The sequence below is a fragment of the Prionailurus bengalensis genome, chromosome B3 (assembly GCF_016509475.1).
Source record: "Prionailurus bengalensis isolate Pbe53 chromosome B3, Fcat_Pben_1.1_paternal_pri, whole genome shotgun sequence".
Lineage (NCBI taxonomy): Eukaryota > Metazoa > Chordata > Mammalia > Carnivora > Felidae > Prionailurus > Prionailurus bengalensis.
The window spans coordinates 62,897,296-62,956,951 of NC_057355.1; the positions used below are offsets into that span (position 1 = coordinate 62,897,296).

A 59,656-nucleotide genomic window follows, 5' to 3' on the forward strand; every position below is an offset into this window, starting at 1 on the left:
TAATCACTACTTGTGACTTTTTGAGACTGACTTTAAAGCTGAACCCTCTGAAACTTCGTAGGTTTTCTTTAAAATTTTTTTCATGTTTATTTATTTTTGAGAGACAGAGAGAGACATGGCACAAGTGGGAGAGGGGCAGAGAGAGAGACACACACACACAGAATCTGAAGCAGACTCCAGGCTCTGAGCTCCAGGGCCTGACGCAGGGCTTGAACTCACAAGCTGTGAGATCATGACCTGAGCCGAAGTCAGACACTCAGCCGACTGAGCCACCCAGATGTCCCAACTTTGTAGGTTTTCTAATGTTCAGGCCCTGCTACAGGAAGAAAAAAAATATATATATATATATATATATATATATATATATATGGCATATTTAGAATAGCTATTGATAGATCAATTGATCAAACTGTAGGAAACATGACTTAAATACTTTCCGGAGTAGATTAGGAAAGGAAGAATATTTTATTCACCATATGTTCAGCCTGGCCTCTCCCCTTGACTTCATAAAGTATGGGTTCCCTCACTTCATGATTAGTGCTTATGTCTCAAGGAAGCCCTATCTTTTTTGTTTTTTAATTTTTTTAACGTTTATTTATTTTTGAGAGACAGAGAGAAATAGAGTGCAAGCTGGGGAGGGACAGAGAGAGAGGGAGACACAGAATCTGAAGCAGGCTCCAGGCTCTGAGCTGTCAAGCACAGAGCCCGATGCGGGACCCGAACCCACAAACTGTGAGATCATGACCTGAGCTGAAGTCAGAGGAGGAAGCCCTATCTTGAGAAAGTCAAACATAGTCCAAAATGCCCACAGAATAAAACTACCTATATGCTTCAGTCCTCACAGTGTGGGAGAGTGACTTTGGACAAATCAAGGAATCACACATACGCTTGCCATCTGCAGAAATTACTAGGTAATTTGCTATTTAACCCTGTATCTGGGAAGCCTCTGAAATGGAGTCATTCTCATGCTTGAGACCCTAACTCAGTCATTCTTCAAAAGAAAACGAGATAAACTAGAGAAGGAAATACGAAGAGCTATCAGTGAGTACCGCAACCCGGCATTTCTCACCCTTGAGGAACGTCCCCCCATTAAAGGAGAAGAAAAAATGCCCAGATCTGGCGGTAACTTGCTAATCAAGCAAGTACAAAACATGAAGCTGAGGACACTTCCACTAATAGTTATCACACTAGTGCGAAAACCAAAACAAAATTACAAGTTCAAACAAACGTTCAACTACAAACGATCCAAACTGAAAGCATCAATTTTATGGGATAAATGATACCGTGTACCACGTTCCTGCAGCAGAATTCTACAGACCTAACTATGCTGCTGACTGATGGGGGCAGCTTCTTGGAGTTCAGCACACTTTGTCCTACCAACTTCCCAGCCACTTTTCTTTTCTTGTTGGTACTTTCACATTACATGTCTCTCTCTCTTTTTTTTTTTAACTTTTTTTTTTAACTTTTTTTTTTTTAATGTTGATTTATTTTTGAGACAGGGAGAGACAGCATGAACGGGGGAGGGTCAGAGAGAGAGGGAGACACAGAATCCGAAATAGGCTCCAGGCTCTGAGCCGTCAGCCCAGAACCCGATGCGGGGCTCGAACTCACGGACTGTGAGATCATGACCTGAGTCGAAGTTGGACACTTAACCGACTGAGCCACCCAGGCACCCCTTTTTTAACTTTTTAAAAAAATATATAAGCTCTACACCCAACGGGGGCTTGGACTCACGACCTCAAGATTAAAAGTCACATACTCTACCAACTGAGCCAGCCAGACCCCCCGTTTCTGTTCTTTTCTAATCTGAATGGAACAATTCGGGTGGAGCTGCTTGGCATCGCCACTGCTGTAAATGCAAACTCACAAGCTGATATGGCTGGTGTGTCAGTCAGTACTCGATTCTCAGGCAGTTGTTCAAACCCTCAGGAACAGTGTACAATAATTTGTTTATGTTACCATCCACACTGAACATTCAAAATGAGGCAACTCCCCAGAATATTTCCTTGGGTCTTAGTTTGACAAAACTTCCATAGGCTAAACCTGAGGCTTTTAACCGTTTTTGTTTTTGTTTTTTTTTTTTTTTTTTTTTTTTTTTTTTTGGTACTGCAGCTCCGTGTGGCGGCCCGGTGAAGCCTCAGAATAATTGTATTAAAAAACGGAAAGGATCGCAGAGGAAACCAATTATATCGACATTTAGTTATCAAAATATTAAAAAATGAAAGCGTGATCTGGATTTGTGCTTCTTCATGAACACATTAAGGATCTAATAATGGCTGGTCTAATACCTTATAATTTCTAAGTAGTGATGAGCATAACCGATGGCTGTAATATCTTCAACAACTGTAAAGTGATATCAAAATATCTGTGATTTCTATGACAAAGTCACCAATTTTACTCTTTCATAAAATTATGAATTTGTAACACCTCAAAATATTTCATACATTTCAGAAGAGGTTTGTGAAAACAAAGATGTAACTTTTCCCCCACAGACCCCAGGCAAGAACCCTTGGCCTAAATCTTATGCCCCCCCAAAATGGTTAAAGTTATACACACGTTAAAAAAAAAGTTATACACACATATTCGAGATTAACTGTAGGCTTGGATGTTTAATGAGCTTCCCGGTACATAGATTATCCATCTCTGTCCTTTCAAAGAGGCAGATGGTCAGTACCCAAACCCAGTGCTCTTGGCCAGCGGGTCTCTGAACCCCTGACCACCAAACCACAAGAAGCTTAACTATCTTGGCAATGGTGAGGCTCTTACCTGGATATTTTCCTTTTACTCTTTTCCCTTCAAAGATTCACTGCAAAGGGAGATATGTGCCCTCCTTTTTAGCTCCCTGGAACCCCTCCCTCAAGGAGACCCACATTCTATAGTGGACCTATGTGGCCCTCCCAAGCCAAGAGGAAGCCCTAAGGAGGTTCTGCTCATCCCCTATGAGGGGGAGTGGAACCCCCAGAGCACAAGGACCCCTTTGGTTGTTAGGCAACTAGACATAAGGAAGCAGGGGCAGGAGACCTCCAGAGCAAGAGGTACCCAGCCAGTCACATGGTTGCCCTCTCTACCTACCCTATGGCTGGGAAGGGTTGAAATGCCCTAGGGTTGCTAGGCAACGGGACAGCATTCAGTGATGATGGTCTCCAGAAGATCGTTATATCCTTGGTAGTGTAAGGCACGTGGTGAGAGTGTGTGTGTGTGTGTGTGTGTGCATGCGTGCATGCTGTGATGCATCATTTCCCTCGGAGGCCTAGGATGCAGAAAGTCAAATTTCTAAAACAGCCAAAAGGAAAAAAATCCAAAACATAAAACACCCTAAAGGAACTTTTGGGGGTTCCAGGCTGGGCTGACCTGGAGGCTAGGGCTTACTACAGGGTGTGTTGGAAGTGTCCCCTCCCTTGGGGTGTACTTCTTCTCCCCTTACTGGCTCCTGCCAAAATCTGCTCTCTATCCATGGTCAAGGTGCTACAAGGGGCTGATAACAAATCTGTCATAAGAACCCAACTGGTAAGACTTCACGGCTGCTCCTGGCAGCTTGGAGCCTGAGCCCAGACTGAGAACCAAGCTCTCTGCTCCCAATTCTAGGTCAGCCTCTCAGTAGCTGTGTGGCAACCTCTGTTTCTGTAAAATGGGGTAGTAAAATCAATCAGGGAGCCACGAGGAAGGTCAAACATGCAGGTCAACCTGAATCGAACCACAAGGAAACCGTCAGAAAATCTGAATTGAGGGACATTCAGCAAACAACTGGTTTGGATGCTTCAAAATGTGGACGGCATGGATGACCAAAGGGAAAAAATGGTGGGAAACGCTTGTTGATGAAAGGAGACTAAGAACTAAGGGGTCGTGACAACTAAAGACAGTACATGATCCTTGATTGGGTTTAAAAATAAAAAAAAAAAAAATCCCAAGACATTATCCGAACAACTGGACAATTTGAATGTGGACTTACACTGTTGTACTAATGTAAAATGTCTTAGGTTTGATTACATATTGGGTTATAGAGCAGAAAGTTCTTTTCCTTAGAAGACACATGATGAAATATTTTGGGGGTGAAGCACTGGGATGTCTGTGATCTATTCTGAAATGGTTTAGTAAAACATACATACACAGAGAAATAAAACCAACGTGGCAAAATGCAAACCAATGAACCCACATGTATGGGTTTTCAATGTACTACTGCATAACTTTTATGTAGGTTTGAACATTTTCAGAATAAAAAATAGGAGAAAAGGTATATAGACATCTCTTTTCTGGTACAAAAAAGCAGTTAATGAATGCTAGCTTCTTATGATTATTTGACTTTTGCATCTACGTGGCAATGATTTCTTAAACCACAGAGTGGCTGCAGCACAGCTGAATGACTCTGACACAGGATAGTGGCAGGACTCAGGGTGCTGGAGCCTTGCTGGAGCCTCCCCTCCTCTGCCTGGTCCCTCAAGGGCTGATGACAGTGTTCCCTGACAGAGAGGGAGCTCTGGGAGGAGGATGTCTGAGCCCACCCAGCCTGGGTCGGAGGCCATGTTCCGAGCCTGGTCTGCAGACTGCTCGTCTGTGGAAGGGAAGACATTAGAGCCGGAAATGACACTTTTAATCCCAGGCTTGCTGGAGGCGGCCTTCCAGGTGCAGACCTTGAAGAGCAGATGGTACTTTTGTGAGAATGAACAAGAGGTGCTCCTTCCTCTGGGAGACCCAGGCTGTGTTTGGGCCGTGCTGCCCAAGTGCACACAGCAGCCTGACGAATCCCTTCTATGTAAGATTCGCTTCCATTCATTGAGTGCCAGGCATGTCCTGTGGCTAATTTCCAAACCTCACCACGACTCTTCGGGATAGATGTTAGTTAGTTTGCTCATTTCACTTGTGGGGCAACAGGCTCAGAAAGGACTGTTCAATTGGCCCAGCTGGTTAAGTGAGCAAGAGAGCAAATTTCTCAGGACCTCCTGACTCCTAAGCTCTCATCCCTCTGCTGTCCTCCAGCCCTCTGTTCAACTTTTATGCCATGGAAATCTCCTTTCCTCGTGGACCACAAGTCCTCATAGTAGTGAAGGTGCCATGTGAGGCTCAGAGAAGGGACTTAGGAAGATCATTAGACACTTGTGGCAGAGTCTGGACTGGAAGGCAGGAATCAGGTTATTCATTATCCTTAATACCTCAAGGGACTCCCTCCCTAATAACAACTGGAGATTGATACCCACTTCCTCTAGGCAGCCTGGACGGGTTAGGAACAAGTGAATGCAGCCCCCTTTTACCTCGGCTTTAGTGATGCCATTTCGATTGTTGGAGGTCTTCCTTTTGGAGAATTCCCATGGCTGCTCCTCACCTCCCGGGCTCCTCTCTCGGTTCCACCTTTCTTCTCTTTTTTTTTTCTTCAAGAATCTTGTACTTAAAAAAAAAAAGTTTATTTATTTATTTAGAGAGAGAAGGGGGAGGGGCAGAGAGAGAGGAAAGAGAGAGAATCCCAAGCACTGACAGCGCAGAGCCCGATGCGGGGCTTGACCCACAAACTGTGAGATCATGACCTGAGCCGAAATCAAGAGCTGGACACTTAACCCACTGAACTACCCAGGAGCCCCTCTTGGTTCCACTTTTCTTTTCTTTTCTTTTTTTTTTTTTTAATTTTTTTTAACATTTATTTATTTTTGAGACAGGGAGAGACAGCCTGAATGGGGGAGGGTCAGAGAGAGAGGGAGACACAGAATCCGAAACAGGCTCCAGGCTCTGAGCTTTGAGCACAGAGCCCGACGCGGGGCTCAAACTCACGGACCATGAAATCATGACCTGAGCCGAAGTCGGATGCACAACCGACTGAGCCACCCAGGTGCCCCTTGGTTCCACTTTTCAAGACAGCTCTCTCTTACCTGGCTATGTTACTGCCAGTTCAGGCGACACCCCTTCTCTCCTGCTCTGCCTGAGCTGACATTCCAGCTCTGTCTGGGCTGCTTCCTCCCTCCACCTCTCAAACCTTTGCTATTGTTTCCTTAGTGGAACATCTCTCCTTCCTTCCATTCTTCTCCTTTTAAGAAGCAATATACTAGGGGTGCCTGGGTGGCTCAGTTGTTTAAGTGTCCAACTCTTGCTTTTGGCTTGGGTCATGATCTCATGGTTTGTGAGATTGAGCTCCGTGTGGAGCTCTGTGCTGACGGCACCAAGCCTGCTTAGGATTTTCTCTCTCTCTCCTTCTCTCTCCCTCTCTGCCCCCCCAAGCACTCTTGCACGCTCTCTTTCAAAATAAATAAATAAACTTAAAAAAAATAAGCAATATGCTAACTGCCAGATGTCCATTGTGATTCCTGATATCTTTTTCTGCAGAAGTTCCTTTTCCTCTATTCCCTTGCTGCCATTTACCCATCCATCCATCCATCCACTTACTCACCTAGTTATCATCATTCCATTCACACACACACACACACACACACACACACACCATCCATCCATCCATCCATGCACTCACTCATCCACCAATCCACCTTTCTATGTCAGTCTGTTCATCCATCCATCTATCCATCTATATATCTCTGTCTACCTTTCCATTCACACACATCCATGATTTCATCCAGCCAATCATCTGACTTTCCATTTATTCAACCTTTATTGAGCACCTACTATGTACAAAATACAAAGCAAAACAAGGCCTGGCCTTTTCCTGTGGGAAACCCTCAGTCTATAGGGTAACACCATGGGTTGAAAACTTTTCTAGAAGTGTGTACTAGGGACCATGGGATTTCAGAAGAGGGAGGGGTTAACAGGTCAGTAGCTGAGAAAAGCCTCAGGGAGTTCCAGGTATCCAAGACGTGACTATGAGTCCCCTTCCTTGTGGTTTTATTCCTCTGTGCCCATCGCTTCCCCAGTCCCCCATCTAATTCATTTTGTTATCTGTGGGTGTTTGGGCTGAGGCTAGGCTCGGAGACAAAAATCAAAAACTCCTCCCTTAAAGTTTCCCAGGGGCTGGCTCTTCCCCTGGCTTTCCTGCTATAGTTAGCCCAGCTCTCTCTTTCATCTCTCAGAACAGCTCCCTTTTTATTACTGGACACTTGTACCCACTAGCACAGCTTTCCCACTGGAGGGCTGAGGGGCAGGGGACGACCTGGCCTGACCTTGGTCCTTCTTGTCCCCTCACAATGGCACAATCAGGACGGATGCTGTGATTCTCTTTGTCTCTATGCAGTTGGGTCCAGGACCAGGCAGTAACAGGCTGACGAGCTCAGTAGGGGGATGCTACAGAAGACGAGGTACTCCTGGGCATGCGGGTCCCTGGAAGCTCCCTCGAGGGCAACATCGCTTCCCTCTCAGCCTGTCCCCCCCCACCCCGAGTTTAAGTCCAGCTGCTGAATGATCACACTGGGAAGAAACCTAGACTATATCCCCTGGGAGGTGTGGGTGACTCTGTTCTCAGCTGAACGGCTGCAAGCCTAAGCGAGATGGAAGCTAGGTGAAGGTAGCAATAGCCACCCAATTAACGACAATGACACAAACCAAAGATAATCAAAACCTGCAGTGAGGTGGGTAAACTGCTGAGAAAACACCCTGAAAATTACAGTATGGGCATTTGGGCATGGTGATGCTATATGTCTTCCAATTTCCAAATGAAAGGCAGGGGCAGTGGTCTTGCTATAAAGCCAGGGAAAGGTCACGGGGCAGAGTTTTACTTCAAGATCCTCCCCGATCCCCCCTCCCCACCCCCCAACCCCCCACCCCACCCCCACTCCCCCACCCCCGCCCCATCTACAGGCTCTTACTAGGCCAACAGCTATTTTCTGGTTGTTGAAAAGGTCATCACAGACCCGAAGGGAAGCGATACCCATAAGTCAGAGTATCCAAGCTGGGGCTGTGTAGCAGCCGTGGAGGTACCCTGCTCACACCTCCCTTGGAGAGAACCAGCTGTGAGAAGCACCAAGCCCCCAGCTGCTGTACCTTCCAGCCTGCCTCAGTGCTCTAGGCCCCCACCCCCTCCCCTTTCTGCCCGAAGGAGGGCTCCTCCAACAGGCAATCTGCCTGGTATTCCCCACTGGCCTTGCTGGGATCTTCCTAGAGCGGCACTGTAATATGAGACTCCTCTCACCCAATTCTCCCTTCCCTCTCTCCTTTCACAGGTGCCAGGCTCTTCCTCATGACTCCTGCTCCTTCCCCCTTTATCCTTCACAGCTGTTTTCTCCTATAAATCCCTTGCTTGTCTAATTCTCTCTTGACATTTGCTGCTCAGAGGACCCGAACTAAAATCTAGTATATATGCCGTCTGAGTCCGGCACCACGAGTAAGTTGATTCTCGGGGCGGTGGGGGGCAAACCTGGTGAGTTTTATAATAGCTGGACGGAGGCCCTGTGGACAGGATCACTTGTGGAACGTTGGGAAAGACGGTTGATGAAGGGTACAACATTCCGAGAAAATGAACACAGTGCTTATCAGCACTTGCGATGAGCTAGAGAGCTGAATGAAGATGCATGTTTCCCTTTGGGGGGCGCAAACATTACAGGGAGCTGGTTTTAATCCCAACTCCACCCTCTCTTCAGGAAAGTTTCCTCATCCATAAAATGGGAATAATTTTACTTACCTTGCTGGGCTGTAAGAATGAAGAGAGTGTTGGGGCGCCTGGGTGGCTCGGTGGGTTAAGTGCCTGACTTCAGCTCAGGTCATGACCTCGTGGTTCCTGAGGTTGAGCCCTGCCCTGCGTCCTCGGGGCTCTGTGTGCTGACAGCTGGGAGCCTGGAGCCTGCTTCGGAATCAGTGTCTCCCTCTCTGCCCCTCCCCCACTCGCCCTCTGTCTCTCTCTCTCCCTCTCTCAAAAATAAATAGACATTAAAAAACGATAATTTTTAAGAAGGAAGAGAGTGCCACACACAAAGGACTTGGCGGGGTCCTGGCACAGGTGCTCTCAATTCAGAGAAGCTTTGCTAATTATTCCTTTAGGAAGAGAAGGAATGCCCCTCCTGTTGCTTGAAGCCAGGCAGGGACCGGTTCCGCTTAAAAAGCACCGGATCCACCCTGGGAGGGGCCTGCAGGCTTGCCCCCCAGGCCTTGGAAAAGGTGAGGGTTCTGTGTTGGGGGAGGGGTGTCAGCTCCCGCAGAGGGTCTGGGTGGCCGGACCCTTCCGAAAGTGGGGGGAGAGGGGCCCCGGTGGGGGAGGGGAGGGAAGGGAAGGGAAAAGGGCCTCAGAAACTCAGGTAAGGTGGTTTCTGACCGGAGTGGCGAGTGGAGTCAGGGCCCAGACGTGGCAGGCCAGCCCCCTCGGGCTCCTCCCCTTTCTTTGTTCATTGCCCTCAGCTGGTGAGAAAAGTTAAACTGCCAGCCCCATCCCTGTGCCCAGGGGAACGAGGCTGTACGGTCGGAGCCAGTTTGAAAGGGGACCCTTGTCCTCCTAGGCGCCAGGCAGTGGCAGTAGCTCTGTGTGGGGATGAAGGCGGGCCCAGTGAAAAGGAGGGATTGCAAGAAGACACGGTCCAGGTGTCCGGTTCTGCCAATGCCCCTGCTCCCCCCGCTGGTGGCCCAGAGCTTGCCACGTACCCCTAGCTCTGGCCTGGGTACCCAGCACAAGGGAGGCCCTACTAGGGCCACCTCCCTTTCAGAATTCCATTTTCCTGAGTAGAAGGGTGGGTAGATGACAAATTAAGTTCCTCAGGGTTGACTCTGGGGACAAACAGTGGTGGGTGACAATTTATTTGTCTTAGCAGGTCCTCTCCCTCTTACCTCAAATCCTCCTGCCCACACCACAGGTGTCTGTTCTGGCTGTCAGGTTGCTCTGTGGCCTGGCACCCTTTTCTGCCTGGGAGGAGAGTAGTCAAGGACTTCATGGGTCCCCCACTCCTCCGGGGCAGGGACTGGTAAATGTCAGCTGGGCTGAATTGGATTCTCCAAAAATGAAGAAATGAAAGAACTGAGAAAGGAAGATGTGTGCAAATGCCCCCCAAATGCAACCCCATCCACCCTTCATCTTCCTACTCCCTTCTCTCTCTCCCCTCCCCGTGCACGGTCTCTCTCTCCTGCAATTTGGGAGGTACACAGACCTGGGTTGGATATTAGGCAAGATACTTACTCTCTCTGGGCCAGTTTCTGTGTCTGTACAACAGGATAACACCTCTGCTATTGGACTGCGGTGAGATTTAAACAAGGTAAGCACAACAGGGGGCCGGCATTCTTGGCCCCCTACCACCCCCAAGCTGCAGGCCCTTCAGAGCTGGACTGAATGGTTGCCATAGGTCTGGAGCAGAGGTTCCAGCCAAGGGGAGAGTAGCTGGAGGGGGAGGGGGGGTTGGGTTGGGGGAGGGGGTTCCTGAGGGGCTGCAAGCTCAGAGGAGGCCTGACCGGTTGGCAGGGGAAGTGAACCCACGGGTCAAAGGGGCTCTGCCCAGGAGCGGCTCCAGTCTTCTAGTCTCCAGCGCTGGATGAACACCCTGTCCTGGCTCCTCACCTGTCTCCACAGGGCTCTCAGGGATCAGGTGTTTAACTAGCATTTCAAAGAACATCCATTGAGCCAAGTGCTGGGATGGGTGCTTTTCCTCATTTTGTCTTCATTCATCCTCACAGGACTCTGCATAAGATATTCCTAGGATTAGTGGGGTGGGTGGAGACTCAGAGGTGGTCCGGCAGCTGGGGGAGTGGGGCTGGCACTTGATCGGTCTGGATGACTCCAAGCACAGTGCTCTCTGTTCTGCAGCAAGATGCACACCTTGTTTTTGCCTGGCCATCTGCATGCCAGCCCCCTGGGCTAAGTTCTGGGAATGTCAAATGAATGCGACAGACATGGTCTCAAACTCACACAATCACATTCTCAATGGGGGAGACTGATAAGTAACTGGGCAGTTACAACACAGCAAGTAAGTGCTATCAGAGGTGAAGTCCCAGAGTCAAGGGGACCTTGAAGAGGGGCATCTGACCCAGACCAGGAATCAAGTGAAGGCCTCCCTGTGGGTCATGGCAGAGAACCATGGGTGCCCCTAGAATTACCCTCCCCTGATTGCTCTTCTGAAGTCAGAGGATAAGTGCTGTCTGCAGGGGGCCCTTCCCACCTCCCTCTTTTCCTCCCTCCCTCTGGCACCACCTCTCACCACTGCCTCAGGTCCCTGAAGTACAGTGATTCCAGCTGGGGGTATAGGAAATAGGACTAACAAGGAAGGGCCAGCTCTGACCTTGCATCTCTCCCATGGTCATGGGGGGCCCAGCCTCCTATTCTCCATCGCCTGGTGGTCCTGGGATCTCTGGACAGCACTGGGGAACACACTGAGGCCTGTCCTCCACTGCTCAGATTGTAGTCCTCCTACATTGCCCACAACTTCCTCTGGACCTAAGTTAGCAAGACCCTGCCCCTCACGCAACCTTTTTGCCCTCTTGGGAATTCTCAACACCAAGAATAACTTCCCCTGGCTCACACCACAATCCCCTTTTTCATCTGGGGCCTCCTCAGTCAAGAAGTATTCCTGGAGCACCTGGGTGGCTCGGTCAGTTAAGCGATTGACTTTGGCTCAGGTCACGATCTCACAGTTCGTGGGTTTAAGCCCCGCGTCCGGCTCTGTGTTGGCAGCTAGGAGCCTGGAGCCTGCCTCGGATTCTGTGTCTTCTTCTCGCTCTGCCCCTCCCCTGCTTGCAGTCTGCCTCTCCCACTCTCTCAAAAATAAATAAACATTAAAAAAAAAAAAAAAGTATTCCTGCCTAAGAGGAGGAGGAGCCAATGTCTCATACCCACCTCTTCTTCAGGGAATATTCCGGGTAGCTGTGCTCTAGACATGGGGCCATTCCTAATGGGGCCTGTCCTTTAGTACCATCCCAGAAGCTGAGTTTGTGATCTGCTATGGCCCATGGGAAGCTGCCAAAGGCTCCCTGGTACGTAAATGGCTCACTGGACTGGCCCAAGCAGCTTACACTGGTCTCACTCTCTCTACCTGCAAGCTCCCTCTTCTGACCTGGGAAGACAGGCATTATGGAGAAATTTTGGATACACAGGGGCTCAGAGGGAGAATTACAGATGCTGGCTTTATATACAAAACAGCTTTATTAAAAATTCAGCAATTTGGAAAACAAAGCCTTTACAAGGGTTCTATCAAAAAGTACAAATTTTAAATAAATGAGTCAGAAAAGTGGCAGCCAGATTACACCAGCCACAGTTACAACCTTGGGAGAAGGCAGGAGGTGCCCAGAGCCCCCCCTCAAAGGCTGGGCACAGGGGTCTTTGGACTTGTGCAGGGACAGGCAAGGGCCCTGACTCAGTTTCCCTTTCCTTGGAAAAAACGGAAAGAACCTGAAAAGTGTAGGAAAGTGAGTGAAGCAGAAAGGCACAAAAGTCATTTAAAAGGCACGACTGACGACCCCAGCCCTGAGGCGCATGGAGTGGGTGAATGGGTGATCAAAGCAACAGGGCCCCTGGCTCTGGTCATTTTCCCGATCGGTGTCACCTCTAGGTTTTGGCCACAGGTTAAGGTGGACCAAGTGGACGGCACAATTCCTGCACCCCGGGGCCTGGAGCCAATCTTTGGAAGGATCTGTTGTTACTCATTGGCAAGCTCGTGTCTAGCCCTGCCAGGGCAAGCAGGGTTGCATGGCCCCTAAGAAATTCCCTCAGTGCAGAGCACCACGCCTCTTGTCTAACCCCGTCCTCTGAGCCTCGGTGGGCACCCACCGTGGACAAGGAACTTCTGCAGGCAGTCCTTGCCATCCAGGCATCTGGAGAAGCCTCAAGTCCCCGGAGCTAGGGTTTCTCTGAATGGCAGGGAGCTGGCACCGTCAAAACCAGTCCCCAACATACCCGGAGTCACTGGTGACAGGCCTCCCTGGTGACATTAGGCAGTGGGTAGGCAAAGAGGGAGAAGTCTAGGATATACTTAGGAAGCACATCCTGCAGGAGGGCCCGTGGGGCACTGCACAGGTGGTAGTGCAGGCTCTCAGGGCTGGCTGGCCGGTACCAGGCCTGGCGAGCCGGGAATCGGACATGGGGTGGTGCCCGCACCCACTCCAGCACCTGGTTGGCGTCAGCCTCCAGCCTCTCATAGGAGCCTACAAAGTCGTAGTGCACGGCACAAGGCTGGCACAGGTGGTACACGGGCATCCAATGCTCATTCATCCGCTCAGGGTCCTCGTCCACCAGGTATCTTAGGAACTCGGGGAAGGTGACGTCGTCCCCTGCAGGGCTGGGTCCCGCTCCGGCCCTGTACCGCCTCACGATCTCCGCCCCATAGCGCTGCTGGTACTCTCGGATTTCGCCAAACTTGTTGCGGTAGGCAGAGAGAAGGCGTTCCAAGGGGTCCCGCACAAACAGAAACTTGAAGTAGTGTTGCAGGCGGTAGCGAATCTCCTCAGGCCGCAGGTCTGCCAGGAACACCAGGTCATTGCGGTGGTCCATCTTGAGGCGGACATCCACGCTGTCCAGGACGCCTGCCAGCACCTTCAGCACCCGCTTCCAGTTAGAGCAGGCCACCTTGGGGACGTAGCAGTAGAGGAAGCGGTAGCGGTCACTCACGAGGATGTGGCGCAGTAGGGTGCGCCGCTGCCCCACAGGCAAGTCCCAAGGGTCCCGGGGCATGCCTGGTTGTCCGCACACTGCCCGCAAAGTGCGGTTCCGGACGTCCTGCCTCACCTGCAAGTCCGAGTCCCCGGCCTCCAGGGACAGCCCCCCAGGCCTGGGGAGGGCCCGGCGCCAGGCCGCGCCTTCGCGATTGGGAGGGTGCAGGGGAAGGGGCTTCATCTCGGCCAGGATGCCCCGCTCGATCATGAGCAGCAGCCCGCTGGAGGCCACGATCACCGCGAACATCAGCATGGACGGCAGCAGCAGGGGCGGCCCCCCCAGCCCGGCCCGGGCCCTGCCCAGTGGGGCCCGCCTCAGCGCCCGGCCCAGGGATTCGGCGCCATTTGGGGCCGCCAGCGGGGTCAGCGGGCGGGGGAACATGGTGCTCCCGGGGTGGGGGCCTGCGCCGGTCCGGCCGATCCGAGGGCCGCCTGGGAGGCGGGCTCGGGCCGGGGGCGGGAGCCGAGGGCTTGGGCCCGCAGCGCGGGGAGGGCCCCCAGGAGGGGAGGGCCCGCGGGAGGCCCCGGCGCGCGAGAGGGGTGGTCGGCTCCCGGGCTGCGGCGGGGGAGCGGGCGGCGAGCGGCAGGCGGGCGCGGCGAGGGACCGTGGCCGGATGTCCCGCCCGGCAGCTCCCCGCTCCCGGCCCAGCCGTGACACAGGCGCGGGGGCGGGCCCAGGCCGGGGGCGGGGAGAGAGGAGGGCGCCCCAGCATGGAGCGGGCCAGGAGGGCGCGTGCAGACCCCCACCCGGGAGAGGGCGCCGGAGCCAGGGCAGCCCTGGTGCTCCCGGCTTCGGAGACAAAAGCTGCTGACGCCCAAAAGGCAGAAGAGACCCAGGCCAGGGCTCCCTCTCGCGCAGCGCGTGCCCTCGGGGAGCTGCACGGAGAGGACCGGCACCCAATGCCCTGCCGCACGCTCTGGCCTGGCTGAGACCTTCCTCCAACAGCGTGTCTGGAGGCAGAGGGCACCCTCAACGCTGTGCGCGAGTCCAAACTTTCGGGAAATCCTTCTTTCCCGCTGGAAGCGGAGTCCCCAGTGTGCTCCTCCTACTCACCCTGCCCTAGCCACTCCAGTAAAGAGAAGCAAGATTGTCAGGCACTGGCCAGTGGCTCATCTCCATGGTGACCATTAGATTTAACAGTACCTGCTGGATTACAGTGTTCATCCGCTGGGTAATGCTGAAATGTCTGGAAATGGAGTCTTCTCCCTGCCTGTCTGCCTTTCCCCAGACCTGAAGAAGTGGGAGGACTGGGACGATCTCTGATGAGGGGCCAGTTTGTGCATGGTGGTCACTAGTGTGACCAGACACATTTTGAAGGGTTAGGAGCTGGAGGCACAGAGCAGCAGCCTCCCTCACTGGAGCCAAACATGCCTCAGTGGCACCTGGCGACCGTGTGGGCTAGAAGCAGATATGGGAATGACTAGGATAGCAGTGGCCAGCCTTTACCCACCAAACTGGGCACCTAGCTCAGGGCCCAGACTTTGTCCTGTTATGGACGTGTGGGGAGCCCGTGAAGCCCCAAAGGGGAGTAGTGATGTGATCAGAATCCACATTTACCAAGGCAGGTGCCTGCTCAGTGTATGGCATGCTCTCTTCCAGTTGTCACAATGGCCCCTGGAGGCAGGGACTACAGGCATTCCCACAGCACAGCTGAGGAAACAGGCTCAGGGGAGCTGAGACTCTATCAATCAGTCTGATTCTAAAACCTACACTCCTAATCGAGATTAATGAACCGCTGACATGGAATGGTTTGGAGGAAGCAGCTGACCCTAGGTCACAGTACTGAAGGGGTGAATGGAACAGGGGTAGAAGATGCCAGAGGCGTTGAGTTTAGTGGGAGAATGGAGGTAACCATTGATCAGATGAATTCATAAGCATGAGGGGGTTCTGGAGGATGAGACGAAGCTAAAGGGTTCATGGAAGGCCCTCAATCCCTAGCAACATAACACAGGGGGAGGAATTGAAGTGTGGTGGCTTTTCAGCTCCTCAGGGTTAGGCTCCCAACATCTCACTGCCTGAGTGCTGAGTGCGTCTCCGGGATGCACCATCCACTGACTTATAACTTTGTATCAAGTTCAGCCTTCACCAAACTCCTTGCTTCCAATAGCAGTGAATGCAGATTTCTGATGTTGGGATTATTTTCTACTGGTTTCGTTTATTTATTTTTGAACAATAAGCATCTTTTATACTTGAAGGAAAAAAAAAAACCTTTGGAAAAGTTTTGATAATACGGCCACATATGCTCATTCCTCTGAAGAGTTTTCTGTGTTAGCAGTCACAGCAAAGCAGTCTGAGTACAGGAACAACCACTTACTCTGGGGGAGTCCTTGGGCAAGGTACTTGTCTCCACACCAGTTTCCTATCTGTTAAATGATGGGACGTTGTTCACCTCCTGAGACTCTTGTGAGAGAGCACACTGATGGCAGTGTCTGTGCCACTAATACCCTCTATCAAAATGCACCTGCCCAGATGTCGTCATCAAAATGGAACCCCCATGCCTCTGTTCTCATGCCTCGTAGGAACTCCCACGGTCACAGAGCTTGCCCCACACTAAGCAAGGACAACACTAAGGCTTTTGGGCTGGGGTGAACCAAGGTCCAGGCAGTCACAAACCCATGGCCTGTGATGTGACCTTCATTCCCTCAGCAAGGAGTGCCAGCTGCTAGATACTGAGGCCCTAGAGCTGTTTCTGTTGGCCAGTTCCTTAAGCATATGACCCAAGGTGATGAGGTGGAATCTTCATCATGTACCAGTTCCCAGGTCACTGGCTAGGTGAAGGCTGGCAATCCAAGGACTTCACCTTGTCCAGTTGGTAGCTCTGGCCGCCAATGTGTCAAGAAGTCAACCCCAAGTTCTCACTGCCTGTCTCCTTTCCTCGGTCTGCTTTCCTTCTACTTCCCTGCCCTTTTTGTTTATGGGCCTTAGTTAGCCCCTACACTGCAAGGGTTAAGAGGGACCCCCAACATAGAAAGTAGTGAGCCCGTCTGTATGCACACCCTCCCACCCCCACACAAAGATGACAGGACACACAGGAAACAATCCTTTTCTAAATCAATACAATTTTTCAAATTTATTTTTTTCTTAAAGAAGTACTTCTAATCTCTGTCAAAAGGGAGGTGAGGAAAGGTCCTCCCTCCCTTGTAAACACTGAAATACAGATCTGAGAAACCAGGGTCGACACACACAAAAAGTGCATTTTACAAAATATCAACTAAAATATATTTTACATGAATTATGCTTCCATTGAAATTCTACCAGCTGCATTTTCAGGTTCGAAAAAATATTTCGACATCTAAGAGATTTCAAAAGCATTTAAGTTCTGGGCAGCAGACCCTGCCTCCTGGGAGGAGGGGCCTTGATCTCCTTTCCTGCTAGGTGAGGCTGGGCTCCTCAGCAGCAAGGGCCAAGCACCCTGGGGATGAGCAGGCTCCAAGGCTGGTTCTCCAAAGGCCCCATGGCCCCTCTGCCAACCTCTCTTACTGCCCCACGCCTTCCTCCTGACAGCTTATTCAGTACAAGGGCACCCTAGCCCCTTCCCTTCAGGTTTGGGATTGGGCTTTCTGTATGGAAATTCACCTCTGAAGCCTCCAGGGCCCCCCTAAGCCCAGGGACCAACTGGGAGCAGCCTATAGCACAAGGCTGGGAACGCCCACAGGATTTGCTTCCACCTCCCTCTCTAGACCCAGCTTGACTGTCCTCACCCAGTGTCACCTCCTTACATGCCGGGTCTGTGCCTGCCCCTTCCTGGGGGAGAAGAGGGAGTGCTGCCCTCCTTGGCTCCTACCCCCAGGGGTGTGCCCTGTGTAAGTGCTCATAAGCAGGGCCCAAGCCACACTGTGCTCCCCTCCCCTCCCCACCATGCTCCTCTTTGGTACAAACAGGAAAGAACCAGGCTGCTTCAGCCCCCTCACAGACAGCCCCAGGGCCAGGGCCTAGTCCTGACTAGGACAAGAGGGGGCTCAGCCTCTAATCTACTCTGGGGAGCAGCATGAGGTGAGAACGGGGCCCCTGGGCAACAGGAACAAACTGAAAATGCAGGTCCTTAGCTCCTAGAGTGAGTGGCTGCAGCTCAGCAGGTCTGTGGACTGATACAGTGTTGATTCTCGCAGGGATGTAAATTAGTGCAATCTACAAAAGACTAGGGTAAGGGGTGGCAGGGCAAGGGGAGCCACAGCACTCCTTTGGTTTGATTTCAGGTGGGTGTGGCTTGAAGAGTCATGTATGAAGTTCTGCAAGAGGTTTCCTAGAACCTCCAAGTGTAAGGCAAGAGGAAAAGTCTTCAATAAATCAGGTAGCAATTTTCCTTGCCCCCTGCCCCCCACCCCCTCCCAGCTCCCTTCTGCCCTCCCAGACATGATAAACCTCATGTTGACCAGTTAGCTTCTGGGAAGCCAGACCTGCTGGGTGGCCCTCACCAGGAGGCAGACAGGAAGCTGACTCCCACAAGTGGGCCACACCCATGACTATGTGCACTGGGTAACTTGTCCCAGCACCAGGGGCTACTGCAGGGGCAAAGAAGGAAGTCAGGGAAAGGCCCCGAGTCTAGAAAAAGCAAGTCCATGCTCTGGAAGCCAGACTCTGGCTCTCTATGCCTCAAAGGAAGGAACTCGGAGCTGTGCTAAAATCTGGGAGAGCCTGGTCCCAGGCTGATGGGGAAGCAGCGGGTCACAGTGGGTGAGGTAAAGCTGGCTCCCACTCCCTCTTGAAGGGCCCAGGGGAGGCTAAAGAGCCTAGTGGGCCTTGTTCCTGAAAGACTCTCCCCTCCCCCAGGGCCCCATGCCCCTCAGGCTTGGCCCAGTCTCAGGGAAGACTGCTTCTTCAAGTCTCCACCCAGGCAACCATAGAGAGGTACCCTGGGCCAAGCTGAGGGCTGTGATGCTTTCCCTATACCCTGGCCTCCCCTTCCCTCCCAAGGGCCCAGTACCCATAGGGATCCCTGCCCTCCCCCCCAAGAGAACCACAGGCCAGCAACTTCAGGTCCCTGTGGCCCCTTAACCAAGTGCTGTGCTTCAAGCAGTACCCCCTGCCCCGAGCCCCACTTGCCCGTGGGCAGCCTCAGTGTGAGCCTGAGGAGGCTACTGAGGGTTCTTGAGGATGCGGCCATGGCGGAAGTCATAGACATGGCGGCAAAGAAACACCAGCTCAGGGTCCGTGTCCTCGGGCACTGTGCGGTGTGGCGGGGTGGAGTAGTCCGCAGAGGGGGGCACCAGTGCTGTCTTTCGGCTGGGGAGGCCCTCGCCTCGACGCTTGGCCATGGCACAGAATCTGCAGTGACACACCACCATTTGCTGTCTTTACCACAGCCACCTTTGCAGGAAGATCAATTCCTTCCCCACTCTGCCCAGAGAGCTGGGGCATCCCCTCCCACCCCCACAAGGGCTGGTGCTGCCTCCATCCCTGTCCTGGGGGCTATGCCCTCTCTGCCAACCGCCAGTCCATCTTCTCTGTCACTGGGGAAGCACATCTGCTGGGGCCTCCCTCCCAACACCTGCCAATTCTCCTCGATGGTTCTCTGAGAGCAGTACTGTAACCATCCTCAACTCTGCCCCAACCACTCTGTCTTAGAGGAAGAACAATTTTTCTTTCTTCTACAAACATCAGATGGTGGAAGGCTGTGAAGAAGAACATTCTGGGAGGTCAGGCCCAGTGAATGAGATCCCCTTGGGAATTTCAGCCCCCGAAACAGCCCTGGGGGGTCTGAGGGGAGAGGCTAGACAGAGGTGCAGGGTACCACCCACCTGCAGTACTCAGCAAAGGTCAGCACGTAGCACTTCTCCTCGATGCAGGCCACACTGTTCTGGTCCTGATGTCTCGATGCAAAGACTTCATTCTGCAAAGGCTCAAGGAGAGAGAGGAGGTTGTTGGTACCAGGATTGGAAGCACCTACCTCCAGTAGCAAGGTGGACATTAACTCTTCTCCTGGGACTTGTGACCTGAGATAACTCCAGCTAGTGCCCAGGAAGCATCTCTGGAATTCTGGCCTAACTGCTCCGCACCTAGTGCCCACCCCAAGGCACTCTTCCCTCCCTAGGTCCCTCCTACTCAGGAATAGCCAGGGGCCTGTTCCAGCACCGCCCTCCAGCCCATGTCATCAGCCTCCTGACCCCCAGCTCAAGGGAGGAGAGGGGAACTGGTGCCCATCTCCCCATGAGATGAAAAGTCCCAGCAAGGAAAACAAAGAAAGGGAGCTCAGACTGCGGGCGGAGTGACCACACCGATGGCACTATCTCTCCTGGCACACAGCTGGGTAAAGTGCCCAAGAGTGTCTGGAGTCTCTCGTCTCCTCCCTCTCATGCCACAGACGGACGGTATCAAAGGGGGCAAGGTGTGCAGTTCCACCTCCCCTTTCCTGCTGCCAGGAGGACACATCTACTCGCTCCCATTCTGGCATGCCCTTGGGGGCTTCCCTTCCTGTTCCCCTTTTAAGACAAAAGTTACTGTTCCCTTTAAAACATGAATTGGATCAGTGTTGGGAAAAGAGGCTAAAACCCAGGCCCTTCCATGGCGTCCAAGGTGACGATCACTCGACTGCCCATGGCTGCCTCCCCAACCATGTTCTTGGTGCTGCAGTTTCTCCCTCTGCCACCCCTGCCCTCCCCAACACACCTGCCAGGCGGCTCACCTCGTGCATGCTGGGACTGCGGCCTCCTTGTAAGTGCTCTGGTCTGTAATACCACAAGAGGCTCATCATCAGCTCTCCTAGGGGGACAAGAGAAGCAGTCATGGCTTGAGCTGGCAACCCCAGAGTCACTTAGACAGGCAGGAAGGCTGGCCACCTGCCCTGCAGTCTCATCCAACTTTAACGCCTGGGCCAATACTGCAGGCTCCAGCCACCCATATCCCCTGCCTCAGGCCAAGCCTGGCAGCTCAGTGGCCTGGAATGCTGTCAGGCATGGAGGAAGAAGGGGGAAAAGGCACTGACAGGTGAGGGGGGGGGGGGGCAGGTGCCTAGCCCTCGGTGGCGGGAAAGGTTAAAGAGCTGATCCAACCCAAACCACAAGGCCATCTGCAACCCTCAGCAGCAGACAGATGCCGGCTGAGTGGAAGGCAGACTCTGTGCCAAGAACATGAGGAGACTAGTAGCAGGTCAGACTCCAGGCAGGGGGTACCTGATTCAGGGTTCTCCCAGAGGGCAGAGATCTTGGCCACATAAGGTGTGGATGTCTTTCGTGGGCCTGACTTGAGGAGGACAGTGTCCCGGACCCGGATGGTCTCTCCGTGCCGCTCCACTGCCTGGTAGCTCTTTCGGATGGCTGGTTCTGGTTCATCCTAAGCAAGAAATCAATGACACAAACAGGCTCGTGGGGGCCACATTCAGAGTGAGGAGGGGGAAGGGAGGGAGCGAAAGACATTCACTTTGTGCTTTCCTCAGGGCAGTCAAACCACTGAGGATGGGAAGCTGTAAAAGCAGCTTGCACAGTGGCCTCTTCTCCCTAAGCCTGGCTCTCAGGAGCAGGATGCAGATGGGAGACCCCTACGGCTGGAGAAAGAAAGAAAAATAGGAATAGGGCTGGGAAAGTGGCCCAAAGCTTCTGACGCTGCGCTATGAACCACACCCCAAGAGCTGGCTCTCTTGCTCCAAGCCCACACCACTGGCAAAGTCCTCAAACTTCCTATCGGGGCAGTATGGGTTTGACCCGTAAGCCCTTAAGTGGGGTAGCCCTGGGCAAATTAGTCTGCTGCCATGCCTCAGTTTCCTCATCTGTGAGATGGGGATAATCACAGGAACACGGGATATGTACCTCCCAGGGTAGTAGTGAGGAAAAATGCAGTATTTACTTTCTGCCACCCAGAAAGTACTCAGTAAAGTTTAGTCAAACATTTTCATCATCTGCATCTCCAACGTTCCTGGCATCACACTCATTTTCTCTGCCTATCCCAACGATTCCTATGCATACTCATCCAAGAAGCCTCCATGAAAGTCCTCCATTTTATAATCCAGGATAGAAGGGACAGTATGATCAAGGATGAGCTGTGAAGCCACTTCAGATGGGTTCCCTGAGAGTCGGCGACAGAAATAGAGGCCAACAGCTCTGACTGTATGTCCCCGGAGCTCCTCAAGGCACATGGTACAGGATCGGAGGGGCTAGGGAAGGAGGCCGGACCAGCATGACTGGTTCCCAGGGTATAAGCCTGGGAACCAGGCTCGAGTCCAGGATTCCTGGAACCCACCTCAGAGCGGGTCCTGTCCCCACTGGCCCCTTCCCTCCTCCCCATCGGCTAACAGCTGGCACTCACCAAGACATAGACCGCCTTCTCACAGGCAGCCCCAACGGGAACCCAGCCGTTAGTGCGGCGGCGGCGGCGGCGGCGTGGGCGTGGGCGCTGGACGCGCGGTTGCTTGGGGTGGCTGGGCCTGCAGGCAGCCTTGCTTCTCGCAGTGTGCCTACAGCTGGAGCCCGTGCGCAGACCTGACTTGGAGCCGCTAGGAGGCTTGGCGCTCTGAGGGCACGCACGGGCTACCGTCTGGGGCTCCGAGGTGGGTGTCTGAAGATGGGGGACGGGCTCCGCTGCAGGTGGCACACTGGGCACAGGGCATCCCAGGAGGGGGTGGGCAGGTGAGGCAGGGTGGCCGGCTTCCGGGAGAGGAAATTCCAGCTGGCCTAGGGACCTGCAGCCTTCTGGGGAAAAGAAGAGAGGGGTTAGAACAGGTAAGGACAAGCAGTAACAATCCCTCTGGCCCCCCTGCTTTCAGAGCCTACTGTCTTAATTCGGAGTGTGTACCCAAGGGTCCCTGAGGTGCAAGTGGAGTCAGGGGCCTCTGAGGGAGACTGTCAGAGTGACTGGCCAAGGGTGCTTCTTGACCTTGGAGACCGGCCCACAGCTATCTCCCCCTTCTAGCCTGCAAGAAGGGCAGGTAATGGGAACAGAGTCTCTAGCTCTGACTTATTCTCCTCCGGGGCTTCCACAGTGCTAAGGAGCAGGGGAGTGGGTGTCAGCCCAGGATGTCAACCCCAGACCTGCCACTCACCGACTGTATGACCGCAGGCAAGTCATGCTACCTCTCAGTGCCTTGCAATAGAAGCAGGAATGGCAAATATCATATAGAGTGTCCCAGGCGTTTTTCTTATCAACGTATTAACTCATCTCATCCTTACATCCTTACATCAACCCTAGGAGGTAAGTACCACTGCCACCATTCTAAATTAAGGAAACCGAGACACAAGCAGTTACTGGCTTGTCCCACGGTCACGTGTCTAAGGAAGTGGGGGAGAACATTTCACTCTAGGCAGTCTGGCTCCAGAATCTGTACTCAATTACATGCCATGTGGCCTCCCGTATGTAAAGTGCTTGGAACAATACCTGGCATGTGGTGCTTACTGGTGTTCCAGGGTAAGGGGGTAGGGTCTTGGGTCCCATGGTTTAGGGGTCTAGATTTGGGAGAATGGTACAAAAAAGAAGGAAAAGCCCAAGAAGCAGCCTGATCTCATTTCTTAGTGCTCCAACTCACACCAAAACCTGAAACAACCAGTCGGGCCAGAGTCAACTGGTCTATAAAGTTGTTTTATAGACCCCTACAAGATGGGGTGTGGGGTAGTAGCAACGAGAGCCCTGGTAAGGCCCAGCCTCTCATTTCATCAGCAGCAGGGTAGACTCGCTAGACAGGATGGCTCTGGTCACCTCATTTCCACCCAGGAGCCAGGGACAGAGCCTGGAGAAGCATGTGAGGACACGCCTGCCAGTCTGGGGTAAGAGTGATCACCGTGGGGGTGTCTCATTGGCTACAGCGCAAGCCTCCCTGGTGTCTGGGCCTTGCTAGGAATGGGCCTTGCTAGGAAGGCAGACACCAAAGCCACGGACCCTGTCAGCACTCTGTCTGTGCCAGGGAACTCTGCTGGTCTATTCTCAGAGTGTGCCCCCTGTTAGCCCCCAGCAAGGCGATGCCAAGTCTGGGCACTACGTCTCTCTCAAGGCCTATATGGCCAGGGCAAAGCAATCCAGCTGCGTCTGGCACCACCTATTGGGCCTGGTTACCCACCCTCCTTCCCATGAATGCTGAATTAGGCCAGCATGCAGATGGAATGGGCTCCTGGAAGGTAGAATTCTAGCTCTCCTCGAGGAAAGCAAAGGGACATAGGAACAACTTGGCAAAAGCACTAATTTCAATACCTAATTTGCTATTCAAGAGTCTCAGAATGGGTATCCTAATGGGGAGGAAGGGATGGCTCTCCCTGGCCCCTCCACCACCATGGTGCTACCTAACTACCTGGCCAAGAGATCTCCATACACAGGGGAGCCAGAGCAAAGAGCTAGACACAGGCCCCTTTTCTGGGAATACTCCTTGGCTTGGGGCATGAAACTAGGGGAGTCTTCCTTTTCCAAAGCCCCCTACCACCCATGTTGTAACTAGACCTCAAGGAACCCCACCCAATCCTTGGCCCACCCTCCCAGGACACTATCTGACTCCCTGGGACATCCCACACCTAAGAAGGCTTACCTGCTGCAAAAGGCATTTTGTAGGGGCAGCCGCCACAGGTGGTGCCAATATGGGTAAGAGACGGGGGCAACATTTCACAGATGCTGTAGCCATTCACTCCAGTGTCCTCGCTAAAGCAGTAGCGAGAGCCCCAGGGAGGGTGTTGGAAAGGGGTGCCCGCGGGCACTGAGCTCGGTGCCAAGAGGAGCCCCTCGTTAGGTGCAGCCACTGGGGACAACTTGCCCTCAGGAAGCATGGGGCAGGGGGAGTAGCCTCCACACTGCAGCCCATCTTGGCTGCAGTACAGGTAGAAGCTGCCTAGTGCAGGGAGCTCAGGCCTACCACACAAGCCACTGTAGTGGGCAGGGTTGCCAGGCATCGGCAGGGGGGACAGCTGGGGTGCAGGGAAAGAAGGCTGGTGCAGTTCCTGCTTGGGGGCAGGTGACTCCTCGCCTGGGCGCCCAGGCTCCGGCTTCAAGGCTGCCTGCCCACCCATCAGCAGGGGCAGGTGGGGGCGCAGCCCCAAGGGGCTCTCCAGAGCCTTGCTCAGGGGCTGGTAAGGTGGCTGGCTGGCTGGCCCACGAGGGGTGGCAGATGGCCATGGCTCCTCGGGGTGCTTTTGCCAGCCGGGTGGACCTACGGCCTCCCCAGAGCCAAGCCCCTGCCGGGCCTTGGGATAGTTCTTGCCATTGACTTTAGCCCACTTTGGCCTCGGAACCCTCAGTGCTGGTGGCTCTGTGGAGCGCCCATCTGCTTCTGGGTGGGCACGAGGCGGCCTCAAGGGTAGCTCCCGCTCCTGGCTCAGCTTTAGGAAGGCAGCTGCATTCAGGCTGGCCAATCTCTTGGGAGCTGGGTCACCATCTCGACGAGCACCCTCCTCGGGTGCTGGCTCTGGGGACAGGTCCCGACTTCCCCCTCCGAGGTCCTCTAGCCGGGGCCGCTTCTTGGAAGAGGACCAGCCCCCACTGGCCCGGTCACGGTCCCGACTGCGGTGAGGGTCTCCCCCTCGACTGCGACGAGTGCCGGCCAGGCTGCTGGCATCCTCCCGCTCCAGCAGCAGGTTATTGAGGGCCTCCGCATTGAGGGAGGCCAGGCGCCTCTTGCGGGGCTGGGCAAGGGCAGTGTCCTCACTGGATGGGGCTGGGCTGGGGGGCTTGGGCAGGTCAGGGGGCAGCTCATCAGCCTCATCTGCACTCCGTGGACCAGCCACATTCTCCAGGCGGGTCAACAGCACTTTGCAGGCCTTAGGCTTCTCAGGAACTAATGGGCGCTTACGAAGTGGGTAGTTCTTGCGGCGCCCTGTGAGGTGCCCTGGGCTCTCGGGCATGCCTGCTTCCACACTCTCCGCCCCCTGCTCCATATTGCTGCCTTCCATCTGCAGGGGCTCCCGGCGGCCAGTGGGGCCCGAACTCAGCATGGGAAGGGACTTCCTCCGCGTGTGTGTCATGGAGTACTTTCGATCTGCAGGGCAGAAGGCAGGCAATGAGAGAAGCCCACCTCGCCCTGCCCTGTCTGCCTCTCCTCTGCTGCAGCCCATCCAGCGCCACCCCCCGCCCCCAACCTTCCGTCATTCTGGCCTACACTCATCCCATCTACAGCCTGGCTTTTCCCAAGACCCCTCTTCCGGGGTGGGGGGGGGGTCCAGTGGGATCAGGCTACCAACAGCTGTGCAAGGACTGGCTGCCCCACTCTTCTCTTAACCTAGGGTCCTTCTTTGAACTAAGCCCCTATGGAAGGATGCAGACCCTGGGATGAGAAGACAGAAAGTGCTGGGGGCAAAGTTCTCAGTCTATCTATTCTTCTCCCACTAGATACTCACTGCAGGTCAAGAAGAGGCTGTGAAGATGCCAAGCCAGGATGGGGGCTTGGATGGTGGGAGCCCATCTGTTCCTTTAAAAACATCACCAACCCTTCCCCCATCCTGGGGCTTCTGCGATTAGCCACAGGAGGATAAGGACATGGACAGTGGGGAGCTAAGGTGAGGATGCTGCCTGCTGGACTGTGGAGGTAGCAAAGTCCAGCCTGTGGGGACACCCTGCCGGGCACATACAGCAGGAAAGCCATAACCTGCATTTTGCTGGAAAAGCCCCCTGAAGGGGAAGGCCTGGCCTTGAGGAGTCCATGGTCAGGGGAGGTCTGGGCCAGCCCTAGAAGCCAGACCCACCATGGTTCAGATTCTAGGGAAGGGCAGCCCAAACAGTGCCTGTGCCCAGAGAAGGGATGTCCATAAGGCAAGGGCCAGAATCCCTGGGTAGGAAACTCACGGAACACAAACTAGGCCTGTGGTATAGCTTTAAACCCTCACCAGCCACTAAGAGGGAAATGAAGTATCAAAGGAAAGAACTAACTCAGGGGATAAAATGGGCTGCCTTGCTAGTCCTGCCCTATTTCTCAGGTCTCCTTCCTGGTAGGCAAGAAGCTGGGCAGAGAAGAGGACTGGGGGTGGGGTGGAGTGGAGTGGGGGTAGCGGCAGAAAGCCCAAAGCCCCAGAGAGAAGATGCCCACTTGACCAGGCATCATCCCCTAACTTTACTTGGCAAATACTCCCCTTGCCCCCAACATACCTGGGGCAGCCTGGGCCCCCTCCTGAATGAGAGGCCAGAGCTGGGCTGTATCCTGGAAGCTGGCATGGCCAAGGCAATGGAGAACTGGCGGGTGGGGGGTGGGGGTGTCAGAGTCAGTGGTCAGAGACTAGTGAGCTGTTCACTCCTTACCTACTCCCCAAAGCAAAGCAAGGTGCTGCCAAATAAGGTGTCAGACAAGGCTCTGCCCTCTCTGGCACCCTGCAACCCCCTCCCCACCCAGCAAGCCCAGGCTTTCCAGCTTAATTTCCCCACTGCTATTGTTATTCATACTCACTCTCCCCAGAAGCTGGGAGCAGTCCCTGCTGGGCCAGGATTTAACCCTGAAAGTCCCAAGCCTGACAGCTCCCAGGAATTCCTGAGCCCTTCCCAGCTAGCTCCTTTGGCCTTGGGCCAGCGGCTGGGATCACTGGGTACCTTTTCTCCTGACACATACTGCACTAGTTGAGAAAGAGTGCTCAGAAAACGAGGCTGAGGGCACCGTGGGTGTCCCTCGCCCTCAAGAAAGGACTCGGAAAACTGGAAAAGGGAGGCACTGTGCCAGGCATTGCTCTGGCCACGTGCGGGGACCTGCCACTGCCCAGAGACCAGGCCGGGACAAGGCAGAGTCACAGGAGACAAATCCATTCCTTCCTGAAGCACAGACAGGAGAGCTCCTTAAAAAATCCCAGGCATCTGCTAGGCTGCCTAAGACTTTTTCCTGCTTCTAATCAGGGTGACCACCCATCCCTGTTTGCTCAGCAGGCTTATTAGCAATGCCTCCTTTTACTCTCAAAAGCATCCCAATCGCTTAAGATCCACAGGCCCTTTTCTCAAATGCAGGGCACCCCTGTGCTGGAGGAGGCGCAGCAACAAGAAGCACATCTGTATTTCCTACGAAAGCCTAGGCCCAGCCCTTCCCCACCCCCAAAGGGCCTGGAGACAGGATTTGTGAACAGACCGCATAGCTGAGCAAGAACCGAAGCCCCTCAACAGGCCCCAAGTTACCAGAGGAGTCCGGCCTGGGAATGGCTGGGGGCCAAGGCTGAGGTCACCTGGGCTTGTGGCCTTTAAGGACATGGACACCAAGTACAAAGCAAGTACAGGGCCAGATGGAAAAGAGAGGGTGCTCAGGGAGGTGCTTTCAAGCCTGGCAAACAAAAGAGCTCTTAGCTGAGAGGTGACTGGCCTGTCCCTTATTCCCCCCCATCCGCCCCCAGTTTGCTGGTGGACCAGCTGCAAGAGTGGACTCTGGGGTACTTGCCTCCCTTCTCAACACGCAAAAGGTCCCAGCAGGTGAAGGTTGGGAGGGAGCCTTCCACTGTAGGGAGACTGGCCCCAGAACTTGGAGTTCCATTCCCTGTAGTATCGTACCCACTGTCCCCTGATCCCAGGAAGCCTCTAAATCACAGGATGCAAGTCACATTTCCAAATCAAGCATAAGAGCCTACTGCTAGCTTCCCTTGAATCCACCAAATCCCTCATCACCAGCAAAAGAACTCCTAGCTTTCGTGTGGTGCCTAAGGCAGCAATGTCACTCACTGTTCTGAGGAGAGGCTGGGGTCTCTGCTGCCTCCCTCGCTGCCCTCCAGTCTGAGGAGAGTGAGAGAATGAGTCATGCTTTGAAGCCAGACTTGTGAGAACTTCGGCTGCAGCTTTTCCCTGGGGTGGGGCTGGGTAGAGGGGGCTCCCAGCCTGCCAGGCCCCTCTAACCTGCAGGGGTGGCCCAGCTCAAAGGGGGAAGAAAATCCTAGGAAAGCAGGAGGTGTGGCTCCCATTCCAGCTCTGCCAATGCTCCTGCTGTCCTGTCCTTACACACTAGCTCAACCAGAAACTTCCTACCACTGCAAAGAGACAAGGGTGCCTGGGTTCTCTCAGCACCACCCTTCTCTTTGGGAAGCCTTGTCCTCCCAGGCATACATGGTCTGGGCCCCCTTGAGAGAAGGTTCTTAGGAGGGACTCCCCAGGACACATTACTGCTCACCTAGACTGTGTCAAGCTAGCTCACACTGAAGAAGACCAGTCTGATCGTCCCTAGCCTGATCGGCCAACAGCCAGCTGCCATGAAGGACAGTGGCTGGCCGGTGTCCTCCATACCAAAGATCCAGCAAACCACAGGTTGAATCTAAAATCACAAGTGTATTCTAAAGACAGCAAACAGGCCATCACAGCCCCAGGCACTTTGGGTCACAAAACTGAGCTGAGGTGTCCATATCCTGTACCCCATGTCTGCTCAGGACTAGAAGTCAACTCTACAAAAGTAAAAAGGGAAGGAAGACTTGAGTCTTGCCCGCAAACTGCAGCAGCATCATGCACCACCCTCTGCTCTCACAGGCAGAGCACACCCAAAGTGCCGTGTGCAAGGGAGGGTCAGAGGCCTGGAGGAATGTGGGCTGTGGGCACTGCTGAAGGGAAAACCAGTGTGTCAAGTCCAGATCACTCCTGCAAACGGAGGCTGCCCTTGGGCTCTCAGCTTTGGCCGCAGCTCTCCCCCCACCCTTACTTACCCAGCTTCTAGAGTATACACCCACCCCCATTCTTAGAGGTTCAGGACCCAGGACTCTGCCCCACTACCCTTCCTAAAATCTCTGCATTTTAAATTCTACTTTTCAGGCTTTTTGCTTTATTTTTAATAGGAGGAAAGTATGCAGGGGGGTCTTAGGCAAAGGCAGACCAGCTGGTCACCTGGGTGAGGGTCAGGAAGGTTCCTGACCCAAGCCACCTCCCAACTCCGATTACACCTAAAGCTACACGGTTGGCACTGAATTAAGCACTTCCTTCCTTTGCGCTCTCTCGGAATAATTTCCACACTCCCCCAAAGGAATAACAGTTTTTCATGAGCACTGACTTTCCTGAATCTTCTATCAGAGAAGAAAAGCAGCAAGAGCACAAAGGCACGCTCCTGTTGATTGAAATTTAGTTGGTGTTACTTCACGGAAAAACAGGTGAAGCTGCTGAAATTCTTATGATGAAGCCAGGTTAAGTCGAGTCTGGGGTCCCTCCAATCCCCCATGGCTGGTAAACTGGAAAGAACCAAACCTTCAAGTGAGGTGGACCTGGATTCGAATGTCAGCTCTGCCCCTGGTTAGCAACTTATTTAACTTCTCTGAACCTGATTTGTTCATCTAAAATGGATAAATCAAAAGGAATTTTAAGAATGGTGGTGAGGATGACACTAGTCTCTGTGCAGAAGCCTAGTAGGGTAGGAAGCAGGCAGACCAACTTCTCCCCCACCCTCCAGACCCACAGAGGAAGGCAGTGGCTCTTGGCTTGGGGGGCAGGTTCCCCACATCAGGAGCCCAGAGCTGTTGGGGCTGAGAGAGATCTGAAAACCTAGCCTACACCTGAACTCTGCTCTGCTTCTATTCTGCCAAAGACACCCAAGTGTCAACCCGAGGTAAAGATGGAGAGGCTATGGCGGGACTTGTGTGTGTGGGGTTCCATCTACCACACAGGGAGAGGACAGGGGCAGAAACTGTATCCCAACAAACCCTAAACAACAGCTCCGTGCCTCTGGGAAACACTCAACTGGATGGCGAAAAGCCCAGGGGATGGGGTCAGGGGGGCGTGCGTTTGCCAGCTTCCGCCATCTGACTGCTGCTTCAGCACGGACACCCACAGACAGCAGAAGTGCCCGAGTCCCCGGGATGCTGCCCCGGAAGAGGAACCAGTGGCCTCGGCCACCACCGGCTCCAACTCTCCAGTGCCTGTTTAGCTTCACCTGTTGTGGGCACCCAATTCACTCTGCAGTCAAGCTGATATCCTACAACCCTGGGCAGGAAGCACCCACCCCACCAGAGGGAATTGGCCTGACCCATCTGGCCATAGCTTGTTTTATAGACTGCCTTCAGGTCTAGTGGTCTAGTGGCCAGACCACCTGCTCCTCATACTTCACTGTGGAGGCTCCCAGGAACTCAGAAAGGTGGGAGCAGCTGTACGGTGAAGGTTCACACCCATCACGCATTGGGTCTGGTATCTCAGCCAACCCAGCCTGGCATCCGGGTCCCATCTTTGGCTACTTCTGTCTACCTGGACCATCCCAGCAAGAGGGCCCAGGCATACAGGCCCAGAGCAGCACCCAAGTGTCCAGAACCCCCACTTACTTCTGGCTCCAGACACAAAGCTGGACACCAGCCTCTTGTAACTGTAAAGGAACACAAATCTCAGTGGGGAGTTTTGACTCAAACTATAAAGTGGACTCTTTGATTTTATATGAGAATTACAATTACATTCATGAATATAGTTAACAGTACAGATGGTGGAATCTCCTCAGTAGAAAATGCCAGGGCCCTCATTGTGGGACAAGGCCCTTCTTTTAGTGGGGGCTGAGAGTGAGAGAGACAGTGTACCCCTAGGGTCCAGAAATCAACATACACACATGGACAACTGCACTACGACAGTGGGCAGAGAGCACTGTATTTTAGTCACACCATGGTGCTCTGCTTTAAGAAATTCTAACCCGACAAATTAGAAGGCAATCACATGCAATACAAAACTGGTCTTTAGAGGGTTTCCTTAAAGGCACACGTACCTACTTCGGGTGATCTGCTCTCTCTAGCTTCTTCCTAGTGCACAGCTTCTCTGTGCACAAAGTAGACCTGTAGCTGCAGGGGCCATTCCCGCTAAGCCAGAGCCACCTGCTACTCATTCCCAGGCACATGGCATCTCTTGTCACCTTTGCTCATTCAGCCAACATCTGCTGACCTCCCATCATGGCTCAACACAGCAAATGTGACACCTGCAGGGGCTAGAAGCCACTTCATACTGCTGCTAATCCTAAGTGGGCTTGGTCCACAGCCTGAACTCTGAGCCTTGGTTTCCTTGTCTACACAGCAAAGTTATGAGGATCAAGTTGAATGAGCACGTGTGTCAAGTGCCTAGCAGAATACCTGGTATAAGTCAGGTGCGCAACACAAGCTCGTTCTTTTTCCCTGCGTGTCAAGTATTAGGCTAAATGCTGAAGAAAAATGCAAAAAAGACTACGAAACTGGAGCGTGGGCTGGTAGGAAGAAAGAGGACAAGTGAGTGTGACAAGGATTGTAACACGGTGCTTAGAGTTTGATGTGGAGAGCTATGGCTCCACGGTAGACTCACTAAGTGAAATATGCACCAGGTCTTCGTTTACAGACACTGACTGAGGGCCTGTTTCATGCGCGGTGTACTGAGGGAAAAACAACCTGAGAAATGTGCTTCATCAATGCTTGGATGTAGGAAGGAGCGACGGACAAAAACTGAAGTCTTGAGGCAGGAGACAGATGAAACTATTCCCAGACTCACCCTTATTAGCTCCATGTAGGATTACTCCAGCCTGGGGGACAAGAGAGTTCCAGGCTAAGGCTCCCTCAGACTCTCCCAACCAGACTCCACAGTGCCCAGGCTGGGCCAGCAGCAGATCTATTCCTACAGCAGGACCCATTCACTCTGGGCAGTTAAAAGTGTGGGAGAAATAAAACAGAAAGATACAGGGCGCCCCAAACCTCAGCAACAGGTCCTCAGCAGAACTGAGAGGAAATGTCATGCTACTGACACACAATTCTTCAAAAAACACGACAATATCTCACGAGTCTGCTCTGGGCACCTGCCCAGAAGGGCAAAGGATATGTGTCGGTTCAACCACCAGGACACTCCAGGAACCAACAACTTAGATTTCTAAAGCGGCTTGCCAAGACTGGAGGTGCTATCTCTTGTCCTGAACAGAAGAAGCTGGCTGGCCAGGCCAAGCTGGGAGCTCTGCCCTCAGCCTCCCCAGCAGAGTGCTAACCTTCTGAATGAGCCAGCCATGAGGAACGAGTCCCAAGACCAGGCCTTCCCAACACTCCACCAGCACAAGCAGAACCACAAGTCCAACCCCACCAGAGTTACAGGCACCCCACACAAATACCTCAGACATGACTAATTAACTAAGTGATTAGGGCCACCCTCATTCGGATGCAAGCTCTATGGGGACAGGGGGGCTCTGCCTGCCTTACCACTAAATCTCACCCACAGGGCTTAATAAAAGCTTGTTGAGTGAACAAAGATCTGGCCACCTACCTGCTCCACCACATTTAAAACATTTCTACCCTAGACTGATGGCATCACTTGGAGCCCAGGACAGGAAACTCTCACCCCCTAATTCTCTCCCATCCCCAGGACTGTGCCTCTTCAGCGTAATCAACAGTTCAACAGGGCTACTTTAGGAAATCTCTCGTATTTACACAGCACAATGCTCTTTCTCTACTAACCTTTTCCTTCTCTCTCCCAAATAGCCCAGCTATACCTCAGGAATATATTCTGCTCACTCCACTTCTTACCATAAACCGTTAAGCAAGCAAGGGTGGCACACTCTAGTATAGAGGCACACTTGTATTAAGACAAAGAATGCCACAGATATTAAGGTGAACTCAGCAGCGAAGAACCAGAGTTAGCATTATCAGTCCCCAAATCACCGAAGTGTGCAGTGTAGGGAATTCTCAATTCAGCACAGAGGCTTCTAGTCTAACAGGATGGCTGATGTTTGTCAAGCACTCACTACCCACCCTCCACTCTCCGCAGGTACCATTCACTCTCATTTATCCTCACAACCGCCTCATGAGGTGGTTGCTATCATCTCGTCCTAACAAGGAGAGAACAGGTAGAGAGGGTAAAAGAACTCGCCCACACTCCTGTGCTGTCAGTGCTAGAGGCAGGGCATCTAGGGTCAGTCCCCCAAAGCCCACAGCCCCACTGCAATACAGGACAACTGTGGGCTCACAGACCAACATTCAAGATCAACTTGTACATTCAATTTTGTTTTTCTGTGTTGTTTTAAATTATTAGTAATAGCGTCTTATTTATTTTTCCTAATTTTTCACCACAAAGGAACTAAAGATGTACTCCAATTAAATGGCATTGGTGGGCTGGCCAGAGAACATAAACATAATTTTACAAATTGTTTCTACAGCAAAGTCTGCTCAAAATCCCCAGTCAACTCTTATATGCACTTTGGAAAGAAATCCATTTTATATCCCAGAAAGGGGTGAGGGCTTCAAAGATACGTCGTCTTGATTTTACAATAAATCCAGAAATGAAGGCTACAGACTTCCCCCACGGATCTCACCACATCGCTTGAACCAGATGGAATCTTCCTCCAGTCTGAACTGCAATCAAGACTGCAATTTGGTCATCACACTCCAAACAGCAATCTTAATATTCAAAGATGTGTCAGCTACCCCTTGGCTACCTCCCTGTGGGCTGAGTAAATCTAAGTCCTTTCAATGTTCTCTGGAGATCATCTCTTACAGTCGTTTCACCCACTTTATAATTCTTTTCTACATTGTCCGATCTGTGTGAACCCCTCCAGGCACATGGCAGGGGATGCCCCTCACTTCTTGATGAGGGCCTGCCAACTTTGACTATAGTAGGAATGTGACTCCATCTTCCCTCCTGGCATACCTGTCAGGGTATCCTGGCATCAAAATGGACCCTAATTTCTTTCCCATGATTTCTTCCAAGATCTTCTAAACCCTAACAATTCACCCCTATTCAACCACCTGGCCAAATGAGAATGTGATTAACAATCTCCTCTCCACTCCCATTTTAGACAGGTAGGCTATAGCCGGAGACGGGCCTAAGTGTGGGCCACCCCTCTCCTCTGCAGGAAACTGAAGGAGCTCCATGGGGGTTCCAGATTGAAGGGAAGTAGGAGCAGCCATCACCACTTCAGGTGAGATCTTGGGGTCACAAAAGGCGCAAAGCACACCAGGTCCCTCCTCCTTAACCAAGGATGGAGGGGAGGTGGACAAAGCTCCCACCCCAACCCCCACCCCCTGTTCCACCACAAGCCACTGGAAAAGGAAACTAATGAGAAAAAAGACATAGACACCAAGTTCCTGCCTGGCATTGATCCTGTTAACTAAGAGTCACTTATTTTTCGTTCAGGTAACTCGGTCATGGTGCCTTGGAAAACAAATTCCCATTTCAAATCTCAGAAAGGCTCAGAGACAAACCCATTCTTTTATTCCTGGTGGATCAGGCCTGCGGGATCTCAAGGACAACATTTTTGTTTTTGTTTTTTGTAGGATGCTGAGTCAGGTGAATAACCAACCAACCTCTGCAGGTGTTTCCCGCTGGGAAAAATGGAATCTGGCTGAAAATCCTTCCCAGGACACAATACAAAGTCTCGAGCAGGACTCTGCCCTGAGGCCTGCTCACCAAACCCACAGTCCTCTGGTTGTGAGCTTCTACACCACCCCGCCTAGGGCACCGATCCCCCCACTGGAACCCCAGGGCCTGCTGCTGCTACTCAGCTCTGCAAAGCCAAGGGGGAGAGGGAGCTCAGTGGAGCTGAGGGGGCTTGTCCGGCCATCTGGACAGGCCCCTGCAGCCTCGACTGCTGCTGTTCCTCCTCCTCCTCCTCCTCCCTGTTAGCCGGGTTACTGCTCATTAGTGGTAGTACCAGGAGGTGGACAAGGGACACGTAAAGGAGCTGAAATTCAAACCAGCCCATTTCATTCCAGTTAGGTGCCTCCTATAAAACCAGGCAGGATTTCATCATCCAAGTTCTCCCCGTCCCCTGTCCTGAGGAGGTTGAAAGAGCCCAAACTTTGAGGAGCTGCAGAATCTCAGGACCCCAGGTGTCAGGAGCCTAGGTTTCTAATCTTCGTGAGCTGTTGACTATTCTCTGTATTTTCTGTCTTGTCACAGTTAACAGACCCTCTAGCCGTGAGCTGACCCACAGAGTCAAGGCCCTGGACCTACAGAGCAGGAGTGCATGCTGGGGCTGCCCTTAGTATCGAAGCACTCTCCTTGTCCCTCCAAAGTCCCCGGCATAATGGCAAGTTCACAAAGGAAGTGAGTCTTGCCAGACTGTGCTAGCGAATTCCCATAAATACTTGGGCCAGGGTAGTACTGCTTATGTAAAATGCTTCCCCATTGAGAGATGCTGCTTTATTTACATTCTTCACAACCCATTCATAAAAAGGAGGCCCTTTAATGTTGGGGCTGTTCGTATAATGCTCCATAAACCCGGCAGCTTCGGCTGGCAGCCTTAGTTCAACACAGGCTACTTCTCAACTCCAGAGACTTTTTTCCCTTAAGATTTTTTTTTCTTTAATGACTCACCTTGCGACAGGGCGCTGAGGCCAGATGTTGCCGGAATAAGGCCAAGAGGAATAAGGACAGATAAAATGAAAACACACAAGTCCTCCTGAATGCTAGGACAGAGAGGTGGGGAGAGATGAAAATCAATAAATTGAAAATCCCCATACAACTTCAATGTGAAGTATGTATTTTGGGAAGTTGAATTCCTTCCAGGTTTACTGAAACTGCCTTTAGGGATGTCAAAAGGGTCCCCGACTTATACCTCTACATACCAGACGTGGTGTGGAGGAATTTTTTTTTTTTAACCCCGAAACAAAAGAAAGATGAAGGCTCATTCTGGCTTTTAACTTGCATTACGGATGAATAAAAAACAGTAATTTTCTCTGCTTCTTCACAGAAGACATGTTCCAGGGGCTGCTGGATCCAAGAGGGGCACAACTGGCTCAAGGTAATGAAACTCAGACAAACCCCAGAAAGAGAAGAAGGACTGTGCTCTAGGATGCACAGCAAAACAGCCTGAGCAGCTGAGGAGAGAGCCCAGGAAATGCATTCTGAGGTAGCTTGTCTTCCGCTATAGTAGAAGCAAGGAAGAGAGAAGTAGTAGGAATTTTTTTTAATTGACGGGGAGCGGTCTGCATTGCCATGGCAACTGTGAGGGGTGGCCTTCCCGCTTGGAAGGGAAATGCTGGTCCATTAATCATCAAACTGGGGCACAAAAGGGAGGTTTGGGGGAAAGGGGATGGATGCACAATTTATTTTTTCACTGTCTAGACTCAAACCAGTCACCAGCCCTCTTTCACATTTCCCCCATGGTCCAAGGTTTGATGGTAAACAAAATCGGAAGTTCCAAGAGAGCTGGGATCCTAGCTTTCCCTTCTGATGGGTCCAGTGTGGGGCTGATCACGCCTCCATGTCAGTGATAATCACCTCTTCCGATGCCAGTCCCCAAAGTCCCGTCCACGGGCCAGACCAGGAATCTTTTTCTTTTCTGTTCTCAAAACCGTGTTTTCTCCCTCATTTACACCCAGGATTGAGAAGAGATAAAACATATGGATTCATTTAGCATGGACAACAAGGAAAATTGCATAAGAGCAGCAAAGCCGGGTGGAGAGAATGGCCTGGTGGGGTAGGAGGAAAACAGGATTCCAGCCCTTTTCCAATTCATGTCTATATGGTGTCATGTGAGCAATCCACAGGACAGACTCTCCACCAGCTGGAATATCAGAAACAACAGCTAAGTTTCGTTTGTTCCCCACGCTAAAGCAACCCGAACCCCAGTGTGCCCTATGTGTGTGCTTTTGACAGAAAATATTGGAAACCACCAAGGACTCCATACTGAGCATTTCTTAGGAAGAAGGGAAGGTTTCCCCTGTTCCCAATCAACTAAGCAGCCAATTGCATTTATTTATTTATTCAACAAAAACAACACACACTGCACTATACTAGAAATCCTGAAATATTCTCTCTCTCTCTCTCTCTCTCTCTCTCTCACACACACACACACACACACACACACACACACACACAGAGATTTAACACTCATACTGTCCCTTGTCTTAATAAACTTCCAACTTACAAAACCACTCAAGAAGACACCATGTTATAAAATTCAGGGTCACAATCCCAGAGGCAAGCAATGTTGGCCTGGAGTGGCCTGACAGCAAAACAAAGATGAGTAGGGTTCAGGTGGGAAGAGAGGAAGGCAAAAGGCTCCTCGCTAGGGACTACTGGAGAGAGCAGCAGACGGAAAGATGCAGGGAGATAGCTGTGTCCAGCATGGCCAGGGGAGAGCCGTAGAGGACATGTCTAGGGTCAGACTGCAGGAAAAGGAGAGCCACTCAAAGTGTGTGAACAGGGGAGTGACATGGGGGAAGGAGTGCTTTAGGAAGAAGGCTCTAGCAGCTGTGTACAGACTGGATCAGAAGGGCCAGAGGAAACAGGAGGGAAAAGGGGGCCATGACAACATAGGCCTGACATGGGGACAGCAGAACAACAGGAAGAAAAGGGAGATACAAAAAACAAAGAAAGTCTTAACTGGAGTAAACTCTCCAGAGCAAACCCTCCTAAGCACCTGAACTGTCTGACTTGAGTCTGCTGCCAGGCAAGAAGAGCTTGTCAAAGAGGGAAACACTGTTTTGGTAATTTCCCTTTACGTCCCAGTGGCCAGACCAGCTCACCCCCTTCTGACTGCTACCAAAAGAAATCACATACCGTGTGGCCCCAGGGGAGGCAAGAAGGCCTTGAAATTCTTCACCATTCTCTGAATCTTAGACGTACAATTACATCCTCTCAGAATAAACTTTAGTCTCTTGCATGAGGTAATACCTCCCTTTCCCACAAGCCTCAACTCCACTCAGGCTGGGGTTTAGACCCTTCTGAGGAAGGGGCCAGAGGGCGACCATGAATTAACTCCATGCCCATACTAAGCAAGGCTGACATGCAGCCTTCCCAGGATTATAGCCAACCACAGCTAGGAGCAGCTCCTAATCAACAGCCACCTGAGGTGGGACTTGAACCCAGAAATTCAGCAAAAGTAGACATTCAAAACAGTCTCAGCCTCCCTGTCTTTGTGATCACAACTCTTGAAAGAGGTACAGGGTCCCATGGGGAGCCCAGGAGTTCTGAGTGGGTTTTTAGAAATGGAAAACAGCATCGAGCTTAGAGCAGATCACTGGTGGGGACAGATGCACTCAGTAGCTTAAGCCACTGGTTCCCAAGTGTCCTCTAGCTAGCCAAGGACAGTGGTGTCCCTCCAGGACATGTGCTCCCTCTAGGGTCCTTTTCTCCATTTTTCAAAAGACATGGGAGTGGAGATGGTGCTGGGAAAGTCTCTCAGGTGGCATAAAGGAAAAAGACTGGAAACCTTTTCATTTAATCATTAAATTCCTGCCTGGATTTATAAACTCCAGCTACTCATTTCCCTTTGTGGGTACCTTCCTAGCTAAAGAAAAGTGCTGAAAACAATTGTGGATGGGTTGCTGGAGAACACTGGGGGGGGGGGGGGGGGCATCTCCTAGTCTCCAATCCAATTGGTCTTCTGCCCTAAGACTGTCGACAATAGACGACTAGAAGATATCCCAGGTGGGACTAAACCTCTGTCCATGGAGCAGACACTGCTTGCTGAAACCCCTCGTTCCTGGCAGGGTCTAGAGTGGCTCACCAGACTGTCGCCTTGGAGTCTACCAACCCGGTCGCCACCAGCCAAGGCCCACCTTGTGCACCCCACCTCTGCCCCTCTGCTCCGGCCGGGTCGACCCCACTCTTCCCAGAACCAGGAGGCGATCGGCGGCTGGAGTGGTGAGCCACTGCCGCAGCTTCTCCCGGCGGGCACCCCGGCCCCCGCAATCCCTGGGGCAGAGTCCGGCCCGGTCGCCCGCCTCTGGGGGTGGGTGGCTCGGACCTGTTCCCCTCCCCGACGCCACCACCTGCGCCCGCTCAGGCGCCGCCTTTGTCCGGCGCTTCACCGCGGAGCGGGCCCCTCGGGCCCGACCTGACCTGGCCCCCGGCCCCAGAGAAGAGGCGGCGAGGCGGGCAGGGCCAGACCAGGCCCGGCCGCGAGCACGGGGTCCCGCTGTCACTTGGAGGCGGTCTGACAACTTCGATCCCCCCGCCCCACCTCGGACTCGGCCGCCGCTCCGCACGGTCTCCGCCGGGCCTCCCGCGGCCCACACTCGCTCCTCGAACCGGTTCCCTTCCGTCTTCGGCGCCTCCCTTCCTCCCGGCACGATAGGGTCGGGTCTACACTACCCCCCGCCCCGGTGTGGCCCCCATCCCCAGCCCCCCATCCAGCAACAACCGGTCACCTCCCAGCGCGGGAGGGCGCCCCCCACCCTGAGCGGGCGATCCCGCGGCGCCGCCCCCGGCCGCGGCCCCTTGCCTCGGGGACCGCGATGGGGGAGGGGGCGCGGCGGGAGGGGGTGCCGGGGGCCTTGCCGCCCGCGCACTCGGAGGCGAGCCCGCTCCACCGCGGCGAGGAAACGACCGGCGTCCTCCCGCCCTCCGCGGCCCGGGACGCCCGCGCCGCCGCCGCCCGGCCGAGCTGCCACCCTGCGGCCGCCACCCACCCCGCCCCCAGCCTGAGTGGCGGGCGGCCCCCGGGGGCTGTCACCTCGAGGCGCGCTGCGCTCCCCGATGGCGGGACCGTGGCGCCGGACCCGGGGGAGGGAGGCGGCGCGAGCAAGCGGGCGGCCGCACCTGCTTCGCGTCGTCCGTCCGTCCGTCCCTTCCCGGGCTGGCGGGGGCGGCGGCGCGGCGCGCTCGGTGGGGCGCGCTGACGGGCGGCCGGTCCTCTCCCCTTCACTCGTTGCCTCCCTAGCTCGCTCCCTCTCGCCCGCTCGTCCCTTTTCCCTCCCTCCTCGACCCCGGCCCCTAGCTCACCCGGACAGCGGCGCGGACGGCGCGGCTCTGGGCGCCCGCAGGCCCCAGCCGGGCTGGAATCCGGCGGCTGGAACCCCCCGGGGGCGCTCAATTCCCGGGCTCCACGCTGCTGCGTCAGCGCCTCCTCCTGGGGGCCGGGGCCGGGCGGGCGGAGCGGGGGCCGCGGCCGGGCGGGGCCGTCGGGGGGGCGGGAGCGCCTGGCCGGGGCGGGCGGACGGCGGGGGCCGGACGGGCGGGGCAGGCAGCCGGACGGGCGAGCGGCGGGGGCCGGGCTCCGGGATCCGCTACGCCGCTCGCGGTTCCCCCACAAACTCCCCGAGAGCGGAGCCTCCGCCGCCCTCCTTCCTGCTTCCTCGTCCCCAGCCAATCAGCGGCGCGCCCCTCGGCCAGCTCCGCCAATCAGCCGCCCCGCCCTGCGCTGGCCCCGCCAGCCAATCCGGCCCTCGGCTCCCCCTCCCGGTCTCCGACCAATCAGAACCGTGGGTCGGTCGTCCCAACGCAGGGGGCAGCACGAGGCGGCCGGGGGAGGCGGTGCGGGGAGTGGTGGGGCCTGGGGGGAGGGGTACGGTGCCAAGGGTGGTGGCGGGGGGTGGTTTTCTTTGCCGGCTTCTTGGATTTTTTCTTCGGCTGCAGAGCCTGAACCGGTATCCCATGGTGACCCGACCCAGGAGCCCCAGTCCCCCAGCTGCTACCCCATCCCCCGAGAAATCTTATCTCGCCCCCGCCCTGGCAGTCACCCCTCTACATCCCCTTTCCTCCTTCTCCTCCCTAGCACACTGTAGAAAACTGCGGACCGAGAAGCACCCCACCCTCGCCAGCGGCTGCTGCCCCCCGGGCAAAGCCTCGGGAAGACCAGCCGAAAAATCAAGCGAGGACAACCCCCCTTTCCTGCAGAAAGGGCCCCAGACTCCAGCGAAAGGGCCCCGACTGCTGAGAAGCCCCTCCCGCCCTTGCCTCATCTTTCCGACTTCCCTGCCTGCCACGTCTCCTTTCCTTTCAAGCAAGGTCGGTCCTAGCTCGGTAACCCCTCACCCGCATCTCTTTTTCCTCTTTCTCCCCTTCACCTACCGCCCCCCACTCCAGCTCCTAATTCACCTTTCTCAGAAGCCGAGTGTGGAACCCTCATCCATTCCCAGCTGACAGCAGAGCCTGGTCTGTGAGTCCTTGACACCCACACACCCTCTTCCACCACCGCGGGCAACATCTGAGCTCTCCGGGGGAGGAGGGAGGGGGCGGGCAGCCTGACAGCCCTGACTGGACTCCCTCCCTGGCGTCCCCAAGCCAGGATGGGACCAAGCGTGGACACTTACCTGCCTTCCCCCTAGTCACCGAATGCTGTGGCTCCGTCTCACACCCACAGACGTGCCTTTCCAAGCCCGAGCACGCTCGCGGGGTCAGCGGGGTGGGTGGGCACAGCAGGCTGAGGTCACACGGAGGTGTGGGAGGTCCCTGGGAGGTGCGGGAAGGGGCCGTGTCTTGGACAGCTTGTGTCGCCTGAGTCGGCATAGGGCTTCGCTTCAATAAGCACTGACTGTGCACATAGTAGGTTCTTGAGAAATGCTGAGTCCACCCCAGAACAAAGCCTCATTCCCAATTCAGGCGGGGGAGGGGAGCTTTGGGAGGTAAAAGGAACAGCAGCAAAAAGGGTAGTGTCAAGTCACCAGAGCGCTGGGAGCAGCCCAGGGAGGGGCTGGGCCGAGGACTGCCTCTGGCAGAGAGAAGCACCCTGAGTGCTGGGGCTGCCTGAGCGTGAGGAGAAAGCCAGCCTTGGAGTGTGGCTGAGGGGTCCTCCTGCACCACACATGCTGCCTAGTGTTTCCTAGCCCTTGAGACTCCGGCACTCACCCAGGCAGCCTTTAAGACCATCAGGGCTGTTAGCCCCTATGGCGGGGAAATAGAACTCTAAAAGATGGTTTCCCCATCTGCCTCCAGAGCTGTCAAGGGGGCCCAGACAGTCTAAGCTGTGTTGGGAAACACGTTTAAAGGACATGGTCACCCAGCAGGGGACGTGTGTGAATGAAAGCTGAAAGCTAAGACCATGGCATGGAAACTTCTCAAAGAGCCAGGTTCTCCTAGATAAGTGCCCCTACTTCTCCTACCTCCCACCCTTAGGGAAAGCAAATTCCCCAAACCTATAAAAGTAGGACACTAAAGGATTTCTCCCCTCCCCAAGCCTCCCAGGATAAGGATTCCTAGCAGTACCCCCCCACCCCCAGCAGCCAGGCCAGCCCTCCCTCCCCCCCCCCTCCCAAACTGCCCCTTCTCCCTGTTCGGGTCTGCTTCATGTGCTGATGTCCCCCACCCCTCATCGGAGACTGGTGGTGGAAGGTAACAGCAGCAGTGGCCGCTGGAGCTGAGCCATGCCATTCTGGCAGCCTGAAGCCAAAGCAGAAGAGGGGACAGGGCTTCTGTCAGCAGCCCAGCCTGTGCTGACCTTGGCTTCATGCCCACTAATGGGCAGGGATGGAGGCCAAAAGGGTCAGAAGAGAAACGTAGCTACTCACAGGGAAGGAGACCCAAGTGGCAGGAAGCCCATGCTCGGCCTAGGAAGTGGTTGTAGGGTGAGGCTGGAGGAGTGGATGCCTCCCCCCTACCCCACCCCCAGTTTCTAGGAGTAAAGATCTCTTGGCTCTGGGATGGGGGGTGGGGGGAGAATTGTCTTTATTTGGGGTCTTGATGGGAGGGAGAAAAGGGAACACTGATTAGAAAGGAGGATGAGTGGTCTTGAGAGCCCATTCCTGCCTGCCCAGCAGCTGGAGGAACTCTACTCTCAGAGCCTCCCCCCAAGTGGGTGGCTGTCTCCTTTGCCCCAGGAGGCTCTGACTGAGTGGGATACAGACTGGAGACACAGGCTGGCTAAAGGCACTTGGTGTTCCTCCTGTGCCAGCCCACTGATCTCCCCCGGTTCCCTGCCCCCTTTGTTAAAGCGCCTCAGTGAGCCAGCAAAGAGGCCAGGGACTGCACACCCTGCCTGTCCCCCATGGAAGCTTTTGGCCTCTCCTCTCCTCCTTTACCCCACTTGCTAGGACCTCTTTGCCTGGGCCTCTTTCCTTCCCAGTCCAGAGTCTTTCCACACCTGGAAAGGCCTCCACCTCTTCCTCTTCTAACCCTTCAGCTCCTCTAACCTTTGCTGAGTGAGTGCTCCCACCCCACTCCACCAAGGCAGTGGTGCCAGTGCCTGGGCCCCATCACCTTTCTTCACCCCAGCATACCCAGGTATCCCCCAATTGAAAAGGACTTGCCACTTGGCCTGGGGACAGGAATGGATCCATCAGGTCTCCTGAACCACCCCTCCATGCCTCCAGGCAGGGGCTCTCTCTACCCAGATGCCTCCAAGACCCATCTGGAAGGGTTAACTGCCTCAGAGCAGGAGAGCAGAGAGAGGGAGATGCAGAGAGGAAAACATCCAGGGCTGAGAGAAAACACGCTGCATACCCCTCCCCCACTGTGCACGACCAGACTGACAGCCGGGACAGACTGGCTGCTCCGTCATCTCCAGTCCAGCCGCCGGGCACCTCCCCCACTGCCCGCCGCAGTCCCTGCAGACTGCCTGTCCTCGGCTCCAGCTACCTGGCATCGGGCAGGGCACCCCAGCAGGGCAGTGCAGTCCTTGCAGTGATGGCAGTACCCACATTCCCCTTCCTCTGTTCCACGCTCTAGTCCCATCTCTCCTGGGAGTGGGGCAGCTGCTCCCCTCCTCCATAAAGTGCCTAAACTCTAGGTCCCAGGAACACTTACTGAGCCACCTGGCCCCTCATCCCCAACGGACTAGGTGGAGGGCACGGCTTCTGGGGGCAGGGACACCGGGGCACCAATTAAATTTGGCTGCAGCACTTGCCCCCTCCCCCATCATAGGAACCCCCCGGGGGTCGGGGAATAAAGAAAGCTGGACTTTTATAGTCCTTTTATCTGACCCACTCCCTCTTAAAGGGATCGGAACCCTCTCCTTAAAGGGATCTCCTGAAATTATTTGCCCCCAAGCAAATCCAAGTGCAGGCGTCTGTTTGGTCTTTACCTGCTGGGGCCCCTTTCCCTAGAGATGGGGAGGCAGAAGTGCTCTCCCTGTGACTCTGAACTGGAGGGTCAAGGCCCCCTCCTGCCGACAAGGAGCCAGCTGTTGAGTGCCCAGCAGAGAACAGCACCTCTCTCTCCTCTAATGGCACTCACTGCCACAGCCTGGGGTGGGGTTGGGGGTGGGGGGTTCAAGGTGATGTGGGGGCCTGTGTGGGCACAGTCTCTGGTAAGATGGAACAAGGGGGGCTACATGCACTCAAACTTTGGGGAACACATGTCCATGGTGCTGTGTCCAAAACCCCCATCTGTCCAGTGCAAGCCTCCAAATTGCTGGCAGGGGAAGTCTTTGCAGGCTTCCTGTCCCCGAAAAGGCTGCATTCTCCTTTCCTCTCTCCCAATTCCTGACTCCTGCCCTCTTTGGGGCCCCTGGTCTCACCCTTGGGGTGCCCTCTCTGCCCCTTATCCAAGTTGCCTCTACCACAGCCCCAACAACTGCAGACTACACCCCATTTCAGGTTATTTCCTGCCCTAACGCTTGCCCCTGGGGTCCGTCTCACCCCCTTGAGCCCTCCCCCCACCAACCAAGGGGTGGGGGATGGGCACACCTCGGCTGCGGGGAGCCCAGCCGAGCTGCAGCCTCTCCCTCCTGCTTACTCGGCACCTTGTCTCACCCAGCCCTTGGGACTGCAGGGTTCGAGGAAGGGTGGGTGTGAATGGGGGAAGGAGGGTCCGAGGGCACTCCAGACCGACCGAGGGACAGAGTCGGAAGCAGGCACTCATTGAGGCCACCTCTTCTGCCCCTCCTCCCTTCGCCCGTGGAGGGTCGAGGCTGCCAAGGGAGGGCTTCCCCGGGCGCTTGGGAACTCGCCAAGGCCCCCGCGCCTGCCACTCCCTTGAGGAGAGGCTCCCCGGCTCCGGGGCTGGGGCTCGGAGGCCTCCCCCCCCTCCACCCCCCCCCCTCCGGCAGCTGCTGCAGCCTCCGGCTGAGGTCAGGCTCCACCTCCTTTCTCCGGAGGGAGAGCGCGAGGGTTGTTTGTTGTTGGGGTGTGAGAGGGAGAAGGTTCGAGATCACCTGGCTGGGTGGGCACGGGCTCCGAGGGCGGGATCGGGCCGGGTGGGCTGGCTTCGGCAGGAGCCTACTGAGGTGGGTGAAATGCTAACCTCACCCTACCCCCACCCCTACCCCTGCGGGTTCTAAAAAAGCAGCCCCGGTCCACTGCTTTAGTTCTATCCAGCCGCCCACTGGCCCGAGCCCCCCGCCCGACTATCCACCCTTACGGAGGGGCCAGAATGCCCCTGACAAAAAGACAAGCCCTTGGGTTACCGAGGGGAATAAGACTGTTCCTGCTCTCAAGAAGCTTCCCGTCGGAGGCTGGAATGTGTCGTGGGTCGAAAGACAAGCAGACAGAACAGCGTGATTAACACAACTTCATGACAGCAACACGTAATGGCTGCTGAGGAAGCAAAGGGAAGGGTGCCATGGTCTGCACCTGGTGTGGGGCTGGGGTGAAGTGCGAGAACGTTCGAGAAAGAGCTAAACTGTGCACTGTCTTTTTGAAGGAGCAGGCATACTTCACCCCCACCTGCCATTGGTAGGGTGAAAGTTGAGGAAGCCCCAGGTGGGGTACCGGCTTTAGCAAAGGCACAGAGCTGTGAAATAGGGGCTGGGGCCACCCGGGCTTGGTAAACCTTGTCAGGGAGCTTCATTCCAAAGGCACTGGGGGGCACTGGGGAATTTTAAGGGAAGGAAGGTCCTGGTCAGATTTGTGTGTGACCAGGATCTGGGGAGGCTGGTTGGGGGAGCAGCGGAATGTGGCTCTTGAGGGGAGAATGTTGAGCCTCGGTTTCCACTCAGTACCTGCTTCCCAGAAGGACGTTTAACCTTAGGTCTGTGCCCTCCCTCTCAGGTGCGTGTTGGGCGGTAAAGGGTCCATCTTCGGAGAAGTGTCCTCTCCAAGCACTGCTCCTCTGACCATGTAGGGGCTGTACTTTCTCTCTCCCCGCTGGGAAGGGATGTGGGGGATACCTCCTTCTCCTCCCTCACTCCTTCTAGGGAGTTCTGCCCTCCCAAAATCAATGCTGTTTCCTGGAGCAGCGACAGGAAAGAAGACGACAAACATGGGGACCAACTTTCCCCTCCAGGTGCTCTTTCTGCACCTCACTTGGGACTAGAATTCTCAGGTAGTGGACATTGGTGATAATAAACCACATAGAGGGGCACCTGGGTGACTCAGTCGGTTAGGCATCCAACTTCAGCTCAGGTCATGATCTCACAGTCCGTGAGTTTGAGCCCCCCGTCAGGCTCTGTGCTGTCAGTTCAGAGCCTGGAACCTGCTTCAGATTCTGTGTCTCCCTCTCTCTGCCCCGCCACCACTCGTGCTCTGTCTCTGTCAAAAAATGAATAAACGTTAAAAAACTTTTTTTTAAAGTTATTAAAACCACATAGAGACCCTGGCAGACGTCCTCAGTGATGCCCTGGGGCTGGCATAAGGCTGAGCATTTGACTTTCAAGAGCTGGTCCTGTCCTCACCCGGATCCCAAAACGCAGGCACGATTACTGTTGCCATTTCACAGATTTGGAAACCGAGGCTTAGAGCAGTTAGTGTCTCTGTCCCAGGTCACACAGGCAGACTCAAACCCCAGCCTGCCTGACTCAGGTCAGGGTCAGACTCCCTGGCCCCACTGCATAGCACTGCCTTCTGTGAGCCTGGAGACCATTGCCCTGCTTGCTTTCCTGTTTCCCTTCAACCACAGTTGGGATTGCCAGTGAATAGGACGGGGTGTGGGCGTGTCAGCAAAATCTCATACTATAGCCCTGCCCTTTCCAGAGAGCCTTTTTCTACAACATCTGGAAGCAAACTCTCTGGGGCTTTTCTTAGAAGTTTCTAGCATAGGTCAGACCCATTCATATTTGTTCCTGGAGCTGTCTGGACTCTGCCTCTGACTCTTAAGCCTGACTTTCTGTAAAGGTCTCCTGAAGCTCTGGTCCACCTTGCTCCCCGAATTTCCAGGGGGTCCACGCTGAATTCCTGGGGTGGGGGGAGCGTTCTATACTGTCTTCCAAACGATCTGCTGCTTTGCCTGGGTCTCTGTGATGAGACTGTAGACCCCTGGAGGGTACGACTATCGCTTCATCTTTCTCTTTATGGCTTCCTATGTGTCTAGCACATCTCTGGACCCAAGGAAGGATAGCATTTTAGGTCCCTTAGAACCTACCTAGCCTCAGGATGCACAACCCTCTACTTCTCTCCTTCCACAGATCCACTCAGGAATCCCACACTGGCAATCTTTGAACAGAACTCAGCAGGAAGACATATTCTGTTTGACAGTTCTTTTTAAAAATTTATTCATTTATTTAAGTAATCTCTACACTCAATGTGTGGCTCGAACTCACGACCCCAAGATCAAGAGTTGCGTGCTCTCCCGACTAATCCAGCCAGGTGCCCCAGTTTGACAAATTCTTATCCCACAGGGCTTTCAAAGAGATTAAAATGAGGAGCCAATGCTGAAGTTTTTAGAGATTTACAGTAAAAAAATTTAATTTAAAAAATTTAAAAATTTAAATAAAAAATTCCAGTTTCTCTCGAAAAATCAGAAAATCTGGCTACCTTTGGCCCACATTTCCACTTGCAACAATAGGCTGGTGCCAAATAGCAAATGCCATCTTTCTGGGACAAGCATGCTTAAGTTTGCCACGGCCCCGCATGGTCCTATTCAGGCGCTTGTAAGACTTGCTTGACCCCTGAAGGTTTTCATTGTGCCCACAGCAACACAGATGGGTGTTATGGTCTAGGCCTTTAGGGGTGTCTACTTCTCTTAGACCTACTTGGAGAGCCTTGCTACATTCACACAGGCCATCTCTAATAGCACCTTTATTATTTTCCCAGGCGCAGAAGCCATAGACTCAGGCTGGAGATGAAAAGGTTAAATTCAACATGGCTCAGAATTTGGGGGCTTCTCTAAATGACTACTCACAAGAGTGTGGTATAATGTCTTGCAAGTAGTAGGTGCTTAATGTTTGACGAACTGAATGGGAAACGATTAGTAAATAGTAACTGACTAAATACATTAAGGGAGAAGGGAAAGCCGTGCCAAGAAGCATGAATGTCTGAGATGGTCTGGGTGTAGGTTGCTTGGGACCTCATCTTCCCCAGGGTCACTGCTGTCATGGCACTTGTCTGCTCAGATATCAAATGGGAATATTTTAAGGGAGACCCCTCCCTTGAGGAACCCCACGGGCTATGGACTAGGAGTGGAGGGGTACACCCACTGGTTCCTTGAACCCAGACCTGCAGACTCCTGGGATGAGGAGGAAACCCAGATCTGGAACGGGCAGTGACTTGAGAGCCTGCAAAGCCAGGGGTCTTACAGAAGGCATGGGCAGGCACTTAACACCCGTTTCTCTCTTTAATCCTCAACAACCCTATCGGGTAAATATTATTCTCACATTTACAGTGAACGAGAAAACTGAGACCTGGAGAATCTAAGCAACTCCTCAAGATCACAAGGGTTTGGAGTGGCTCCGAACCTTTGCTTCTTTAAGTACAGCAGTTAGCATAAAGGTTAAACAAAGGTCTAACCCTTTGTGGGTCTAAAACCTTTACTCTTTCTACATTTCACATAGTGTAGTGGTTAAGAATAAAAACTCTTTAGCCAGACTTCCTGAGTGGAAGTCCTGGCTCTGCAGCCTCCTAAAACATGCAAAGCTCTCAGAACAGTGCCCGACCCATAGCAAATGCCCCCAAAGCACTAGCAGTTATGAACCTACTTCATCACGCCTCTATCGGGCCATTCCTGCAGTCTGCCCTGTTACTCTATTGGAATCTGGTCCTGTACCTCCTGTTTGCATCCTGTGTCCCATGTGGAGTCCCTACTATGTCGCTCCCATGGCTGTGCTTTGTCCACCCAGCCGCAGTATGTCAGACTGTGGCTTCAGCCAGGCTGGATGCCTTCCTTTGCTGGGTCTGAAGGAGGGACCAGCCTCCCTTCCTAGGACTTTTCCATGACACCCTCCCAACACCAGGGCTGTCTCTGTGACCCCAGCCATCTTCCTCAGCATTTGGAAAGATTTCCCTTGGTATCCCCAATCACAGTCCCCAAGGTGAAGTGGCCGCATCTCCTCTAGGCTTTCAGCCAGAGCCACCAACCTCTCTAGTCTTCCGAGGCCAAGAGCAGAGGGTGAATCACCTATGGCTGTTTTGCTATCTTCTCTCAACCTCAGTGAACCCATAAGAGCCAGGACCAGCCTGCCCAGCAGAGACACTCCCTGGAGAGGTCTCTGAACTACAGTCTGAGCCATAAGTACTGTGCTAACCAACTATGGCCCTACTCAAGCTCAGCAGGGTTCAGGCACCAGTGGGACCTGGGAGGTGATGCCAGTAACATTGCTTCTGACCTTGGAAAGCTTCTCCTCCACCCAGCAGTGGACCCTCTGGAACTAAAGAACTTGACAAAGAGTCTATGACTCAAGCAAGACTGAGTCAGACGACAAATAGCTGGGCAGGTGACACCAAGACTCAGGCATGAGATCTGACAAATATTTCTCCCTGATTCGTGAATATGGTTCTATTTTTAAAAATCTTACAAGGGGGTTTGTGAAATTCACAGTTATATGGGCAACTCTTCCTTCTTAAGAAGTATATGGGGGAAGTCAGCAATTACCCTTTTTGCTTGTGTCTCTCTGCTGGAGTGTGTTCTGTGATGATATGTAACACTCCTAGAGAGATTTCATGAGCCAGGCATTGTGTTAAGTTCTTTCTTTGCGCTCATTTAAACCCCAACCAGTCTTAGGAAATAGGTTCTGTTATTATTCCATTTTACTGATGAGGAAACTGAGGCTTAGAAAAAGTTCCACAACTTGTCCAGACTCACAGTTAATAAGTAATGGAGACAGGGTTCAGATCCCAGCCTTGTCACTTTTAATTGTCCCTCTATCACTTGTTCCTAAATGAGCTTCCCCCAAACAATTCTCTATTCTTCTGTTTTCCAAACGTCTGTTAGCAACTCATTTGGATTTTATACATGAAGTTGCTGTGAGTAATATTCATCTGTTAGACTGGGGGCAAAATGTTGTGAGCGTATTGTCATATTTCTTTATAAGAAGAATATTCCTTTTGCACAGCCTCATCAAAAGTACCCTTTCTCTGCCCTCTGCACTCATTTTGACACTGAAATAACAATGTGGTCTTTCGGGAACGTCAGATACACTTCAACCAACTTCCAGTTACAGGCAAACCCAGTGCTCTCTTAGTGGGTTGATTTTGGGGTAAAGGCACCACCTCCCACCAAATTTCCAAAGCCTGGAATATTCTAGTCTTCTTTGGCGCCTCCCTTTCCCTTGCCAGCCACCACCCATAGCTAATCCATCACCACAGCCTGACTGTCATTTACCACCACTTCCACTACCTCCTCCTCCACACTCCAGGAACTGCCACCCTGTCATGGACATCAACTCCCTCCCCCTCCCCCCCCCCCCCCCCCCCCCCCCCCCCCCCCCCCCCACCCCGGAACCATGTCTGTTTTCCATGCAGCAACCAGAAGATCTTTCCAAAACAGGCCGTATCATATCATTCTGCCGCTTCAGCCCTTCTGAGGCTCCTGCTGGCTGTCAGGCTAAAGATCTGAATCTGGGACTCACACCTGAGGCTGCCCCAGTGGGGAGGCTCCATGATCCCAGCCCCAAATCACACTCCTGCACCTGAGATGCTCCCTCTCTCTCAAGCCAGGCTGAGCAAGTGAGTAGTTCCTGGGTGAGATCTGTCTCTTCGACGAGGCTGGGGGGGGACCACGTCTGCATTGGGTCCCGCTGCTTCCCCACCGCCTGCTAGGGTACCTGCACATGGTGGTTTCTCAGGAACAGTTACGGAATGGCGAATGATTAAGTGACTGTCAGAGAAATGAAGCCTTTGCCTGTGCCACAGTGGCTCTGACATTGGACTGCTTTGCCAGGTGGCCACAGGGGTAGAATTTTGTATCAGCTTAGAAATTAGTATTTTAGGGGCACCTGGGTGGCTCAGTTGGTGGGGCGGCCGACTTTGGCTCAGGTCATGATCTTGCGGTCCGTGAGTTGGAGCCCCACGTCGGGCTCTGTGCTGACAGCTCAGAGCCTGGAGCCTGTTTCAGATTCTGTGTCTCCCTCTCTCTGACCCTCCCCCGTTCATGCTCTGTCTCTCTCTGTCTCAAAAATAAATAAACGTTAAAAAAAAATTAGTATTTTAGAATTTTGTATCAGCTTAGAAAATTACCTCCTGTAAGCACACTGTGTACCAGGCCCTGCCTGCTGCTCTTAAACTCACTCCTCCCAGCCCACTCCTCCCAGGCTGTTTTCAGGACTAATTATGATGTTACCTTGGCCTCTGAGTCTTCGCCGTTTGTGAGTTTTGTGATTTGTGTATATTTTTACTATAAAATTTGCTGACTTGATTAATTCAGTGACCGGATTACAATAGTTACATTTCCCACAGAGCAGACTCTGAAACCTAAACACATAAAAGTCACAGTTCTGGCTTTGGCAGTCCAGATGGCTTCTCCAAGAAGCTAGAGTCTGTGGCCCCAAAACCCTGCTCTTTCAGCTGCTACTAAAAAGATTGGAGAATTTAGTTCAAGGCAAAGCCTTGGGATTTCCTCTGCCCACTTCTGTCCCTCCGCACTGCAAATCGGCCCTTTATGTTTTAGTGAAATCTGATTTCATTCAGGGGCGCCTGGCTGGTTCAGTCGGTTAAGTGTCCGACTTTTGATTTGAGCTCAGGTCATCATCTCACGGTTTGTGAGTCTGTGCTCTGCGCTGACAGCATGGAACCTGCTTGGGATTCTCTCTCCTTCTCTCTCTGCCCCTCCCCTGCTTACTCTCTCTCAAAAATAAAATAAATAAACATTTTTAAAAAGTCTGATTTCATTTAGATAAGCTCAGTGGAGGTCTATAGGAAAGAGGTGCTCCCTTCCAGCAGCCCCCAGGGCTGGCATTCATTATGCAAGTATTTATTGGGTGGGCACCTCTATTTAGCCAGGCTTAATGCTGGGAATACAGCACCAAGCCAGAGACAGGTAATGTTTGGGTGAGCAATGCTCAGCGCTGGGTCTTAAAGTATGGAAAACATTGAAATTGATTGGGGTGATAGAAATGATCTGTTTTATGTCTACCTCCTCAACTAGATTGTAAGCTCCTCTGGCCCCACAATTGTTACTCTGCTGGCACACAGTGGCCCCTCAGTAAATGACAGTTATTCTTAACTCAGCTGGGCATTGGTGTGGTTGGAGGGGGCAGGAGGCTGCATGGGGGCAGGAGGTCCATCCATTGATTGAGGGCTGGGTGGTGGGCCCAGGTAACCCTCATACTGTGAACTTCAGAGAGATGAAGTTTCTAGGAGGCGGCATGGAAATGAGTTGCATGATTGTTTCTGGTGAGAGGAGCAGGCTGGGGGTGGGGCGGGTGGAGGAAAGGGGCTTATCAGAGGACCTTGTGGGGAAGCATAAGATGGTTGAGTCCATAGAAGTGGCCACTTGGGGCTTCCAGCCTTGGAGCAGAAGGGACATAGAAGTTTATGGAATGCAGAATATGGGAAAGGGTGGGGTAGCCATTAGTAAGGGAGATGCCCCAGAGCTAACACTGAGAGGCCAGTGTTTCTCTGTCTGCCCCTTCTTGAGGAGGGCTAACAGCCTCACTTACAGATCGTCTTGTTAACTACTGGCAACAAGCTCCACACTCCAGGGGCTCTTGCCCCCCTGTTCCATGGCTTACTCCAGGGCTCAGGAGTCCAGGACAAGAGGCTCCAGCCCCCTGGGAGGTATGGGTGATCAGGTAGAGAGAGCAGAAAAACCGTAGCACGAAGCTCTCCGATAGGCTCCTAAGGGTCGGGGAATGGGGCATGGGGCAGGGTGAGGTGGGGGTGTGTGCCAGGGTTCCAAGCCCCTGGGAAGCCAGCACAGAAGACTAAGGAAGGCCCCGCTTGCTTTCCAGTGAGACTTCACCTTCACTCTGGAGCCAGGCAGCGTCCCAGGGAGGGGTTGGCACCCTGAGAGATGGAGATACCAAAGGCCAACCTGCTTCCCATCCCCTCCTTCTCAGCCTTGCAGAGCCATGGGGTATAGTCTGCGCAGGGGTGCCTGGGAGGTGGGAGCAGGGAGAGAGGTGGTGAAAGTGGCTGGCCCTTGCTGGGTCTGAACTGTTGCCAGCTCTGGGTGTTGGAAGTGGTGTCAGCCCAGGAGCAGATCCCTGCTCTCTGAAGCAACTGCAGTCACACAAAATTCACAGGCCTTCAGCCTTAATTAGCAATCTTGCGGTGGCCCCGACCCCACCCTTCCACTTTGGGCCAACAGCAGGAGTCTGGAAAGCAAGAAGGACCGGGCAGGCTGTAGGCCAATGATGAAAGACAGCAAGTTTCACCTCCATACAGCCTGTTCTTTCAGATTCCTCCTTCCCCTATTTTATTTATTTTTCTTTAAGATTTTATTTTTAAGTAATCCCTACACCCAACGTGGTGCTCAAACTCACAACCCCAAGATCAAGAGTCACATGCTCTACTGACTAAGCCAGCCAGGTGCCCCCCTTCTCCTATTAAAAAAATTTTTTTAATGTCTTATTTATTTTTGAGAGAGAGAGCGCATGAGCAGGGAAGGGACAGAGAGAGAGGGAGGGAGGGAGACACAGAATCTGAAGCAGGATCCAGGCTCTGGGCTGTCATCACAGAGCCTGATGTGGGGCTCGAACCCACGAACTGTGAGATCATGAACTGAGCCAAAGTTGGACGCTTAACCAACTGAGCCACTCAGGCGCCCCTCCCTTCCCCCTATTTTAAATCTTAATTCACCTCACAATAAGTTTAATTAACAATTTTACTTCAACAAATAAAGGGACCTACCGCCAACCCTACCCAGCCTGGCAGCGTCAGACAGGACTCCAATACGGACTAAGAGACTTTGCTACCCCATTCCCATCAATAGGACAAGTATTTGGGGTGGGGCCCCCGGGGTTGTCCTGAAAACACTCAGCTTTGCAGAATCTGCGTGTCGGGAGCCCTGGCGGGTGCATCATCGGATGCACCGTGGGGACTCTCAAGGCAGGCCCGGCAGGCGGCCCCCATGCTCTGCTTATCTCCCGAGGGCAGCTGCAAGCTCATGCTCCTTGCCTCTGCTCCTATGGCGTGTCTAACAGCCTGTCTCTTGGTGTGTATGGCCGCATGCGTGTGTGTGTGTGTGTGTGTGTGTGTGCGCACATCCATGTTTGGCCCTGGATGGGCACGAGGGCACAGATGTGTCTGGATGGAGAGGCGTCCATCTCTGTGGCTCCAGGCATAGCCCTGATCTTTCCTTCTTCGAACCTCCTTCTGCTGCCGGCAAGGGCAGCCCCCTGTACTTCCTCCACTGATCCACTGCCCTCCCCTGGCAGGAGGGGAGGAGGGAAGATACTGCCTGTGCTATAAGGGCCTGAGACATACCCAGGCCCGGAATATAGTTCCTCTCTTCAAGAAAACTCCCACCTGCCTGTCTGGCCCTTACTCTGCCATGTCTTCCAGGGAAAAGCCGTGTCAGATGGCTTGGTAGAGTAAGCAGAAACATAAGTGTCTCTGAGGCTGGCCTGCGCTACCTCAGTGGTCCCTCCCAGGCCCTAGCTGCTGCATGGCTCTTAGTTTGTTTATAAAGGTTTGTGGACCATGTGGTTTATGGGCCTGGGCGGGGAAGCAGGGATCTACACACTCTTTTGCCGACTTCTTTCCCTTGCGGAAAATAAGCTCATGGAGGGTTGGTCCTGGCTGGCATGCCACCTCTGCCCTGGGTCACCTCTGGCGGCATCCATCTAAAAAACATAGGCATACAACAACGTTGGAAGACGGTGTGGAATTACCTCATGAAGCTGATCACACGTATACCCTACAACAGAGAAATTCCATTCCTGGGAATGTACCTAGAGAGACTCGCGCACATGAACCAGAAGACACATACAGAATGTTTTAGACTAGCTTCAAACTGGAAACAACCCAAATGTCCATCACCACTAGAATGGATAATTAACTTGTAGTATTTTCACACAATGGAACGCTATACAAGAAAAAACCTTGACCAAATTACATCTCCACTCATTAACATGAATGAATCTTTAAAAACTATGCAGGGGCGCCTGGGTGGCGCAGTCGGTTAAGCGTCCGACTTCAGCCAGGTCACGATCTCGCGGTCCGTGAGTTCGAGCCCCGCGTCGGGCTCTGGGCTGATGGCTCAGAGCCTGGAGCCTGTTTCGGATTCTGTGTCTCCCTCTCTCTCTGCCCCTCCCCCGTTCATGCTCTGTCTCTCTCTGTCCCAAAAATAAATAAACGTTGAAAAAAAAAATTAAAAAAAAAACAAACTATGCAGTGAGGGGCACCTGGGTGGCTCAGTCAGTTAAGCCTCCGACTTCGGCTCAGGTCACGATCTCGTGGTTTGTGAGTTTGAGCCCCGCGTCGGGCTCTGTGCTGACAGCTCAGAGCCTGGAGCCTGCTTCGGATTCTACGTCTCTCCATCTCTCGGCCCCTCCCCTGCTCATGCTCTGTGTCATTCTGTCTCTCAATAATAAATAAACGTTTAAAAAAATTAAAAAAAAATAAAAATAAAAACTATACAGTGATAAGCCAAGGAAGCACGACACAGAATATATTTAGGATGAGTCCGGTTATAGAAAGTTAAGAACAAAAACAAAAACAGGCAATCTAAACAATAGGATTTAGGGAGATGCAGAGAGGTAGGAAACCATAAAACGAAACAAAACAGAACAAAATGGGAGGAGAGGATTGTCACTAAGCTTAGGATGGGGGCTCCTTTGGGGAGAATGTGTCAGGGAGGGGCACACGGGCTTCTAAGGTACTTGGAATATTTGTTGACCTGGCTGCTGGGTGCACAGGAATTTATTTTTCTTCTTTACACTGCAGTTATGCATGTTACATACTCTTCTGTATATATCATACATTGTACACAAAAAGAAAAAAAAGGATCGTATGTGCTCAACTCTGTCTCTTTTCCCCATCAATCCCCATTCTTGTCCTCAGCTGCCAGAGGAGGGGCCAGGGTCCCTCATCACAGTTCTTTTCTGTTTCCCAGTGGGTCAGAGGAATATGGGGGGTGAGGGCCTCCCCTTTCCAGCTGGGCCCTGGCTACTCCGGGGTGAGAAGGCCTGGGGAAAGCAGGGCCAGGCGAGGCCGGCTGGCTCTGCTCTTTCTGCCAACTCTGGGGATTAGGCCAGGGCTCTGGCTCACCTGTTACTTCACTCATTCGGCATGAACATAGCCACTGAGCGCTTACTGTGAGCACTGGGTGCTGTTGGGAAGGTTCAGATAAGTGAGAAATGGTCTTTGACCTCAAAGACCTTATAGTATATACTCAGAGGTAATCATGTATACAAATAACATGGTACCAGAAAAATGTGAGCTAAGTGTCACATGATTACTTATCTACTCTTTCAATAAACATTGGTTGAGCACCTATTATGTACCAGGAACAGTGCTGGACAGTGGACATATAAAAGGCAGTTAAATCATAATCCTGGCCCTTAAGTTCTTAGTCTAATGCACAGGAAACACACATACGAGGTAAATGCAACAGTGGGGCAAGGCCACTGTTGCAGCTCTGCCCAGGGAGAAGCAGGAAGGACCCCCCTGCTTAGCATAGGCGAGACAGAGATGGAGGAGTGGGGAAGGTTGGTGTAGAGAGGTCTTCCTAAACATTCAGTCCCTGAACTGAGACTTTAGGGATGAGGAAAACAAGAGCAAGGCGAAGGGCCGCAAGGACATCTTTTGCAGAGGGACCAGCTAGGGCAAAGGCACAGGGGGAAGGAACAGCGCCTGAGGACTATTTGCAACCGAAACACAAGCACTCAGCAAGGATGGGGAGAGAAGCAGCTGGTGGGGACAGCCGAGGGGGATCAGAGTCATATTTGCTTTGCGAAACCTTAAATTTTATAGGTGCTGAGAGCCATCGAAGGATTACAGGGGAGCTGGAGAATTCACTCCAGCTCAATACAGAGGAAGGGTGGAGGGGCACGGATTGGAAGAAGACAGGCAAGTTGTCAGGTTGTTTTGGATCCAAGAAATATCTAGGTAGGCTAGCTCTGTCTGAGAATAGGTGGGTGGTGGATGTAGGAGACACCAGCTCCCTGCCAAGCAACCAGGTGGAGCAGAGGGAAAAGAAGGCTCCAACCCAGAACTAGCTCTGGGCCTGGGGTACTAAGGAGCACTAAGTGTGGGCAGAGGATGGCGAGGAATGTGAATGGGACTGTGCACCATTTGATCCCAGGGTTCCCAAATGCTGGCTTGTGGACAGGATTGGCCCAAGGAAGTGAGGAAAACATGGCAGGTAATGAGCTTCTTAGAACTTTTTTTTTTTTTTTTTTAAAGTAAGCTTCAAACCCAGCATGGTGCCCAACATGGGACTTGAACTCTGAGATCAGAGACTCTCTCTCCTTTCCTTTCTAAGTCTCCAAGACATTCTATCTGTATCTAGTCTCTCTGTATCTTCAATAAACTCTGCTCTCACTAAAACCAACCAAACACAAAACACCCAAGATCAAGACCTGAGCTGAAATCAAGAGTCAGACACTCAACCAACTGAGCCACCCAAGCACCGCTGTAATGAGTTTCTGATAAATTAAATGTATGCACTTTGAATAACTATCCTTAGAAGTGTTTGCAATTAAATCAGTAAAGAAGCATATCACTTAGAGGCATAAAGTGAATTACCAAGAGAAATCTCCTGAAAAATTCAAGAGTGATTTCATCCTGAGAAGAGGGGTAGGGAACAGAGGAGGATTTTTTTTTTAAGTTTATTTATTTATTTTGGGAGAGAGAGAGAGAAAGTGCAAATTGGGGAGGGGGAGGGAGGGAGGGAGAGAGAGAGAGAGAGAGAGAGAATCTCAAAGCAGGCTCTGTGCTGTCAGCACAGAGCCCAGGGAGGGGCTTGACTCACAAACTGGGAGATGGTGACCTGAGCAGAAATCAAGAGTCAGAGACTTAACCAGCTGAACTCCGACTGAGCCACTTAGGTGCCGCGAGATTAAAAAATATAATAAACCTGTTAAACTATCATGTTTTAAAACTCATTAACATAAAATATATACAAAATTTTAAAAGGTAAAATAAAGCACTGGCTTTTGTTCTGAGTTTACATCCCTCTACTCTAGTTGCTAAAAGTGGGTTTTTTTGGCATGCAACTATACAAGGTAGATATCCAGCTTCTCCTCCGCTCCCCATCATGTCCTCATCTGCCAAAACAACAACAAAAAACACCCAAAAAACAAAAAACGTCGCTGAGTCCTTTGCATCCTGAATCAGACTGGGAGCCGCTAGTCCGAAGCACCCGGCCCAAGGCCCGAGAACAGCGCGCCTGTAATCCCGCGGCCGTCCAGCAGAGGTCAGGCGAGTTCCACGCGGGCCCTGCAGAGCCGCGCCCCAGCCCGAGTCTGCGAGTCCCGGCAGCGCGCTCTCGCTCTCCGAAACGTTGTCCCTCCGCGAAGTGGGTACAGGGAGGACCCGAGACCTGCCCTAGCCTAGGGGTCGCGATCAACGGCCACCTGGGGTCTAGTTCCTGGCTCTGCCTGGCGGGGCGCAGACTGGGCGTCTGCTGCCAAATCAAAAAGAGGGTTCTCCTCCCCAAGTCTCACAAGGGGTTGACACCCGCTCTGGCGCCACTTGGCTCCTGGGCCTGGGCGTGGCTAGCTCACCGCCGTATTCGGTGCCCATGGGCCACTCACCTTATCCGTCTTCCGGAAGGTGGCCCTGTGCGACATTGTCTTCTGCCCTGGGTTGTGGCGAAGACCAAGGAGCTGATATGTCAAAAGGGGACATAAGAGTGCTACATAGGCAAGCAACTGTTATTACTAGAGGATATTAGAATGAGGATTCAGGCCTCTGGGGAAGTGTCCTCTACGCCCCAGGTCAGTTATTCTAAAAGGTTGCCCAAGCCTCAGAATTGCTCCTGGAGATGTGCTTGAGGCTGGGGTTGATCAAGGAATCTGCATTTTACAGGTTGCCAAATTCTGATGAACAGTGTCTCCAGACAACACTTGGAGAACCATTCTCAGTTTCTGTTGCCATCCCACAGGACAAACAGTAGGAAAACAAAGAATGGGAGGGTAGGCAACAGGGGAGCTGGGCTGATAGTGTGACCTGCCTAAAACCGGAGTGGAATTAGCAGCAGCCCTAGGAAGGAATAGTGCTGGCAGCTGGCTTTATGGTTACAGAACGCACGTGAACCTCAAACTCCCACCAGAACCAAAGTGGAAATGCCCCCTGCTCTTCCATTCACGACTCAGGCTGCACCCTTTATTTTTGCCTTTATTTTAAAACACTTCTTTTCTAATTCACATAGAGCATCAGGAGAACAATCACATTCTCCCCACGCTGGTGGCAGGGCTCCTTAACCCACACAGACTGGAGGAAACATTCCATTTTGTCACATTCTGAAGGTCTCTAGACTGTTCGAGCTACACTTTAAACCCAGCAAGACCAGTGTTCTGGTCACATTCATCTCCAACACAACAAGGGGCAGGGTGGGGATGTAAGAGGACAGTGCCTCAAGCCCTGGGTCTCCCCCTGCTTAGGATGGAACTGGGCTGGGGTTGGTAAGGCGCTAACTCCACCTGTCTCAAGCATCAGGCTGGAACAGCACTTGGCTACAGGCCAGGACCAAAAGTCAGAAAGGCACCCTGGGCTGAAAGCCAAGAAAACGAGTTCTTTTAAGGAATTTAGATAGCGTGGAACAACCCAAGCCCATTCCACTCTTGACTGC

At 53.1% G+C, this 59,656-nt stretch overlaps 3 protein-coding genes across 11 annotated transcripts in view; all 3 read right to left on the bottom strand.

Annotated features, from left to right (window-relative positions):
* Nucleotides 1-11,962: 11,962 nt before the first annotated feature.
* Nucleotides 11,963-14,113, bottom strand: CHST14 (carbohydrate sulfotransferase 14). Its single transcript, XM_043555653.1, has one exon. The coding sequence runs from the start codon at nucleotides 13,862-13,864 to the stop codon at nucleotides 12,734-12,736; it is 1,131 nt and encodes a 376-aa protein (XP_043411588.1). The 5' UTR covers nucleotides 13,865-14,113; the 3' UTR covers nucleotides 11,963-12,733.
* A 2,409-nt stretch (nucleotides 14,114-16,522) lies between these two features.
* On the bottom strand, nucleotides 16,523-41,510 carry BAHD1 (bromo adjacent homology domain containing 1). 9 transcript variants are annotated; one of them, XM_043555659.1, is made up of 9 exons: nucleotides 39,899-40,002; nucleotides 35,543-35,634; nucleotides 26,465-26,548; nucleotides 23,922-25,361; nucleotides 21,722-22,104; nucleotides 20,593-20,752; nucleotides 20,106-20,182; nucleotides 19,222-19,322; nucleotides 16,523-18,748 (listed from the first exon to the last, which is right to left on the bottom strand). In XM_043555659.1, exons 4-9 carry the CDS (start codon nucleotides 25,345-25,347, stop codon nucleotides 18,559-18,561), a joined length of 2,337 nt encoding a protein of 778 aa, XP_043411594.1. In that variant the 5' UTR covers nucleotides 25,348-25,361; nucleotides 26,465-26,548; nucleotides 35,543-35,634; nucleotides 39,899-40,002; the 3' UTR covers nucleotides 16,523-18,558. The 9 variants fall into 9 exon arrangements, with proteins under 9 accessions (XP_043411594.1, XP_043411597.1, XP_043411595.1 ...); XM_043555662.1 differs by lacking the exon at nucleotides 35,543-35,634 and having other exon boundaries at nucleotides 39,899-40,233; XM_043555660.1 differs by lacking the exon at nucleotides 26,465-26,548.
* Nucleotides 41,511-59,189: 17,679 nt separating this feature from the next.
* IVD (isovaleryl-CoA dehydrogenase) overlaps nucleotides 59,190-59,656 on the bottom strand; it is a 12,115-nt gene continuing 11,648 nt past the window's right edge. The window contains exon 12 of the mRNA XM_043555663.1: nucleotides 59,190-59,656. This exon is cut by the window's right edge and continues 1,395 nt beyond it. The gene's annotated coding sequence lies outside the window, so the exon portion shown is untranslated.

Coding starts and splice junctions, on each gene's coding strand:
- CHST14 (XM_043555653.1), bottom strand. CDS start 13,864: ATGTTCCCCCGCCCGCTGACCCCGCTGGCGGCCCCAAATGGCGCCGAA.
- BAHD1 (XM_043555655.1), bottom strand. CDS start 41,404: ATGCCGACTCAGGCGACACAAGCTGTCCAAGACACGGCCCCTTCCCGC. Junction 20,753..21,721: donor AGAAGGCGGTCTATGTCTTG/GTGAGTGCCAGC, acceptor TTTCTTGCTTAG/GATGAACCAGAACCAGCCAT. Junction 19,323..20,105: donor GCAGTCCCAGCATGCACGAG/GTGAGCCGCCTG, acceptor TCTCTCCTTGAG/CCTTTGCAGAATGAAGTCTT.